Genomic DNA, 72089 nt, shown 5'->3' on the forward strand with positions numbered 1-72089 from the left:
AATTATAATTAAAGTGCAAAAAGTCAATATTTGTTATTGTATTTTTAACCATCAGCTGCAATATAAATAGCGTCATGCTTCCAAAGGCAATGAGAACAAGGTTGTCAAGATTATATCAAGACCTGGTTTGTGTAAATAGTGTTATTATTGTTAACTAAAACTATAAAAAAAAGTACATTAATAGAAATAAAACATTTCTATTTTTTTATTTAAAGTAGATGTTCTAAAATAATAAAACTAACTGAAAATAACTAAATTAAAACTGAAAAAAAAATAATATAAAATAAACTGACATATATTGTATATATATATATATATATATATATATATATATATATATATATATATATATATATATAAGAAAAAATTAAGACATTTACATTTAATTATATATTTAATAAATATAATTTAATATACTGATATATACTAAAATACTAAATACGCTGTATATATATAAAATATATATAATAATATATATATAAAAACAGAAAATATACTGATATATACTAAATACACTGAAAAAAAAATATATATATATTAAAAAAATTAAATAAAAATACAAAAATTAAATAAAAAAGTTAAAATAAAACTAATAAAACATTATCTATTTAGTTTTTATTATTTTTTATTTCATTTTCAGTTTAATTATTTTCTGTTTTAGTTTTATTAATTTTGGTATTTCTACTTTAAGCGAAAATTAGAAAAAAAAAATTTCAATTAATGTACCTTTTTTAATAGTTTTAGTTAACATGATAACTCAATATAATACTATATTAATAACAGTAAAATACCACTGCAGGCCGTCATATTTCTAAGATCATATTGTGAGCTGGCGTGTGTATTTCTGCGAATCAGCACTGTGTGTGTCAGCGTTGGGCGTCTATGCATCTCCCAGGTGGCCCCTGGCTGCGTTGTTTCATATCATTTTCATGTTGAACTTGCGTGTTCCTCCGGACGCCCCGGTGGTGGCCGGTCCTTCTGTCTTCCTGAAGGAATACTCCACTGTGAAGTTATTTTTGCGCTGGCCGCGTCCACGGCTCCACACAAACAACAACAGGAAGCAGAAGAGCACGACGCCCAGGAAAGTGATGCAGCCCATGGCTGTGGACACAAGGATGGTGGTTAAATCCAGCGTGAACTTGAGGAAAACACGCGTGCTGTTGAGCCCGGTGTCGTTGAAGTCCACCGCATATAAGGAGCGGTTGGAGAAGAGTGGCGAGTCCACCAGTTGGCCTTTTACGGTTAGTGTGGCGAAGTAGGTGTCGTTGCCGCCCGCGTTGCTGGCGATACAGATATACGTGCCGCTGTCCGTGACCTGGGCGTAACGGATCTCAAGAGTTCCGCCCGGGAGCACCGTAATCCTGCCGTTGGATTTCGGAGTGATCCTTCTCCGCTGCGGCGAGATCCAGATGATCGCCGGCGTCGGTTCACCCTCGGCGCGACACAGGAATGATACCGGCTGGCCCTCGTGCGCCGTCACCTGCTGCAGCTTCCGGTTCCGGATCTTCGGCTTCTGGCAGGTGAAATAATCGAACAATGCAGAATCGGTAAAGGTGCTCAACAGATATCCTTGAACCTCCGCCGGTCCGGCGCACACAGGCATCTTTCCGTCAAAGTTCAAGGTACGTCTGCGCTGCAGGATCCAAAGCAGCCGGCAATCGCAGGACAATGGGTTCCCGTCCACCCGAAGGGTCTCCAGGCTGTTGACTGAGTGGAACGAACTCTCCTCGAGGGTGACTAGGTCATTGTTGGACAAATTGAGGACTCGGATTTGCCGCAAACCTCCCAAAGCATGAGGTTCAACGGTGAGCAGATTGGTGCTGACCATGTGTAGTTCCTTCAGCCTGGAAAACAAGAACAGTGTCATTCTTATGACTGCAATTAAAGTGGTTTTACTGAGCAAAATGTTTGACCTCTTCCTAATTTTGTTGTCTAATAAACCTGGAATTGTATACAAATGTAATGTAAATACAGTTTGTTGGCATTATTTATCTGCATAAACCTAATTTAGTGCTAAATTGACATTTTATTTATGCAATCTTGACAGTTTCAGAGTCTTTTCCCATTTAAGTAGATGAAGCTGTACTAAGCATGTTTAGGGAACCACTTAGACGTAAAATATTTACTTGAATGACACATTCACATAAACAATAACGGTCACATGACATGCAGGTAAACAAAGAGAATATATTTCAACAAGCCTGATCAGGTCTCGAAAAGCCCAGGACTCAAGCACGGCGATGGCATTGTAGGAAAGGTTCAGAGATGTCAGGTAAGCAAGGTTTCGGAAGGATGCGGACGGCACGGAGGTGATATTGGTGTTGGTGATGAAAAGCCAGGAGAGGTTGAGGCCCTGGAAGCTCAGCGGTGAGATGTACTCCAAGTAGGGCCAGTTGTCAATCTCAAGACCTCTCAACGCAGACAGCTTTCGGAAGTTTTGGTCCTCGAGAGCAGAGATGCTAAGGTGGCGTAGTCGGAGGGTGACGAGGTTACGCAAATAGGACAGGGTCTGGCCTGATATGGACGTCAGGTTGCACCGCTCGATGGTGAGATCTTCCAGACCTATCAATCCTGAGAAAGCCTTATGAGAGATGTAGACCAGGTCATTGTCACCCACCTGGAAAACAAAGACAAAATCATTATTATGACTACAATTAAAGTGGTTTTATTAAGCAAAATTTTGGACAGAGACAGACCATGTATACAAATGCACTAAAAGAATGTAAGTCCTGCCTTTAGGTAGAAGAACCAATGATATTTGATAGAGCCAAGGCTTTCCTGGACAACAACCAGTCTGGTTTCAAAAGCGGACGCTCAACTGAGACTGCCCTGCTCTCGGTTATTGAAGCTCTGAGACTGGCAAGAGCAGCTTCCAAATCCTCAGTACTCTACTTGCTGGATTTGTCTGCTGCTTTTGACACAGTTAACCACCAGATCCTCCTGTCAACCCTCATGATGAAGGGCATCTCAGGAACCACACTCCAATGGTTCAAGTCTTACTTCTCAGGTAGGTCCTTCAGGCTATCCTGAAGGGGTGAGGTTGCAACATCTAGCTACTGGGGTACCTCAGGGCTCGGTGCTTGGACCAATTCTCTTCTCCACCTATATGTTATCACAAGAATCTGTCATTCACAAACATGGTTTTTCCTATCACTGCTATGCTGATGACACAACTCTACCTCTCATTCCAGCCAGATGATCCGACAGTAGTGGCTCGAGTCTCAGCCTGCCTGACAGACATTTCTAGCCGGATGAAGGACCACCACCTTCAACCCAACCTTGCAAAGACACAACTGCTTATGGTCTCGGGCCAATCGAACACTTCATCACAACTTCTCCATTCAGCTAGGTTCATCAACCATAACTTCTTCCAGGACAGCCAGGAACCTTGGAGTTGTGATTGATGAATGATCAGTTAAACTTCACAGACCATATTGCTAGAACTGCCTGGTAAACAGCATTAGGAAGATCAGGCCCTTCCTATCGAAGCATGCTACACATCTCCTTGTCCAAGCTCTTGTTCTATCCAGACTGGACTATTGTATTGCTCTCTTGGCATGCCTTCCAGCATGTACTATCAAGACTCTGCAATTGATCCAGAATGCTGCAACAAGTGTGGTCTTTAATGGGCCAAAGAGAGCGCACAACACACCTCTCTTCATCAGTTTGCACTGGTTGCCAAATGCTACTCCCATCAATTTCAAGCCACTGATGTTTGTCTACAGAAAAACCACTGGCTCGGCACCCCATACCTAAACTTACCACTACTTCAGACCTATGTGCCCTCCAGAAGCTTGCATTCTGTAAGTGAACAGCGCTTTGTGGTGCCATCCCAAAGAGGGACAAAATCACTTTCACGGATATTTACCTGGACTGTTCCAAGCTGGTGGAATGACCTGCCTAACTTAACCCAAGCTGCTGAGCCTTTAGCCATTTTCAAGAATTGGTTAAAGATGCATCTTTTTCGTCAACACTTGACCCATTAATACTAACACTTACTATTCTATGTATCTACACTATACTGTCAAAAGTATTGGGACACCCCTCCAAATCATTGAATTCAGGTGTTCCAATCTCTTCCATGGCCACAGGTGTATAAAATTTAAGCATCTACGCATCCAAACTTGGTGTGTCCTTCAGATTAGCTCAAGAACAGTGCGTAGAGAGCTTCATGGAACGGGTTTCCATGGCCGAGCAGCTGCATCCAAGCCTTACATCACCAAGTGCAATGCAAAGCATCAGATGCAAAGGTGTAAAGCACACTGCCACTGGACTCTAGAGCAGTGGAGACATGTTCTCTGGAGTGATCAATCACGCTTTTCTGTCTGGCAATCCGATGGACGAGTCTGGGTTTGGCGGTTGCCAGGAGAAGATCTTGCCTGACTGCATTGTGCCAAGTGTAAAGTTTGGTGGAGGGGGGATTATGGTCTTGGGTTGTTTTTCAGGGGTTGGGCTTGACCCTTAGTTCCAGTGAAAGGAACTCTTAATGCTTCAGCATACCAAGACATTTTGGACAATTTCATGCTCCCAACTTTGTGGGAACAGTTTGGGGATGGCCCCTTCCTGTTCCAACACACCAGTGCACAAAGGTCCATAAAGACATGGATGAGTGAGTTTGGTGTGGAGGAACTTGACTGGCCTGCACAGAGTCCTGACCTCAACCCGATAGAACACCTTTGGGATGAATTATAGCAGAGACTGTGAGCCAGGCCTTCTCGCCAATATGACCTGACCTCACAAATACACTTCTAGAAGAATGGTCAAAAATTCCCATAAACATACCCCTAAACCTTGTGGAAGAGTTGAAGCTGTTATAGCTGTAAAGGGTGGGCCAACTCCATATTAAACCCTACGGATTAAGAATGGGATGTCATTAAAGTTCATGTGCATGTAAAAGCAGGTGTCCCAAAACTTTTGGCAATATAGTGTATTTTTCTACATGTGCTGTGCAAGACTAACTGGGACTGGTCACGGCACCTACATATTGCTGCCCTGGTGAACTGACTTTTCTTAAAGGGACTTTTACACACAAACCTCCAAATTTTTGAGACTACGCAGATCCTGGAAGGTGTAGTCCAGCAGGATGACGATCTTGTTCTCACTCAGGTCCAGTGTGGTAAGGTTCGCCAGTCGTGCAAATGCTCCCATGGGCACGAGCTTCAGCTGGTTTCCTCTGAGTCTCAGCGTGCGCAGGGCCTGCAGGCTGGCGAAGGCGTTGGGCTCGATTGTTGTGATGAGATTCTCACTGAGATCAACCTCTTCCAGACGTGGATACGGAGCCAAATCTCCCGGCGCAACCCAGCGCAAACGGTTCCGGCTTAAATCCAACAGCTTCGTCTCTGTCGGGATGCCCTCCGGTACGCCGGACAAGCGCTTTCGCTGACAGGACACGGAGCGGAGCTGCGCCGCGCAGTCACAGCGTGGTGGGCAACCCGTGCATGGAGGGGCCATCAGGGCCAGAATCATTCCCAGCCACCACATCTGGCCCAGGCCCCATAAGGAAGCCATGAGCCTCCCTCCACTTCACTCTACACACCTGAGGAGAACAACAGAGACGGAGCAAGAGAGGGGAATGAGGACAGAGAGAGAGGGAGGTAATTAGGTCAGCTAGTTTACTATACATCATATACTACAGATGCAATTTTTATTATAGATGCTACTGATCTAAAAATCCAAAACAACTGCAAACAAATTCACATTTCTTGTGTTTGAATCAGCTGGTGTTTTTTTTACTTCTCCTCAAGTTCACCTCCTCCGAATCTCATTAACAATGAACATCATCCACTAAAACTACAAATAAACACATTACTGTCTTCGTCTTCAACTATAGATCTGTTATTTTAGCTTTTCACACTGTGCAAATCTCATTTTAAGCATTTTGCATGTAAAGTGTGTTTGTGCATCTTTATATGCTATAAATAACACTGCATTAAACAATAAAATATAAAAGCAAATGACATTCAGAAATTTTTAAGTATGCCTGAAGTGCATAAATTGCCGACCTAAAAACATGAAAACACCTGCGTATGCCATGCTAATATCTCATCTCACTGCACTCGTTCATTAATCTGATCACGTAATCGCAGCAGACTGGAGGATGTGGCTAAAAATCACCCCTGAAATGCCTATAAAAAAGTCTGAAAGTCTGCGGGCGCTGACTGAATGAAAGTGGATGATTATGCACAACCTCGATTACATAAAAGGGGTTAATATTTGACGTGCCAGTAGTTCTTTGTTTCCACATAAGAGAACAACCGATGCGATTGACTGGAAAAGCCAACAGTGCATATTAATACAGTGTTTATCATCCTCACATGTTCAGCTCAGTGCTGATAATAGGACAGACCATTGATGAATTGCTCTCTGTTAGTTATATAAGACTAACGCCAGGCTGAAAAACGCCACAAGAAGTAACTCTGAAAACACTGCGCTGCTTTCCTTCACGTCAGACCGATCTTTATCACAGTAGAACAGGAGGTACGACACATTGTTTTACATGACAATACTATTCAGTATGTGTGACTTGTTTGTGAAAATGTTTCTACACCAGATTTATTTTCAATGTAGGTGGTGGATTAACTGCAGTGAGTGAGTCACGGACTAGTATTAATTGAGTCATTCAGAATCTAATACAATAGGTAAACAACATGTTTCTTGTGTTGTTATTTTCTGGGTCACACAGTATCTGTTCAGACCTATGCTCTTTTTACAAAGTCTTGATGTTGTTTTTCTGCTCTCAGGTTGATTATTCTCCTCATATTCTCCATTGTTGCAGCTCCTCTCTTCCCAGTCTGTCAGTAACGCTCTGTTTAGTTCCTGTCTCTATGAAGCCCCTCCTTCTGAAAAGCACAATGTGCTCTGATTGGTCGGCTGGAGCGGTGTGTTGTGATTGGTGTTTGGGAAATGTCCCGCCCCTTACCATAACTCACCCAGGCCCCGCCTCTTTATTCATATTTTAATCTTTTCTTTGTTAAACATCATGTTATACTTAAAAACGTCACAGTTTTACAGAAGTAAAAGGCATCTGTTGTCATGCTGACTGACAGTTCAGTAATTATCATCGCTTTATTTAACCTGTTACTCCTCATTCACTTGTATTAATATTCTAGTGAAGCGATTGATTTTGTTGTAAGTGAGACAAATTCCAGATTGAACAAGGTAAATATATCACCTGGCTGTAAAGGTTCAGATTTAATCAGGTTATTTGCAATCAGTGGAGTGGGTGCTAATAAATTACATAGTTGCTGTTTGTTTTTCTGTTTTTTCTTGCACTGGCACGCATTTAAAGGTTGAGTCACTGGGCGCAGAGCCACTGTGCTTGGATATGGAAGGGAAGATACCAGCCAAGTCCGTCTAATCCTTACACCGGCCAAGTCAAACACTGTGTGGGTCTGAAAAGACCAGAGAATCACATTAAGCCTCCATCTGATGTGCTTATAGAGGTTATAGGGCGGATATATATATATATATATATACTTTAAATACTGGAATGTTTTCTTTTCTTTCATTATTTGAATTTATTTTTGAATTTGAATATATTTATGCTATATTTTCCAAGTATTGATTTTAGATTAGGAGGAAATTATGATTAATCATCTGTCCACTAAACTGGACATCATGCATCTGTATTTCAGCTACAATTCATACTATTACTGTGACTGTTGTTCTTGAAAATACTTCATCTGAATGTATTTGTGCTATTAGATTATAATTTGCAGTTATGTCAAAAACGTAATCTGATTATGTAATGCATTACATTAAAGGGTAATGCTATTTCATGCATTCTGACTTATTTACACTGTTAAAGAGTTGCATTCTCATGCTAAACATGGCCAAAGTTTCAAAACACGAGTTGGACGTCCCAGTCTTTCTGTGCCAAATATACAACTTCCAGTTGTGGACATGTTTCGCCAATTTTTTTTTTTTTTTTTTTTTGAGTATGGCCTTTATCACACAATAAAGGCATAAAATGTGTGTGATACCCCCCTTTAATCTGATTACATAATGCCCCCAACACTGCTCATTTCTGTTTATTTATTAGTTTGTTAAAAACACACAGTACTGCTGTTATTACTGTATTATGTTTAATACAGTATTTCTTCAGTTAAAACCAAAAACGCAAACTGTCCATTCATCTGTTTGAAAATGGGTTTTAAAAAAAGTTCAAATCTTGTTTTTCAGAGCAATAAAAACACACACAAAAAAAATCCTGACCGAGGTTGTCATAATTCATGCATGAAATGGTTAAAGCTTTAGGACATTTTACGGTAGATTTGTTGTATCAACATAATTAAAGTGTATTTCTGTCTTGTTTTCCATTACAAACATCTAAACATGTTTTGATCAAGATACATATACTTGAGAAGCAAAATGACTTCAGAAAGTAAGATATTAATTCTTGTTTTCTGAAAATTATCAAAATGAAGTGATGGTTAAAACAAGAACTTAATTAAAATGGGAAACAAGATTATTTTTTTATCCCACACTGTTGCATGTGTAATTCTGTCCAGTTATTTGATCCATTTTTGTTGGATCTGTAGCTCGACCAAATAAATTCAACAGAAGGAAATTATTGTTATTATTACTCATGATTCATTTGTCACGCTGGAATAGAATGTCAAATCTACTGCATTGTGGGATACAATACCGCTTTATTTTATGCTTTCTACTATTATACTCAAAAAGAATGCAGTATTATAAAGAAACATCATTCAAACGAATGCGAACACGCACAGAAACTGATGGGGCTTTTATCAATGACACGAATGCATGCATGTTCTTAGTCAGCGGCCGTTAGACACGCGTGTGGGAGGAAGTGAAGCGCCTGCAGCAAACACAGGCCTGTGATTTATTGTGTATCAGCGCTCTGATTTATAGGACAAGCATCAAACTGTGTGTTATGCTAATGCCATCGTGTTCTAACATTCTGAAATAAAAAATAGCCAAACACAAACTTGTCAGTATGAGAAAATGCAAGGGTTTTTAACTGACATCCACCACGGGGGTGTTTCTGTCTGTCCGTCTGGTAATTTATGACCTTTCTTCTGAAAGCCGGGGCTAAAGCCGACTCAGCAGGCCTTTAGAAGATTTCACTGTGGCACTGCACATGAAACATGCCTTTAAAACACACGGACAGATCAACTACCGATCGATCGGATGATTTTCAGTTGGCGGACAATAAAACGGGTGAAAAATAACCTAGCAAATCACAAAGAACATTTTTATCAATGCCATTTTATCAATCATAGTAACCACCTAGCAACACCCTTGCGGTGGCCCAGAACTCCCTAGCAACTCCTTAACAACATGCTAACAACTTTTTAAGCAACCACATAGCAAGATCTTGAAATATTATACATGCATGTTAACTGAAAATAACAATAATATTTTTTTTTTGTAATTTAGATTTTAAAGAATAATTGACCATTTAAATATTCAAGTGTCACATGACAGAACTATTTAAATATGGGAAAAAAACACAGGATTAAAATCAAAATGGTGCAAACCTTAATAGAAATCTTAATAAAACAATTTTCTCTGATATATTCAGACAAACAACTATTTATAAATAAATAAATAAATAAATAAAATTGAGCAGGGTCAAAGGTTAAAGCCTGATTCTTCAAAAAATAAAATAATAAAAAGAAAAAATATATATAAATAATATAAATTTAAAATAAAAATATATATGTAAATTAAATAAAAAATGGAAAAAAGTAAAGAAATAAAACACAAAATATACACATATATACACACAACCATTAATGCTTATTCAATAATTCATTAATATAATAATTTAAAAGCACAAAATGGTGCAAACCTTTGTAGAAATCTTAATAAAAAAAGTTAATCTGATATATTCAGACTTCATATATTTTATATATATATATATTTTATAGGAGGAAAAACAAAACTTCAAAAATAAAATAAATTAAAATTAAATAATAAAAATTAAAAACATTAAAAAAATAAAATAAAACACAAAATAAAATAAATGTAAAAAAAGTAAATATAAACATATAATAATTCAACCATAAATGCTTATGTAATAATTCAATAATTTAAAAGCACTGTTAGTATAATAAGGAAACATATTTCAGTGTGTTATTTTATAACAAAACATTGCAAACCTTAATAAAAATGAAGAACAGCACCTAAGACATTTTTTTCTTATACATTCAGACTAAAAAAATATTTGAAAAGATTCTAAAAAAATAAAGCAGTAGTCTGTTGTTTGACGACAACCCACACACACTGAGCAAATTCTTGGAGAAAAAGCTTTGATGAAAGAAACAATCATCAGTTCATCTGTTTCCTGTGAGAGAACTGACAGCCCAGTTCAATCTGTCATCATCAGGAGCATTAAAACGTCTCTGACGCGCGGGAAGTTTCATGAAACGATGGATTTAGTTTAGCGAGGTGGGAAAGAGAATGTGCTCGGGCTGTTTTCTGAACGTCCTAAAAATAGAGCGACTCGCACTCATGGTCTTTCACATGGAGACGCACAAGTGCCGCTGGTGTTTCTGGCTGTTCGTCGGAGTCTCGCAGCCCCAGCGAACGTGTTTACGAGAGCCCTTCCTACGAGGATGCTAAAAACACGCAACGGTTCAGGATTCTAATTAGTCGACTCATTCATAATAAATCCACACTCACTCTCAGACCCGCTCAGAGCATCAGAACTAATGAATTCACTACGGCCAGCAGGGATGAGATTTCTCAGACTGACCTAATTTAATTTATGTTAATAGAGGAGATAAGGAGAAACCTGATTTCTATTCAAATATCTGTCGAAGCCTTCATTAAATTCTGAAACACTAACTGAATTTCAAATTGGACTGAAATGGAATTGAATGTTTGCGGCGGCTGAGAGGAGCGTTCTGGACGTTTGAAGGACTTTTGCTGTGAGGTGAGGTCATGACCGGGGTCAAGGTGGGTGAAATGATATTTGAATGAGTGGGGTCAAAGGTTAAAGAGCTCTAGAGAGTGTGACACTACAGCACATCGAGTGTCACCCCCAAAGATACTCCAAAATTAAAATCAATAAAATTATGCAAAATATAAATGAAAATAAAATAAAATGAAAAATAATACAAAATAAATTAACAATTTAAATAATTTAATTTAAAAAAATAATAAAATAAATGTAAATAAAATAATAATAGTAAATATAATAAAAATTCTAATTTATGCACACAACATTAGTTTAAAAAGGAGTAATTATCATTACTCTTTTAGCTCAATGCCACTATAATCTGATGCAAGCATGACAGAAATTTTAGAGCTGTGATTAAAAGGGAAGATTTTCTGTGAATTTTTTTGTAATATGAACAACGGTTATGTAGAAATACGCGTTTAAACTGCATTCGAGTGATTAAATGACTGAATTCCATAAAAAAATGATTTGAATCCATTTCTCTATGTGCATCTTCTTCAGGGCTGTCAAGCGCGGTGGCCAGCGGCATATCAGCGGAGGAGAGCGTGTTTCGCCATGAGCCTGTTTCATGCTCTGTGATTTATGAGGAGGGTCAGCACACTGTCACCACATCACCCGCGGCCCCGGGGCCCGTAACCCACCACAACCACGAGAGAGAGAGAGAGAGAGAGTGAGTGCAATCACTTCAACTATAAATGGAGCGAGAAATATGAGATGCCAAAGGAACCAGAAAAAGATTGAGCTGTGAGAACGGCAATCAAGGTGTTTGAATTCTGCTTCTGCTCAACACAACAACATACAAAACATAAAATTAGAAAACATACTGGGGCTCAAAAATCTGATACATTTTATGTTGATGCACCAAATTTCTTTAGTAACCTATACTGACTTTATTTATGTATGTATGAATGTATGTTTGTATGATTGCATGTATGTATGTATGTATGTATGTTTGTATGTATGTTTGCATGTATGTATTTATTTATGTATACATGTACAGTATGTATACTGTATATGAATGTATGATTGTATGATTGCATGTACAGTATGTATGGATGAATGTATGTTTGTATGATTGCATGTATGTTTTTATGTATGTATGCATGTTTGTTTGTTTGTTTGTTTGTTTGTATGTATGATTGCATGCATGTTTTTATTTATGTATGCATGTATGTTTGTTTGTTTGTTTGTATGTATGTATGATTGCATGTATGTATTTATGTATGTATGCATATACGTTTGTTTGTTTGTTTGTTTGTTTGTTTGTATGTATGATTGCATGTATGTTTTTATTTATGTATGCATGTTTGTTTGTTTGTTTGTTTGTTTGTATGTATGAATGTATGATTGCATGTATGTATTTATGTATGCATGTACAGTATGTATGTATGCATGAATGTATGTTTGTATGATTGCATGCATGTTTTTATTTATGTATGCATGTTTGTTTGTTTGTTTGTTTGTTTGTTTGTATGTATGATTGCATGCATGTTTTTATTTATGTATGCATGTTTGTTTGTTTGTTTGTTTGTATGTATGATTGCATGTATGTATTTATGTATGTATGCATATACGTTTGTTTGTTTGTTTGTTTGTTTGTTTGTTTGTTTGTATGTATGATTGCATGTATGTTTTTATTTATGTATGCATGTTTGTTTGTTTGTTTGTTTGTTTGTTTGTATGTATGAATGTATGATTGCATGTATGTATTTATGTATGCATGTACAGTATGTATGTATGCATGAATGTATGATTGTATGATTGCATGCATGTTTTTATTTATGTATGCATGTATGTTTGTTTGTTTGTTTGTATGTATGAATGTATGATTGCATGTATGTATTTATGTATGTATGCACAGTATGTATGTATGTATGAATGTATGATTGCATGTATGTATGTATTTATGTATGTATGTATATACGTTTGTTTGTTTGTTTGTATGTATGATTGCATGTATGTATTTATGTATGCATGTACAGTATGTATGTATGTATGAATGTATGTTTGTATGATTGCATGCATGTTTTTATTTATGTATGCATGTATGTTTGTTTGTTTGTATGTATGTATGTATGTATGTATGATTGCATGTATGTATGTATTTATGTATGTATGCATATACATTTGTTTGTTTGTTTGTTTGTTTGTTTGTTTGTTTGTTTGTATGTATGATTGCATGTATGTTTTTATTTATGTATGCATGTATGTTTGTTTGTTTGTTTGTATGTATGAATGTATGATTGCATGTATGTATTTATGTATGTATGCATATACGTTTGTTTGTTTGTGTTTGTTTGTTTGTTTGTTTGTTTGTTTGTATGTATGATTGCATGTATGTATTTATGTATGCATGTACAGTATGTATGTATGCATGAATGTATGTTTGTTTGTTTGTTTGTATGTATGTATGTATGTATGATTGCATGCATGTTTTTATTTATGTATGCATGTACAGTATGTATTTATTTATGTATGCATGTACAGTATGTATTTATTTATGTATGCATGTATATACAGCATGTATGAATGTATGAATGAATGTTTGTATGTATGATTGCATGTATGCATGCATGTACAGTATATATATATGTATGTACATTATGTATGGATGAATGTATGCTTGTATGATTGCATGTATGTATGTATGTATGCACAGATGTATGTATGGATGTACTGTGTGCATGTATGTATGGATATATTTATGTATATATGTACAGTATGTATGGATGGACAGTGTTCATTAATCAATAGAATTTCTAATTTCTCCATTTAGATGATTTTCTCTTTGGCAGTTCCATCATGTGGATCATTACAGCTCATGTCAAAGATGTAAAAGTTGTTTTCTCCTCCATGTTGAGCTGAACTTTTACAGTGTAAAATGAATGAATAAATAAACACCACGAACACACAGTTCAAACACAGATCTTCTCAAGCATTCAGTGGGAGGAAGCAAACAGAATCTATAACAACCTAAACACAGAGGCGAGGACTTTTCATGAGACAGGCGTAAACAAACCGCAAACATCACTACTGAGCATGTACTGTTTTGGGAAATAATTATCATTCAGCTCCGATTTCTTTTCCAGGTTCCTGACAAGATCCAGGCTCCGTCTAGCCCAGCGGTATGTGCGCGTGTCACGCACGGTAACGCACATCTCCAGGTGCAGCTCAGGCTCATTTCTGCAGCCATGTAATAGATTGTGACAGGCTCTTCTCTGCTGAGAGGCTGTGTGAGCGTCCTGCACTCGGCCGAGAGGATCCCTAAAGAGACAAATCACCCCTAGTGAACCAAGAGACACTCAAACTAACCCTCTCAGCGCCGGGAGCAGGTACTGATGCAGAGAAACAGAGCTGCTGCCTACCTAGTGAGCTGATTCAGTGTCTACATAGGCAGCATCCTGACCGCACTGGAACCTCACAAGGAACTGATTTGGAAGCAGCTATCAACCGTGTGTCAAAGAGATAATGCTCCTCCAAATATATTTACAACAAACATTTCTCTTGCCTCATCTTGGATTGATTTTTTCAGGCTGCGTTCAGAATGATATACTAGATTACTTACTGAATTCTGTGCATTATAGAATGTTTACTGCACTTTTTAATAATAGTACAAATTATGCAATCAACAGTTTCAAACAGAAGTATGCTATTTAGTCGCATTACCCCATCACTAACTTAAAAATGGTCATTTATGGATTTATAATCAATTTTTGTAATTTCTTAACTTTTGATAAACCAAATAAATATCATTTTTAATAATAATAATAATAAATACAATCATTTATTGTTTAAATCATTAACAATAATATTTAAGAACTAATTTATTATTATCATTAACAATAATATTAATAATAAAATAATGTTTTATTATCAACAACAATTCATAAATATTACTATTATGACAATAATACCTCAATAATAATCATAATAATAACAATAATTATAATATAATAATTGTTGATGTTGTTAATAATAATAATAATTATTATTATTATTTTTACTATAAAAACTTTGTCTTTATTATTAATAATGTATTTAATAATAATAATAATAATATATTGAGTTTATAATAATTATTATTATTATAAAACATGATTACTTTAAAAAAATCATGAAAACTATAATTTATTATTATTATAACAACAATAATATTTATGAATTGTGCTTGTTGATAATGATAAAAACAAAATTTTTCATTATTATTAATATTATTGTTAATAATTTAAACAATAAATGATTGCATTTATTTTTATAGTTTTTTTGTAAAAATTATTGAATTTATATAGGCTGTCAAAAGTTAAGAAATATTTACATTCAAATTGATTATAAATCCACAAATTACCATTTTTATTTAAGTTAGTGATGAGGTATTATTTTAAAGCAAAAATATTTTTTTATTATTATTATTTTTATTATTATTAGTGGTGCTTGCAAAGTGAAGCATCACTATTACTATTTGTTCACATATTATTATTATTCTTTGGTACAAACTTCTGCAAATAACTCGTCCTGCACCACAGACCCATGAATGAGGTGTCAAATCGTGCAGCTTATATCACACTACTCATACTGTAGTATTACACTGCTCACATTTTCTGCATGCATTAAATATCTAGATGCATTTAGCAAAATGTGAAGTACACAAGCAGAACACGTATGGATATCTGTATCCAACGATGCAATGCAAACACCCAACTGGATTACAAAAGGCAAAATAATGTAATTTTTCCAAAATGATAAATGATGGCCCTCACTGACTTAAACATGATATCAATGATGCAACACAGCCAGCAAAAAATGTCATTCCAGGCGCAGTCAGTGTGTGTATTTCCCTGTAATGAAGGTTTAGTCATTCTTGTTGAATTAGACATGAGAGCTGAACACACGGCAGCCGCCGGCGCTTCTCCTCGACAGAGGACACACTCTCCCTGTGTCAGCGTCACACGACCGCGATCACAAGGACACACTCGTCATCACCGCACAAAACACTTCAACACTGAACAAGAACAAACAGATTCGCTTCTAAACACACTTCAGTCGGCACACATTTGTGACGCACATTCTGTTTCAGCGCCGCTGCTTCCGGAAGTATTTTTCCCCATAGGGATTATTAAAAAGTCTTTGTTTGAGAGATACGAGGAGAATCACAACATTACAAACTTTTATTTGAAGCAAAAAAGTGTTTGAAAATCAGACAAAAAGACAATGTAGAGAGGGAAAGAACTACAATCCCATGAAGCACTGCCACTGACATAATCAGAATAAAAACAATGGTGAAATATAAAACTATTCATTTAAAGTTATGTATATAAAAATAAAATTTATATTGCAAAATATGCACAAATATACACTTTCATTCGCAGTGCTTCATGGGAGTGGGTGGAGCTAACGAATTCTGCTGAAAATCTCTGATTGATGGCCGCCATGTTTGTAGTTTTTAACACTTTCTATTCGTGTTTGTAGTTCGAAATGAATTTGGATTCTCATTTCAACACACTATGATTTGGGTCACACTAATTCTAATTTCGAATACTATTTAGGACGTATAGTATGCGAATTGGAACGCAGCATATTTGAATGTATCAAGTTGCAACAGTACACATCAGCAACAGTTACAGTTTTACATCAAAATTCTAACTGCAGCTGTTGCGGCTTGATACATTGTATTCCACTGTGTTTTACACTCTAAAAATGCTTAGACAAACCCCGCAATTGGGTTGTTTTGACCCAGCAGTTGGGTCAAATGTTTGCCCAACCTGCTGGGTAGTTTTATTTAACTCAGTTTGTTTAAAAATGACTATATGTCTGGCTTAAAATGAACCCAAAATATGTTGGAAATTAAAAATCAGACATAATTATCAAAAGGCAACAATAATAATCAAAAGGTGAACATTTATTACTAAGCAATTTAATAAATGTTTAATTACACTCTAAAAAATGCTGGGTTAAAAACAACCCAAGTTGGGTTGTAAATGGACAAACCCAGCAATTGGGTTGTTTTGACCCAGTGGTTGGGTTAAATGTTTGCCCAATGTGCTGGGTAGTTTATTTAACTCAACTGTTGTAAAAAAATGACTGTATTGCTTTGAAAATTGGAAATTGGGCTCATTTATTAATATGTTTAATAAATGAGCATTTATTAATAAGTTAATGAATAATAAACAATAAACATGATTAAATTGCTTATTAATAAATGTACACCTTTTGATTATTATCATATTTTGGATTCATTTTAAGCCAGACATATAGTCATTTTTAATCAGTAGTTGGGTTAAATAAAACTACCCAGCAGGTTGGGCAAACATTTAACCCAACCACTGGGTCAAAACAACCCAATTGCTGGGTTTGTCCATTTTCAACCCAACTTGGGTTGTTTTTTAGAGTGTATTATTCATTAAACTTATTAACAAATGTTAATTTCCAACATATTTTGGGTTCATTTTAAGCATGCAATACAGTCATTTTCAAACAATAGTTGAGTTAAATAAAGCACGTTGGACAAACATTTAACCCAACCGCTGGGTTTATCCATTTTCAACCCAACTTGGGTTGTTTTTAACCCAGCATTTTTTAGAGTTTATGTACTCCACTTTGTGCTATTAAAATAACCATATTTACTGTATAAATCCATTCAAAGACATCAAAAAAGTTCTAAATGCATCCGTATTTATCTGCAGCATAAGCCTGTTGCTGTAAAACACTTGACCTTGTGGCTTCTTGCTCTAAAACACGATCTGTTCTCCCTGCATAATAACAGCAATGATGAAATCCTGCGTCTACAAACAAGCTTTCAAGGTGAAAACAAAAGTTTAGAAAGGCGCTCTAACCTTTCCACCGCTGTGAAGATCGCGATGGGACCTCATAAACAATTTACAAACAGCAGGCTAACATCAGCAGCTGGCTGTGAGCTGATAACGTCTGAGCAGACTTCAGCACCGTTTAACCCGAGCGCCTCAGAGGAACACGACTGTGATTAACTGGAGCTTTAGGGGCTGTGAAGAAGTCGAACGGGGACGGTGTGTTGTGCGCTAACGTCGCTCGTCACCGCGAGGAATTGAATTGGGCCTCGGATGAACCGCTGGACTCCCGGAGCCAGAGATAACTAACAGGATAAGACTAACGACACACCTCATTCTGATATACGAGGGAATGATTGGTTAAAGACTCATTAGCATTTAAATTGCATGACAATCAATGGTGTTTGTAAAGCATCATGGCAGTTTTTAGAGGTCTAGTTATTTTATAGACCTCAAATATTACATATATGCAACTTTCTTTGAAGCAAACATACAGTATATACAGTGTAGTCGTAATATAGACTGACCATAGATTTTAGAAATATTGTAGCTCTGAGAGTTCTTTAAGAATGATTCATGACGACTTTTAAGAACGAGTTCTCCTTCTCACCTTGCTCAAGGTGAATGTGTGTGTGTGTGTGTGTGTGTGTGTGTGTGTGTGTGTGTGTGTGTGTGTGTGTGTGTGTGTGTGTGTGTGTGTGTGTGTGTGTGTGTGTGTGTGTGTGTGTGTGTGTGTGTGTGTTCAGTGACTCTCAGCAGGTTAGTGCACTTCAAAGGGAACATGATGTCGTTAGGGACCTGACCATGAAAATGAGGCTGCAGGGGAAGATAGTAGGCAAATCTACACACACACACACACACACACACACACACACACACACACACACACACACACACACACACACACACACTTGTCCTTGGTTTAGTCAAGCAAACCAGATTTTGCAGAAAATGTCATTATGTTTCCATTTCATAGCTTTCCATGTGTCTGCTGTCATATTGTGTTTTCACATTATATTCAACTTTATATGTGTAAAAAAAAATTACGTCTGAACAAATATATTGAACTAGACCCCTGAAATTGGATGCAAAAAATAAAACATTATTAGAAATAAAAAAAAACCTTGGAAAAAATAGATGTTTTCATTTTAGTGTATTAAAGTGTTCATACTAAGCAAAAAGTTAATAGAATCATTCAAAATGAATTCAATGATATGCAAAATAATTCAAATGAAATCTTAAATGAAAATTAAGACAAAAAGTGATTTTATATATTGTGATACCATAAACTATATTTAAAGTTCCCCTGTGGTGAAAATCAAGTTTTTAATGTTGTTTATAATCTATCTGGTGTTTTTAATATGCTTTAAGACAAACCATGTGCAAATTCATAAGTCAACACCATTGCTAAATATTTCGCTTTAAAATGGCTGGTGTTTGTGACGTCACAAACTACCTTGTAACCAATAACGTCAACAATGTTTACATAAAAAAATAGCTGAATTTATTAAAATAACCCCGTTCATAAGTCTGTGAAGCATTGATTCTCAATACTGTGTGTGGTCACCTGATGATCCACGACTGTTTGTGTGTTTTGTGATGGTTGTTCATGAGTCTCTTGTTTGTTCTGAGCAGTTAAACTGAGCTCTGTTCTTCAGAAAAATCCTCCAGCTCCTGCAGATTCATCAGCTTTCAAGCATTTTTGCGTATTTGAACCCTTTCCAGCAGTGACTGAATGATTTGAGATCTGTGTTTTCACACTGAGAGACTCAAACTCAACTATTAAAAAAGGTTCAAACATTCACTGATGCTCCAGAAGGAAACACGATGCATGAAGAGTCGGGAGGTGAAAACTTTTGGAATTTGAAAATAAAGGTAAATTGTACTTAATTTGTCTCCTGACAAACATGTAAGTATCATGTTTCCTTCTGGAGGATCTGGAGGATTTTTCTGGAGAACAGAGCTCAGTTTAACTGCTCAGAACAAACAAGAGACTCATGAACAACCATCACAAAACACACAAACAGTCGTGGATCATCAGGTGACCACACACAGTATTGAGAATCAATGCTTCACAGACTTATGAATGGGGTTATTTTAATAAATCCTAATCGAATCAACAATAGAGTTTTAAAAATACGACCGATGGACTGACGATGAGGTTCAGGTTTTATTAAGCTTTTATACGTTCTATATCAACAGACTAATTTGCCTAATCTTCACGATACTTTCGATGGAAAAGCAGACAGCAACAGGTCTGGGGGGAAAAAGTTCCAGGGAAAAAAGTTTCTGGGACAAATTGTTCCTGGTAATTTCAGTGGGAACACGGCTTAAGACGCACATCTTTTCCTGCTGCATCATGCTTCACTGTTTTTTCAGTGTCTCACGCCATGAGCCTCAGTTTTATGATGCTGTAAAAGGTAAAAATAAAACAAAACTTTAAAAGCAAATGCACACACACACACACACCTCTCCTCACTGGTTTAGTCAAGCAAACCAGATTTCACATCCTTCATCTGGGGAATTCTGCTTTCTTTTCCATTCTGTTATGCTCCGTCTAGCCATTTGTGAACACAAGAACATGTTTGAATGGATCAATTCAGTGTCTCAGTCATTCTGGGCACCAGCCGCAAACACACAGACGCTGAACTTCTACACTGACTGACACAATGAGCGCTGCCTGTCTGCGGGGAATCCAGCAGCACGTTCATTTCACATTGAGCAAACGCAGCTCAACAGATTCAGAAACGCTGTCCTCTAACGTCCTGCTCAATTACCACGCGTATGTGCACCGGACCAGGCCCAAATTAGATGACAAATGCAGAATGTTACTTAGCAGATTTATGCAATTACGCTTTTCTGACTATAAAGACTACAGAAGCAATTGAGCGTCATGGAGGACGGCAGATGTGGAGCTGACTGCCGATGTTCAGGCATTACAGTCAGATTAGCAAACGCTCGCTCAGAGCTGTCAGAGGGTTTGTAAGAGCTCTTGCACTCTGTCCGACAGCTTTAAAGCGACGCTTATGGGATTAATTAGCCACATCGCTCGCTAATAAGTGCCATGCAGACGGCGCACAGATGCAGGTGTGACTAACTGGGATCACACAGCCAGGGTCACGTCTGAGGACGGTATATATATCATGCAACCAGTAGAAATATGTCAACCGCTAGAGAGTTTAGAAGATTTATTATTGCAGAACAGACTACTTTATTTATTTGTTATGGATAATCTGGGGCCTGATGTATAAACACATTTTTATCCCGATACGTGCATGGAAAGTTGTTGAAGCCAATTTCATCGGCCAATTTGTGCGTACACAATTTTCCATGTACATATCAGGATTTATTTAAAAAAATATGTGCAAATTGTGTTTAGTGGTTTTCACAAAGTAGTGAAGAACTAGATGAATTTATACTCGATTTACTAATTTGATATGCACATTTAGATTAAATACATAATATAGATTTATTTAATACATGTTAAATACATAAGTAAATACATCATATTATATATATATATATATATATATATATATATATATATATACAGTACAGTCCAAAAGTGTGAAACCACTAAGATTTTTTATTTTAAAAGAAGTTTCGTCTGCTCACCAAGGCTACATTTATTTAATTAAAAATACAGTAAAAACAGTAATATTGTGAAATATTATTACAATTTAAAATAACTGTGTACTATTTAAATATATTTGACAAAGTAATTTATTCCTGTGATCAAAGCTGAATTACTCCAGTCTTCAGTGTCACATGATCCTTCAGAAATCATTCTAATATGCTGATCTGCTGCTCAAGAAACATTTATGATTATTTTCAATGTTGAAAACAGTTGTGTACTTTTTTTTTTCAGGATTCCTTGATGAATAGAAAGTTCAAAAGAACAGCATTTATCTGAAATACAAAGCTTCTGCAGCATTATACACTACCGTTCAAAAGTTTGGGGTCAGCAAGAATTTTTATTTTTATTTTTTTGAAAAGAAATTAAAGAAATTAATACTTTTATTCAGCAAGGATGCATTAAATCAATCAAAAGTGGCAGTAAAGACATTTATAATGTTACAAAAGATTAGATTTCAGATAAACACTGTTCTTTTGAACTTTCTATTCATCAAATAATCCAGAAAAAAAATATTGTACACAAATATTTTGTACAATTGTGCACATTAAATGTTTCTTGAGCAGCAGATCATCATATTAGAATGATTTCTGAAGGTGTTATGATATAGACACGGAGGCAGAGATAAAAGCAATCCAGGTGAGCTTTATTGAACAATATGTGGAACACAGAGTGGTAATGGCTGTTATCAGGTTCTTGAGAGATGAATATAAAGTAATACTGTCCTTGTGTGGTTTGGGGATCCAGGAGTTGAGCTGAGATGGAGGGAGACGTTGGAGACACTCACACACACAGAAGGGTAAGCACACGAAGGGACCAGGAGACGAAGGAGATGAAGGAGATCGCTGGAGCAGGTAAGTATGTCGATGGGGAGTCCTTAAGGTAAGCATATACATAGAGTAGTGCAAACGAGACCGGACAGTGAGTGTGTGTGAGAGTGGTGGCTTTGTAGTGCTGGTGATTGCAGAGTGAATGAGGTGCAGGTGGCGGTGATTAATAAGCTGGAGATTGAGTGCGTGGGTACTGTGGTGAGGTGGAGCCTGGCGTGTCTGTGACAGTACCCCCCCTCCCACGGCCCGCTCCTGAGGGCCGCGGACCCCGACGTCGTGGTGGTCTTCCCCTGGGTCGCGGGGCAGGTCTGTCTGGATGGTTGGTATGGAAGTTCTGTAACAGAAGAGGATCAAGGATATCATTCCTGGGAACCCATGAGCGTTCTTCGGGACCATAGTCCTCCCAGTCCACGAGGTACTCGAGTTTACCACCACGGCGCCGGGAATCCAAGATCTCGTGGACCACGTAGGCTGTGCCGTCCTCTAGGAGAAGTGGAAGGGGGGGCTCGGCGGCTGCCACGTCAGGCTCTGTGGAGGGAACAACAGAAGGGTGGTGAGGTTTGAGTAGAGATACGTGAAATGTAGGATGGATTCTACTATACTGTGCCGGGAGTTGGAGACGATAGGTGACGGGGTTGATCTGCCGAAGGATGGTGAACGGGCCAATGAAGCGGGGACTCAGCTTTTTGCAGGGCAGACGCATCCTGATGTCCCGGGTGGACAGCCAGACCTTCTGCCCCGGCTGGTAGACAGGAGCCTCGGAGCGTCGAAGGTCGGCTGCCATCTTGCGTCTGCGCAGGGCTCTCTGCAGCTGGTGGTGAGCTGAGTCCCACACCCTCTCGCTCTCCCGGAACCAGTAGTCGACTGCCGGAACGTTGGAGGGTTCCCCGTCCCAGGGGAACATCGGGGGTTGGTAGCCGAGTACGCACTGGAAGGGTGTTAGTCCCGTTGATGCTTGGCGGAGAGAGTTCTGTGCGTACTCGGCCCAACCCAGGTACTGGTTCCAGGAGTTCTGGTGGCCGTGACAGAAGGTACGCAGGAAGCGGCCGATCTCCTGGATCTTCCGTTCCGTCTGCCCGTTCGACTGAGGATGGTATCCAGACGATAGGCTGACGGTCACACCCAGGAGGGAGAAGAAGGCTTTCCAGACGTGTGAGACAAACTGGGGTCCTCTGTCGGAGACGATGTCTTCAGGTAATCCATAATAGCGAAAAACATGATTAAACATTAGTTCTGCGGTGGCCATGGCGGTAGGTAGACCCTCCAGGGGTATCAGACGGCAGGACTTTGAGAAGCGGTCCACCACCACCAGGATGCATGTGTGACCGTCAGACTCGGGGAGATCGGTGACGAAGTCCACTCCCAGGTGTGACCAGGGTCTCTCAGGAACGGGCAGAGGAAAGAGCTTGCCGGTGGGAAGATGGCGTGGGCTCTTGGAGATGGCGCACTCCCTGCAGCCCTGCACGTACCTCCTGACGTCGTTGGCCATGTTGGGCCACCAGAAGCGTTGTTTGAGCAACGAGAGGGTCTCCTTGACCCCCGGGTGACCAGTGCCAAGTGAAGAGTGGATGCTGTGCAGGAGTGGAGTGCGACGTGCCCGTGTGATGTATTGCAAGCCTTGTGGGCAACCCGGCGGAGTGCGTGTGGAGGCATTGGTGGAGGGAATAGTTTCTTCGGACCACTGGATGGGGTTCACGAAGATGGACTCCGGCAGAATGGTATCAGGCTTTTCGGGCTTTTCCTCAGGAGCATAGAGGCGAGATAGGGCGTCAGCTTTCGTATTCTTAGAGCCAGGACGGTAGGAGATGGAGAAGTTGAATCTAGAGAAGAACATCGCCCAGCGAGCTTGGCGAGGGTTGAGTCTCTTAGCGGCCTTCAGATATTCGAGGTTTTTGTGATCAGTGAGAACTTGAAACGGGTGAGTAGCTCCCTCCAACCAATGCCTCCACTCCTCAAGGGCAAGCTTGACGGCCAAGAGTTCGCGGTCACCGATGTCGTAGTTGACCTCCGCCGGGTTGAGCTTGCGGGAGAAGAAGGCGCATGGATGGAGTCTACTTGGTGTCCCCTGCTGCTGTGAAAGGACCGCTCCCACTCCGGTGGTAGATGCGTCCACCTCAACGATGAACGGGAGGTCCGGGTTAGGGTGGACGAGGAGGGGAGCGGTGGTGAATGCTTTCTTCAGGGTCTCAAAGGCATTGGTGGCTTGAGGAGACCAGGACAGAGACTTGGGCTGGTGACGGAGTAGGTTGGTGAGTGGACTGACGATAGTGCTGTAATTCTTGATAAACCGGCGATAGAAATTGGAAAAACCTAGGAATCTTTGGAGCTCTTTGATAGTAGTAGGAGTGGGCCAGGACTGTATAGCGGAGACCTTCCCCTCGTCCATCTGGATGCCACTGTGATCAATCACGTACCCCAGGAACTGGACAGAGGGTTGATGAAATGAGCATTTTTCCGCCTTGAGGAAGAGATGAAACTGCCGTAAGCGCTGGAGGACCTCCGCAACGTGGTGGCGATGTTCGGCCAAGCTCCGGGAGTAGATGAGGATGTCATCTATATAAACCAGAACGGACTTATGGAGAAACTCCCGGAGCACCTCGTGGATGAAATCCTGGAATACGGAGGGGGCGTTGACCAGGCCATACGGCATCACGAGGTATTCGTAGTGTCCTGTGGGCGTGACAAAGGCGGTCTTCCACTCGTCCCCCTCACGTATCCGGATGAGGTTGTACGCGCTGCGGAGGTCCAACTTGGTGAACACAGTGGCACCGCGGAGATGTTCCAGGGCCGCTGGGACGAGGGGAAGTGGATAGCGGAACTTTATGGTGATCTTGTTGAGGGCACGGTAATCGATGCAGGGCCTCAAGCCTCCATCCTTCTTTGCCACGAAGAAGAAGCTTGAAGCAGCAGGGGAAGTAGACGGGCGGATGTAACCTTGTTCGAGTGCCTCCTTGACGTATTCCTCCATGGCCTTCTCCTCCGGTATGGACAGGGGGTATATGCGTCCCCTGGGCACTGGTTCACCCGGCAGCAGATCGATGGCGCAGTCCCATGGCCGGTGTGGAGGAAGCTTGGAGGCGCGTTGCGGGCAGAAAACGTCACTGAAGGGGGCGTAGTCCGGGGGGACATCCACGGAGCGCTTCTCAACAGGACTCTCGATGGACGTGGCGTTCACGAGAAGAGGCTTGGAGAGTGGAGATTTCGGAACAGGAAGCGCTGGGAAACAGTCTGGGAAGCAGTGATCGCCCCACTTCAGGACTTCGCCCGTGCGCCAGGAGATGTTGGGGTTGTGTTGTTCCAGCCATGGGCGCCCTAGAACCACGTCAGCGGTGGATTCCTCCAGAACCAGCAAATGGATGTGTTCAGTGTGCAAGATTCCTATGCTGAGTTGAAGTGGACCCACGCAGTGACGGATGTGTCTGCGGCTTAGGGGTTTGCCCGTGATGGAGTGGATTTGATAGCTCGTCGGTGAAGGAGAGATCTTGAGGTTGAGTTGTCTACAGAGGGTGCCTGAGATGAAGTTTCCGGCTGACCCTGAATCAAGGAGCGCCACCACTGGAACAGAGATGTTAGCAGCAGTAAGGGTTACAGTTGTAGTGAGTGGTTTCATTTTCTGAATGGAGGGAAATATTGCACTCACCACGGGTCGAGGAGGACGTATTGGGCATGTGGAGAGATTGTGCCCCATAGTCCCGCAATAGAGACAGAGATTCAGGGCCAGCCTTCTTTGTCTTTCATTAGGAGTGAGACGAGAATGATCGATTTGCATGGGTTCTGTGGCTGGTTCTGGGGAGCTGACGGGTTCAGATCGACGGAGGAGGTTGGTGATGGATGACTGGCCCTGGTGTTCTTGAATACACGACTGCATACGGGACCCCACGCGGATGGCGAGTTGGATGAAGCGTTCTAATCCCATGGAGTCCTCGTATGCAGCGAGATGCAGCCGCACGGAGGGTTCCAGCCCCTGACGGAACGTGGTGATGAGGGCTTGCTCGTTCCATCCGCTGGTGGCGGCTAGCGTTCGAAACTGCAAGGCATATTCGTTAACAGAGAGGTTTCTTTGCTTTAGATTGTAAAGTTTCTCACCAGTCGTGGAATCAGTCAAAGGCTTCCCGAATACTTCCCGGAAGTGGGAGACGAACGCCGAATAGGATTGGACGACTGGGCCTTTCTGGGTCCATAACGAATCTGCCCATTGCAGAGCCTTCCCTTGCAGTTGTGAAATAATGAACGCTATTTTAGCCGTGTCTGTGGTGTAGAGGTGCGGCTGCATCTCCAGGACCAGTTCGCATTGGAGAAGGAATCCGCTGCATTCCTCCGCCGATCCAGAGTAGGGCGCCGGTTTGGCCATGGGACTGGCGGTGAATGCAGGTGAAGGAGTGGTGCTGGTGGGTGCGGAGACAGCCGTGTTGAGGGATGACGATGTTGAGGGCTGTGGTGTGAGTGCTCGACGCAGCACGTCCACGAGTTCCTGGAATGGATCGTCGGTACTCATGCCGTTAAGTTGTTAGGGTCCGGTCTTCTGTTATGATATAGACACGGAGGCAGAGATAAAAGCAATCCAGGTGAGCTTTATTGAACAATATGTGGAACACAGAGTGATAATGGCTGTTATCAGGTTCTTGAGAGATGAATATAAAGTAATACTGTCCTTGTGTGGTTTGGGGATCCAGGAGTTGAGCTGAGATGGAGGGAGACGTTGGAGACACTCACACACACAGAAGGGTAAGCACACGAAGGGACCAGGAGACGAAGGAGATGAAGGAGATCGCTGGAGCAGGTAAGTATGTCGATGGGGAGTCCTTAAGGTAAGCATATACATAGAGTAGTGCAAACGAGACCGGACAGTGAGTGTGTGTGAGAGTGGTGGCTTTGTAGTGCTGGTGATTGCAGAGTGAATGAGGTGCAGGTGGCCGTGATTAATAAGCTGGAGATTGAGTGCGTGGGTACTGTGGTGAGGTGGAGCCTGGCGTGTCTGTGACAGAAGGATCATGTGACACTGAAGACTGGAGTAATGATGCTGAAAATTCAGCTTTGATCACAGGAATAAATTACTTTGTCAAATATATTTAAATAGTACACAGTTATTTTAAATTGTAATAATATTTCACAATATTGCTGTTTTTACTGTATTTTTAATTAAATAAATGTAGCCTTGGTGAGCAGACGAAACTTCTTTTAAAAACATTAAAAATCTTAGTGGTTCCAAACTTTTGGACTGTACTGTAATATATATATATATATAGGCACAATTTTGGTTTACCAGTGGGAATGAATGAGAATAATTCCTTTTAGACAATAAGTATTTTATTATATAACATTTTGCAAAATATATTTTGTTTTACAGATATTTAATTCTAAAACAAGAAAAGATTACTGAACAGCATTTACAGTCCACATCTTATTTTTTTCTATCATCTTGTACCATTAAACATGGTGGAATCACATGTGATGGCAATATTCATATGTAAATTATATGCAGATGAGGTTATGCCATTGTGAGCTCCATATGGAGGAGATGGTATGGGGATTTGTGTATGCATGAATACATGATTTCTAAAGGGAATTTTGTGCAGTATGTACATTTATAAATCTAAATATTTTGCACGTACACAAAATCTGCTTATGCACACTTTTAGGATAAAATATATATGCAAAGTTTTATACATGAGGCCCCTCATATTTTGGTTTCAGTCCAGGTTATATTAAGTATAAAATTCACTGGATTACTAAAAACAGTCATTAACCTGTGGTTTCACTGCAAAAACAACAATATTGTTATTATATACACACACACACACACACACACACACACACACACACACACACTGGTACTATGACATGACATTATCATCCAGCACTTAGTCAAAGCGGTTCTGGTTTTGCCTCAAGGACGGAGGATATTTCAAGAAGTCCATCAACGCCTTCTTCCCCAAACCCCACAGTCATCTGCAGTCAACAGGACTAAACATGAACCTCCCATGAGCAAAGGGTGGATTGAAATCTGAAAGAGAGACGTGTCCTCACCGTGAAGACAACACTGACTGGAAAATCCTGCTAATACCAGCTTCACATGATCACTGGTCTCACAATGGGTTTGAACCGGACCAGACCGGTCTAGACAAGCCATCTGGCATGCAGCAAACAGAACTAGAAAAAAATCATTTTAAGCCAATCGATCATTTAGGATGGATTTGGTTTCGAGTGCAATGCGCTTGCAGATAAACTCCGCCCACGTGCTCTTCTGATTGGCTGTGAGATTAACCCTTTAACTGTCACCCCCTTTTTTTTTCCTTTTTAGACATGAAAATGCACTATCCAAACTTAAATGGTTATAATTCAAGAATACTTTGGAGTATAGACATAAGGCTGGTTTTGTTTTAAAGATGAATGTGATGTGATGTAGATGAGGTGTGAAATAACTTATGTAAGCGAAACAGAAAAAAAGTTATAGAAGTTTAAGTTTATGAAAATGTAAAAATATAATATTTTATATTTTATATAAAATATATATTTTACAAAACAAGTTTTACTCTAAAGCTGCAAGGAAATCAAAGCCAAAAAACTGAACAAGTTGTGTTTTAAATTTCAGGTTGATATCTGAAAAAATGAGCTTTCAGTAAGATTTTGTTTGGGCGCAGTACCACACTTTTTCACTAGATGACAACCATTACTGACCATATAAGGGCGCCTCCATTTCCATATATGGTTTGAGTGATCTGAACCATATATTTACATTATTTTCATACAATTTATGAAGTAGACATCCTATATAGAAGTAGTATGGGAAGTTTGTCGGAATTTGATATGAATTCAGCCTCTAATAAACATAAAAATAACATGTATGTGGGTTATAGATCGCCGCCGCAATCATAAATGTATTTTTTTTTCCTATTAAAAACATTTTCAGACCTTTTTTTTCTCAAAAAATGAATGGATGTTATCTTTTGAACTCTTGGCATGAAAACAAACATGTTTCAACCAATCTTTAATGATTTTTCATCGCTATTTCAAAATAAAGGTCTGAACATGCCTTATGAGTATGAAAATATGCTTGTTGCAAATTGATAAATTTGATGTAATTTATTTTGAAAATCAGTCACCAAATATGTAAACTAGAGATTCTAAGCTTGTCAAGATTAGTTTAGGTTTAGTGTAGAATATTACCGTTTTAAATATGTAATGGCAAACGTCCCACCTGTGGGGTGAAATGTCGCATCATATCTGGTGTGGACAGACAAATTGCTTGTCGCTGGAATCCAATCGCAATGCAGGACACAGGTTAACAGTGAATAAGACGTTAAGCATGAAATCAAAGGACCGAAAAAAAAGGCATGAGAATGTTTTTCTGTAGAAATCTGTCCGTGACAGATGGCGGTTTCTGCTGCCCAGTCAGAACAACAGGCCTCAAGATGGACGTTACAGCTCTCCGCTGGCATTGATTGGCAGGTTGGGCCGGACAGGATCTATTTCTAGAAGATGCATGAAAGTGTCTGTGGTGTCACAGCGTTCTCCATTTGTAGATTGGCATCTGGGAATGAGATGGTAATATCAGCGTGAACCCTTGATCTGAAATGTTCCAACTGTCTTATTCATGCAGACGGTCATGTGACGGCTGAGGTCAAAAGTCAATCGTTTAGAGAACTGTCTGGCATCTATAAAAGGCTTACTGGTTTACCACCAGCGATGGAGAACGCTACTTTGAAAAGAGAAGCATTGCTTTTTTGTGCAACTTTTTAAAACATCACATTTATATTTGTTTATTTCTTTCTTTCACAACAGGACGCTCTGAAAATTCCTCCTTCCACAAACTGCAAGACATTTAACTTGAAACACAAATGCATTTGGAATTATGCAAAAGAGAAAATCAAGTTTTGTTTTCAGAATGCAAATGATTCCCGAAAACAGTTCATGACATTGCATGAATCTAGCAAAGAGGAGATTGTGTTTCTCACCCTCATCACAGAAACTGTGTTTTCATTGTTAAATAAAACTGAGAGTAACACTTAAACCCTTTAAGTATAATGCATTATAATGTACGTTATAATGCATTATAATATTTGCAGATTCCTTGTTACATCTGAAATTGGTTGTTTGTCATGTGCTTTAATGCATTATACTTTCTAAAGGTGTGTTCAATAAATACATAAGTATAATAATGCATTAAAATTGTGGTTGGAATTATTCATGAGATCATACAATGCATTATAAGGCATAATCTAGCAGTGATGTAAACAGAGATGAATAGTTGGTTAATAAATTAAACTGAAAATGAAAACTTTCAGTGCATTTCGTGTATAGACTTCACATTCACTATGCAAAGATCTTTAAATACCAATGTATGATATGCATCTGAAATCCTTCATCTAAACATCTCCAGCAACAGATGCCACAGTCAAAACAGCTCTCATCTACATGCTAGCGACGAGCTTCTCTAACCGCTCGGATACTTTATCAAAGCCTGAAGACATGAGCGTCCACAGGGCCGACGAGAGCAGCAGATGGAGGATGGAGATACGACTGTCTGATTCCATCTTCAGCGCTGGCTGGAGATAAACTCTGATCCCATACCTGGATGACGTCCAGCGCACTACAGCTGCAGAAACGCCGCAAGCCTTACAGCGTTTAGCCGTCCAGTTTGTGCTGAAACGTAATTAAATGCTGTAAACGAGTGTTTGTTTAAATTACTAATGAAATGAGAGGGGTGGGCAGCAGAAAGCATCGAATGCACAAAGACTTCATTATGTGGGCGTGTTGACAGGGGTCATTTATCACCAAAACGGTTCATTACCACTCTCAAACATGACTTCTAATCAAAATAAATGATTTTAGAATAAATTAAAGACTAATTATTTGACATATAAACACGGCATGGACATAAATAATGTTTATGCATAAAAGTGCAACAAAGAGGGTTAAAGAAGGCTGTTACGCTACAAACATTAGTAACTAAACAAAGACAGGAGGACACGTTTTGTGTGCGTCGTTTAGGGTAAAATTAGCTAAATTGATTAAAACTTACTGATAAAGAAAAATACTTTTGCATAACAAAAATCTACACATCTATAGATGCATTTATACAGTGAGTTAGAGCTGCGCGATTCTGGATAAACTGAGAATCATGATTTGTTTGTTTGTTTGTTTGTTTCAAACAGAGATCACAATTCTAAACAGACAACTAAATAAAAATCACACAATTTACTAGAGGTTCAGACAAATTATTATTTGCTGCAATCTAGTTAAAAATGTTTAATTAATTAGAATGGAAAATGGTTTGAATTAATGATTCAAAAGATTTGACTTTCATTATAGAATCAGTGTTTTTGAACGAATCTCTTGAATGAATGATTCAATGACTCACTCAAAAATACTTCACTTGTTTCATTACTGGATGAATCAGTGTTTTTGAATGAATCTCTTGAATGAATGATTCAATGACTCACTCATAAATACTTCACTTGTTTCATTACTGGATGAATCAGTGTTTTTGAATGAATCTCTTGAATGAATGATTCAATGACTCACTCATTAATACTTCACTTGTTTCACTATAGGTTGAATCTGCATTTTTGAGCAAATCTCTTGAATGAATGATTCAATGACTCACTCATAAATACTTCACTTGTTTCATTACTGGATGAATCAGTGTTTTTGAATGAATCTCTTGAATGAATGATTCAATGACTCACTAATAAACACTTCACTTGTTTCATTACTGGATGAATCAGTGTTTTTGAACAAATCTCTTGAATGAATGATTCAATGACTCACTCAATACTTAACTTGTTTCACTATAGGTTGAATCGGCATTTTTGAGCAAATCTCTTGAATGAATGATTCAATGACTCACTCATAAAGACTTCATTTGTTTCATTACTGGATGAATCAGCTTTTTTGAACAAATCTCTTGAATGAAAGATTCAATGACAGACACATTTTTTAACAGTCACTTGTCGCCACCTACTGGTGCAATGATGTAATCTTTATTTGAAGCGTCAAATTACTTTCAAAAGGTGCTTTACTCTATTTTGATCGCTACTGCAGACATCAGTGTTTATATCCCAACTATAAACACTTATCCCAGTACTTAAGTGATAATTAGAATTTTTGTAAGATAGAAGAAATGATACTGTGTGGTTGAAAAGACTGTTTGTGAAGCTGTTTCATATCTATACATAACGGCTCTCTCTGGCTCAGAACGCAGATCTGAATGTTCGCTGTGATCGTACTTGTCAAAGGTTTAATGACAGAGCTGAATCGCTGTCATTTAGGAATAAGATCATGTGGGGGTTGAATCAAAATCGCAATCTTTTAACGATTAATCGTGCAGCGCTACAGTGAGTGTTTGAAACTGACAACTGCTTTTTTACACTTCAACATAAGAATCCTTCAACACAAAACAGGGGAAACAAGAGAAACTGTAACAGTATGAAGGAAAAACATTTTCTAGACAGTTCGTCACTCTGGTTTGTAGGCAAAATGTAATGTATTTGGCATCCTAAAATATAGGAATGACAACTTTTTGCTGCTGTGTGAATGAAGCCCATAAAACCACAGAAATGTGTAAAGCTTGAGGCCATGAACACACAATAATGCAATAATATGTTCCGTTTGACTGCGACTGTCGTCGGGCAGCTCTGAGGAAACAACAACGCATCTGGAGAAGTTAATTTACTGCTCAGAACAAAACAGACGGAGGGATATGCTGGAAGAGAGATGGAGTGATTGAAAGACGGAGGAGAAAATGAGCAGATCAAGTGAGAGATGAGAAAGATGGAAGGACAGGAATGATTACGTGACCCGCTGCGAGTCCGGAAGGGAGAATGAGAGAATTAAAGCCTCTCGTCTCTTATTAAAACAATACAAGCTCAGCATCAGCAGGGAACTGATGAAGAGAGAGAAAACAACACCTCATCCTAGTTTAAAGGACTCGGTCACTTAAAAATTACTTAAACAAAAATGTAAAATTAAAATAAATGACTTTAAAATAACAACAAAAAAACATTTACTATTAATCAATTCAAAAGAAATAAAATTTGAAACAAATACATTAAATTAAATTATAAAAATGTAAAATTAAAATAAATGACTTTAAAATAAGAAAAAACATACTATTGATTCATTCAAAAAATGTAAAATTAAAAATAAATTTAACAATTAATATTATATAATAATATTAAAAAGTAAATTTAAAATTAATTATTTTAAAAAACGTAACTAAAAAAACTTAGTAAAATTAATTAAAGCATAAAAATAAGATTAAAATAAATTGTTTTAAAATAATAAAAAAAACACTATAATAAAAATTTAATAAAAATTAAAAAAAATACAATTAACAAATGATTTTAAAATAAAAAGAAATCAAAATAAAAAATTTTACTAAAAATTAAATCATAAAAATGTCAAATTAAAATAAATGACTTCAAAATAACAACAAAAAACATTTACTATTAATTAATTCAAAGAAATAAAATTTGAAAAAACAGTATTTTAAAATTATAAAAGTTAAATTATTTTAAAAAGAAACAAAACACTATACTAAAAATGAATTAACAAAAGAATACAATATAAAAAAGATTACTACTTAAAAATTAAATCATAAAAATATAAAAAGTACTTTTTTGTTGTTTTGCAGGAAAAAAAAAAAAAAACTAAAAATTTTAAACATATTTGAAAATTTAAATTCCATAATTGCACTTCATTACAAATAAAACAAGAAAGGGAAGAAAAATAAATTCAAGGTAGTTCAAGGAAAACAAGTTCTATTTTATGCAACTTTGCTTCTTATCTAATTTTTAAAAATATATTTTTACTGAAAATCAAGATGAATATGATTGATTCGTACCTTTTTATTGCTTCAAATCAAATGGAGCTGGTTGGTTTGGCTCAGGTTTTAAATGTTCAACAAAACACTTTTATAAAAAGAGTTTGACCCCCAGAAACACAAATGAACCGTTTCTTGGATAAAAGCAGCAGCCGAATGCATTAAATGTAAATCTAACTGCTGTTCTCAGTAGTTCAGTGCTGCAAGAGCAAATGCTTGAGACTGATTGATTGTGAGGGGCAGAAACGGCAGGGAGTTACACACTATGATGAAGAGAGAGAGATATTCATGCCTGAATCTGTCTCGCTCCACATGAGGCCGGAGTTTACAAACACACAGAGTGTTCGACAGCGTCAGGACGACAAAACCACACAGACGAAGAGAGCACAGCTGTCGCCAGCCGTCATGAAACGCTCCACACTTCAGAATCAATTCCTCCTGCAGCACACAATCCAATGAAAGGACACTTACAGCCGGACGCCCGTCACAGATGACATGTTTACTCCCGACGCAAGCAAAGTGACAACATCATCTGGATAACGGCGCTGAGAAACACACAGAGAAGATATCGTGTACGAGAATACGGCAGTGTTAAATAAAGACATTGTTTTTTAGCTTCTGAATTTTGCATGAGACGACAAAACAGAGATGCTGGTCATTAGGCACTACAAAATTACAGTAAAAATTGTGAAATATTTTTAAAATGTAAAATAGCAGTTGTCTATATGAATAAATTGTAAAATGTAATTTATTCCTGTGATCAAAGCTGAATTTTCAGCATCATTACTCCAGTCTTCAGTGTCACATGATCCTTCAGAAATCATTCTAATATGATGATTTGATGCTCAAGAAACATTTATGATTATTATCAATGTTGAAAACAGTTGATTGAGTTTATTTTTCAGGATTTTTTGATGAACAGAAAGTTCTACAGAACAGCATTTATTTGAAATAGAATCTTTTGCAAACATCTTTACTGACACTTTTGTTCAATTTAATGTGTCCTTGCTGAATAAAACAATTATAATTATTATTTTTTAATCTTACTTACCCCAAACATTTGAGTATCAGTGTATGATGGTTTCCACAAACATAGAAAATGTTTTCAACATTGATAATAATCATAAATGTTTCTTGAGCAGCAGATCATCATATCAGAATGATTTCTGAAGGATCATGTGACACTGAAGACTGGAGTAATGATGCTGAAAATTCAGCTTTGATCACAGGATATAAATTATATTTTACTATATATTCACACAGAAAACAGCTGATTTACATTGTAATAATATTTCAAATTTTTTCTGTATTTTTGATTAAATAAATGCAGCCTTGCTGAGCAGAAGAGACTTCATCATTCAAAAGCATCGTACCCCATTACTTCCAGACAATGACCTCTTGACGCACTTGATTACAGCATTTACATCATTTGTTCATTCATCTGTTTTTATGCATTCATTACTGTATTTGACCTCAGGTTTATGATGCTTCAGGAAAATGGGACCTAAAGTTCTTCTTCCAGCTCTCAGCAAACACACACCTGTTCAGGATTCAAATGCACTTGCTGCAAATCACGATTCCATTAGAGTCAGAATAAGTTTGCGATCCTTTCCAATCTAAGCAATCCTTCACAGCGGCGCTGAGCGTCTCCTCACAGACCGAGATAAACCTTGTTCTGCCTCTGGAGGAGCGACAGACTGAGCGAAACAGCTGCTGTCATGCGAACGCTCGCTTTGTTCTATTATTCACGGCGTGTGCGATATAAGAATGCAGGCGCTTCTTCATCAGACCAGATCTAACAGAGACGCAGGGACTCCCAAAGCCATTTCTTTGAATAAACACTCATAAATAATTAAACGTGCCGACACTTTTAATAGAGACAGAGTTGGAGTAAATAACGCCGGTGTCTCTTTAGACTAATAGAGACGTCAGGCCCGTCACAAACATGAACTTTATGCTGACGATTCATTGTCATACAAATAACTGCAGTTAATGATTTAATTCTGTTTTGTTCATGTCACTTACAGTGTTTTAAAACTTGGAATCGTATGTAATATAATAATAAAAATTGTAATAAAATAGGCCCATGTGACTTACTTTTATACTATACTATACTATACTATACTATACTATACTATACTATACTATACTATACTAATATTTAAAAAATAGGCCCAATATGATTTACTTTAATGCTATCAACATGTATATTTGTATAATTACTTATATTATGATATAGGATATGATATGACATTATATTTGGCCTTTTTAAAAAAAAAATATATATATATATATATGATTTACTTAAATGATATGAAAATTAATATTTCTATATAATATAATATAATATAATATAATATAATATAATATAATATAATATAATATAATATAATATAATATAATATAATATAATATAATATAATATAATATAATATAATATAATATAAAAATAGGCCCAATAGGATTTAATGTCATGGAAAAATATTATTTACAAAATTATAATATAATAAAAATATAATAGTATAATATAAACAAAGTAATATAATATAATAATACAAATATAAAATATAGGCCCAAATGATTTACGTTAATGCTATGAACATGTATAATATAATATAATATAATATAATATAATATAATATAATATAATATAATATAATATAATATAATATAATATAATATAATATAATATAATATAATATAATAATATTTTAAAAATAGGCCCAATATGATTTAATTTAATGTTGTGAAAAAATATTATTTACAAAATTATATTATAATAAAAATATAAACTAAATAAAATAATATTAATAAAATAACATTAATAATATAATATAATATAATATATAATATAATATAATATAATATAATATAATATAATATAATATAATATAATAAATATAATATAATATAATATAATATAATATAATATAATATAATATAATATAATATAATATAATATAATATAATATAATATAATAAAACCCACAAACTTTCATTTTGTATGAAAGAAGGCAAAAATTTTGTGGCAAAAATGTCAATATGTGGTTGAAACTTAAACTGCACAATTGGGGTTATGTCAAATAACTGTGATCAGATTGAATAACCATGATCAGATGATTAATCAATGGCGAAAGGCTTAACGTCAGGCATGTGCTTCAGAGGCCAAACACATACGAGCAGAGATGCATTTACACACGACAAGAAAAGCCTTGCATCACCACAGTAAAAAACACATCTGTCAGAGAGTGAACTACAGGTTCTCCAGAGAGAAATGACAGAATTACAGGACAAACTGTGTGTGCAGGACAGAGAGAGAGAGAGAGAGAGAGCGCACTTCCGCATGGATGAATCGTTCGTTTCTAAAACACAATTGAGCTGCATCATGTGCTCGACTGTGCATCAAACTAGTCAAAGGACTCACGCTCAGATCCACACCGGCCTCGCTTCAGAATAAACTCACATTTGACCATCTACAATATTTCAGTGTGAATTTAATGCAACTGCAACTCCCCAATATCTGGGGAACGGCAGAAAGTTTGGAAAAAATGTATGTTTTTGAAAGTATCTTCTGCTTATCAAGGCTGCATTTATTTGATCAAAAATACTGTAAAACTTGTGAAATATTATTACAATTTAAAATAACTGTTTTCTATGTCAATATATGTTAAAATAGAATTTATTCCTGTGATCAAAGCTGAATTTTCAGCATCATTCTAATACACTAAGGAATAAATTACATTTTCACATAGAAAAGAGTAATTAAAAAAAAAATCTTAATATTTCACAATATTCCTGTTTTTACTATATTTTTGATCAAATAAATGCAGCCTTGGTGACTTTCAAAAACATTTTTAAAAACAAATCAAAAATATTTACTTATTTTGACACTGTTTTATTTGAATTAATGATGGGACACTAACATTATTTAAAAAAAAAAATAGGCCCATGTGATTTATTTGAATGCTGTTAAAATATAATATAATAATAGAAATATAAAATATATGCCTAAATGATTTACTTTAATGTTATGAAGATGTATATTTATATAATTAATTATATTACATGATATGATATAAGATATGACATGACATTATATTTGTCCTTTTTTGAAATAATAAAATAAAATAAATTAACATAAAATATGATTTGCTTAAATTATATGAAAATTAATATAATATAATATAATATAATATAATATAATATAATATAATATAATATAATATAATATAATATAATATAATATAATATAATATAATATAATATAATATAATATAATATAATATAATATAATATAATAAAACCTACAAAAACTTTCATTTTGTAGGAAAGAAGGCAAAACTTTTGGTGGCAAAAATGGCAAATTTAACATTTTTAAAAACAAATCAAAATATTTTACTTATTTTGACACTGTTTTATTTGAATTAATGATGGGACACTATTTTTTTAAATAACATTATTTTAAAAAATAAGCCCATATGATTTACTTAAATGCTGTTAAAATTAACATAACATAACGTATGAAAGAAGGCAAAAATGAAGTGGCAAAATTCCAGTTTTTACTGTATTTTTGATCAAATAAATGCAGCATTGGTGACTTTCAAAGACATAAAAAATCTTATTTTTGACACTATTTTTACTCCGAAATTGTTTGTAAAATTCACAAAAAATACCAACGAAGTAATTAACAATGAATTAAACATGACATTTTGATGTAAAAAAAACTGAAATAGTCAGTCATTATATGGAAAAAAGCAGCATGCCGTGAACATCCTGATAAACGGCACCATTTGTCTCACACTTTGAGAAAGAAAACCTAACACGACATTAGGGTGAGTTTTCATTTTTGTGTGAATTATCACTAAAAAAATCAGCATGAAAGAGAAGTGCCATTCTTTTCTTCTCTATTGTACAGTATATCCGAGTGAAACGCTTCTCAAACAAGAACAAATGTAGATTTTACCTGTGGGGAATTGATTGGATGGTTGTGGTTTGCTATTGGTGGCTCTCATGTGAGTGACAGGTTGCCCCGCCCTCATCATCATCAGAGAAGAGATGGAGAAGATATTCTGATTCAAGATTACGAGAATTTAAATGATTTATCATTGATAATAAACACCGCAATATTCCATAAGAAAACAGAATTGTCAAATTTGATTTTTAAGAATACATTGCCTTGAATTCGTGTGAATGTTTTAGACTAGATTCTCTCCGTCTTTAATGTGTCGCTCTTCTCTTTCCCAGAGAAACGCCAGGCTGTTCCAGATCCTCCTCTGTGAGTCATGAATTTATGATGGGACTCAAACCCAGCTCTGATTCGGCGTCTTTGTCCCCTTCATGCATGCCGATGGTTCGCAATAAATAATTCAGAGGTTTTTCACTCAAAATTATGATCATGGAGTCTGTTCGTGGTGCCATTTGAGCTATTTTAAAGCAGAGATCCGTCACATCTGCTCTTTGTTTTACTGTAAGCGTCTGGATGAAGATGAGAGACGCTGCACAGGTGAAGAGGACGAGGCGCAGGTGAAGACGGGACGGAGCCTGAATGTGTTTGTGGGAGGCTGACATTACACATTTTCTGCAGAAATAAATCATAGAGGTTTGGGGTGAATTATCCCTTTAAGTATCATATTTTATAAATAAAGTAAGTCATCATGTTTAGTATGTCTGCTCACATCATCCTGAACTTTCACAGCAGTGTTTCTCTTGGAAACAGTTTCGCAGGTAACAGCGTCTGTACAGCATTTGTCTGTATGATGGAACGGCGCCAGCGTCTCTGTGCCAGTCGGGTTTCATTATACCCAACACTCCTGTTGCCATAGTAATTCACTATATGGCACCTCGCTGGCGTCTTTGATGAATCTCTGTCAAAGCGGCTCAGAATCGCTCACGATTATACGACTCACAACAGCATGTGCAAAACACACACACACTTCATCATCTACAGCTTCTCGAGAGTCTGACCCTCGTCTGCGTCTCAAGCAGCAGAGACTCTGAAACATTCGTGACAAAATGTTTCACACCCACTTTGAGTGACACAGAGATTAATGAGTCAAACAATGACTGTTAAAATATCACCCATCTGCTTTCACTAATGTGCATGAAATGTAATATATCAAGAAAATGCTCAGCAAGGCTGCATTTATTTGATCAAAAATACTGTAAAAATACTGAAATATTTTTACAATTTAAAACAGCTGTTTTCTATGTGAATATATAGTAAAGTGTAATTTATTCCTGTGATCAAAGCTGAATTTTCAGCATCATTACTCCAGTCTTCAGTGTCACATGATCCTTCAGAAATCATTCTGATATGATGATTTGCTGCTCAAGAGACATTTATGATTATTTTCAATGTTGAAAAAATGCTGTTAAAAACATTTGTAAACTGTGATGGATTAACGGATGACACAATTATACCTACTTTGAAATGCAATGCAAGTCACTTTGGATAAAAGTGTCAACATAAATGCAAACTTTTGAAACTAATATTTAAAATGTATAATCTCTGTGCTCAACATATTTGTTAAAGGATTAGTTCACTTCAGAATGAAAATTTCCTGATAATTTACTCTCCTCCATGTCATCCAAGATGTCTTTCTTTCTTCAGTGGAAAAGAAACTTAAGGAAAACATTCCAGGATTTTTCTCCATATAGTGGACTTCACTGGGGTTCAACGGGTTGAAGGTCCAAATGTCAGTTTCAAAGAGCTCTACATGATCCCAGACGAGGAATAAGAGTCTTATCTGGAGAAACCATCGGTCATTTTTGTGCCACGCATTACGTAATCACGTTGGAAAGGTCATGCGTGATGCATGACGTAGGCGGAAGTACCGATCCAGTGTTTACAAAGCAAAAGTGCAAAGACTAAGTCAAACAGCCTTTACAAAAAAAGGTAAAACATCAATTTCTGACGAGTTGGAGGTGAAAATGAGAGTTTTTTGCTCTACCGCCGTACTTCTGCCTACATCACGCGTGATCTTTCCAACATGATTATGTAATGCGTGGCACATCTCAGAGCAGTGCAAGACGAGCATTTATGCTTAAAAAGTATTAATTTCTATTTTTTTTTAGTAAATGTCCAATGTTTTCTCTAGATAAGACTCTTATTCCTCGTCTGGGATCATGTAGAGCTCTTTGAAACTGACATTTGGACCTTCAACCCGTTGAACCCCAGTGAAGTCCACTATATGGAGAAAAATCCTGGAATGTTTTCCTCAAAAACCTTCATTTCTTTTTGACTGGTCTTTAATAATGTTCTCAAAACGTTAGCACAAAAACATTATTTATACATCGTTCATAGAATGTTTTAGTTGGACGTCCGTTTTACATTTTTTAAATGTTACTGCTTGTTTTAGAACGTTCAGAGAACATTCAAAAGTAACATTCCCAGAATGTTTGCAGAATAGAATGTTCCTTTAAAGGGATAGTTCACCCAAAAATGTAAATAATGTCATTAATTACTCACCCTCATGCTGTTCCACACCCGTAAGACCTTCGTTCATCTTCAGAACACAAATTAAGATATTTTTGATGAAATCCGATGGCTCAGTGAGGCCTGCATAGCCAGCAATGACATTTCCTCTCTCAAGATCCATTAATGTACTAAAAACATATTTAAATCAGTTCATGTGAGTACAGTGGTTCAATATTAATATTATAAAGTGACGAGAATATTTTTGGTGCGCCAAAAAACGAAATAACGACTTATTAAGTGATGGCCGATTTCAAAACACTGCTTCAGGAAGCTTTGGAGCGTTATGAATCAGAGTGTCAAATCCTGATTCGGATCACGTGTCAAACTGCAGAAATCACGTGACATTGGCGCTCCGAACCGCTGATTCGACACAAAAGATTCATAATGTTTCTGGTGTGGAACGGCATGAGGGTGAGTAATAAATGACATTGTTTTCATTTTTGGCTGAACTAACCCTTTAACATTCACAAAACCAAAAAAGTTTCAGAGGACATTTACTGTCTCTCTCAAACTGAGCACAGGACAGTTATTGATGAAGCTGTGGAGCGGCTGGACGGACGTTTCTCAAGAATTAATTGTCTAATTAATGTAATTTATTGTCCACCTGAGCCTTAATCAGGAGCCGATAGGAAGCTGATAGTGAGGAACAGGCAATGTTTGGAACTGAATACTCGTGTACTGCAATACTGCAAAATCGTTAATTACCGCATCACGTTTAATTCACATGGTTAAAGAAAGTCTGCAGGGTTACTGAATGAAGTCTGTTCTCAGGTTCTGTACAGTTTCCTGAAAGGACGGAAAGTAATTTTGATACGAGACCAAAATTCCGGCCCTTCTAATGCCAGTCGAGCTATTTCAGGTGGGTAATCAAACTTTAATCAATTTAATAAATCTTGCAGACATAAACCCTGGATTCAACCCATAACATGAACACGGGTCTGTAATTTCCTCTGCATCGATCGAGGGCCGCACAGCAGCTGCTCGTTTGATCTGTAAATCATTAATTAAAATGCAATATTGATAAGAGCCATGTGACAGTTTGAGATTGCGTCCGGATTTACAGCCGGGCATCGAGAGAGAGGGTCATTTACAACTCTAACATCTGTTTCAGGAATCTAAAAAAAGTTCTATTTTATATGACACTGTGTCTAAAACACACACAATCTCCAAGAATATGTGAAGAAACTTCAAGAAGTACGTGTTGTATCAAATGCATCTTTAAAAAGATGTAATAATTTAATGATTTAACGGTGGATTTGTGAATTCAGATGAATGTTTGATCTGAATCAGATGCGCTCCATCAACAGCTTCGGGTTCCAGATGGAGAAACTTTAAGAAGGTTTAGGATGAAGTTCAGACTCAAGAGCTTCAGGAGGAGCTTTAACTGCATCTTGATGTTGGTGCTCAGACAGTAAAATGGCCATCCATCCATCCATCCATCCATTAAAACATCCGTCTATCCATCCATCCATCCATCCCTCCATCCATCATTCTATCTTTCTAACCATCCATCCATCCATCCATCCATCCGTCCATCTGTCCATCTACATATCCATCCATCCATCCATTAAAACATCCGTCTATCCATCCATCATTCTATCTTTCTAACCATCCATCCATCCGTCCATCTGTCCATCTACATATCCATCCATCCATTAAAACATCCGTCTATCCATCCATCCATCCATCCATCCATCCCTCCATCCGTCATTCTATCTTTCTAACCATCCATCCATCCGTCCATCTGTCCATCTACATATCCATCCATCCATTAAAACATCCGTCTATCCATCCATCCATCCATCCATCCATCCATCCCTCCATCCATCATTCTATCTTTCTAACCATCCATCCATCCGTCCATCTGTCCATCTACATATCCATCCATCCATTAAAACATCCGTCTATCCATCCATCCATCCATCCATCCATCCCTCCATCCGTCATTCTATCTTTCTAACCATCCATCCATCCATCCGTCCATCTGTCCATCTACATATCCATCCATCCATCCATTAAAACATCCATCTATCCATCCATCCATCCCTCCATCCATCATTCTATCTTTCTAACCACCCATCCATCCATCCATCCATCCATTAAAACATCCGTCTATCCATCCATCCATCCATCCATCCCTCATCCATCATTCTATCTTTCTAACCATCCATCCATCCATCCGTCCATCTGTCCATCTACATATCCATCCATCCATCCATCCGTCCATCTGTCCATCTACATATCCATCCATCCATCCATTAAAACATCCATCTATCCATCCATCCATCCATTCCTCCATCCATCATTCTATCTTTCTAACCATCCATCCATCCATCCGTCCATCTGTCCATCTACATATCCATCCATCCATCTTTCTATCCATCCATCCATCCATCCATTAAAACATCCGTCTATCCATCCATCCATCCATCCATCCACCCATCCATCCCTCCATCCATCATTCTATCTTTCTAACCATCCATCCATCAGTCCATCTGTCCATCTACATATCCATCCATCCATCCATTAAAACATCCGTCTATCCATCCATCCATCCATCCATCCGTCCATCTGTCCATCTACATATCCATCCATCCATCTTTCTATCCATCCATCCATCCATTCATTGCCTATCATCCATCTGTCCATCTTTCTATCCATCATACATCCATCATTCTATCTTTCTATCTATCCATCCATCCATCCATCTATCCATCCATCTATCATTCTTTCTATCAATCCATCCATCCATCTATTCGTTTATCATCCATCCATCCATCTGTCCATCCATCCATCCATCTATTGTCTATTATCCATCTGTCCATCTTTCTATCCATCATCCATCCATCATTCTATCTTTCTATCTATCTATCCATCCATCCATCTGTCCATCTATCCATCCATCTATCATTCTTTCTATCCATCCATCCATCCATCCATCTGTATATCCATCCATCCATCCATCTATTTGTTTATCATCCATCCATCTATCATTCTTTCTATCCATCATCCATCCATCATTCTATCTTTCTATCTATCTATCTATCTATCTATCTATCTATCTATCTATCTATCTATCTATCTATCTATCTATCCATCCATCCATCTGTCCATCTATCCATCCATCTATCATTCTTTCTATCCATCCATCCATCTGTCTATCCATCCATCTATTCGTTTATCATCCATCCATCCATCTGTCCATCCATCCATCCATCTATTGTCTATCATCCATCTATCCATCTTTCTATCCATCATCCATCCATCATTCTATCTTTCTATCTATCTATCATCCATCCATCTGTCCATCTATCCATCCATCTATCATTCTTTCTATCCATCCATCTGTCTATCCATCCATCCATCCATCCATCTATTTGTTTATCATCCATCCATCATTCTTTCTATCCATCCATCCATCCATCCATCCATCCATCTATCTGTCTATCCATCCATCTATTCGTTTATCATCCATCCATCCATCTGACCATCTATCCATCCATCTATCATTCTTTCTATCCATCCATCCATCTGTCTATCCATCCATCCATCCATCCATCCATCCATCCATCTATTCGTTTATCATCCATCCAACTATCATTCTTTCTATCCATCTATCCATCCATCCATCTATCTGTCTACCCATCCATCTATTCGTTTATCATCCATCCATCCATCTGACCATCTATCCATCCATCTATCATTTTTTCTATCCATCCATCATCCATCTGTCCATCCATTCATCCATTCATCGTCTATCTGTCTATATAATTCCTTTTCCTTACATTGCAATTCAGATTTCTGTTTGCTACCTCAAATCAAATTCGATTTAAATTCAGGAATCGTACTGGAATTCAAAAAGGCATTCTCAGTTCAGTTCTGAATTTCCACACGAGTGGATTTAACTCATGAAGATAGACGTTGTGCGTCTCCAGCTGTCTGAGAGAGATTAATGCTAGCAGATCCAAACCAGATCTCATGGTTTAACCTTCACGCTACCGTCATAATCACCTCAGAGCAACACGAGGACTCTTGTGTGAATTTTCCTCAGCACTTAAATGAATCACTAATGTAATTATCTCATAAACAAGTACAGCCGCCCTCAGTGATGTCCAGAAGAGATGAACGATGATTGCAGTTTTCACCCAGAAGCTCAGTTTATATTTGTCTTAGGGTTGAAGAGATCGAGTGAGAAACCTGTTGGACTTTACTTGTTAAACAGACATGCGTATCCATCTCTTTAATGAAGTTATTGCCACAATAAGCTTTAGGGTGCACTGATATGATTTTAATTCAATTTAGCCTTCGGTAATAAATCTGTCTTTCTCTTTGTTCATCGTTCATGTCTGCTGTGTTGGGCAAGAGCAAAAGTTCTACAATACTAGAATTAAAATCAAAAGTTTGGGGTTGTTAAGATTTTTGAAAGTCTCTTCTGCTCAGCAAGGCTGCATTTATTGAATCAAAAATACAGTAAAAATTGTGAAATATTATTCCAATTTTAAACATCAGTTTTCTATGTGAATATATAGTAAAGTGTAATTTATTCCTGTGATCAAAGCTGAATTTTCAGCATCATTACTCCAGTCTTCAGTGTCACATGATCCTTGAGAAATCATTCTAACATGATGATTTTTTGCTCAAGAAACATTTATGATTATTATCAATGTTGAAAAGAGTTGAAATGGTTTTCAGGATTCTTTGATGAATAGAAAGTTCAAAAGAACAGAATTTATTTGAAATAGAATCTACTGTAACATTATAAATGTCTTTACTGTAATTTTTTCAATTTAATGTGTCTTATTATTATGATTAGATTAGTTTATCCTGTGAGCAAAAGTGCCAGAGATAATGTGAGTAACATTCAGCTGACTTTAAAAAGTACCTGCGTCCTTGCATAAAACTTTTTAACAAGGAAAAATGCACCTTTAAGTTAAACTGCTAATACTCTTTCTGTGGTCTATTAGCCAGATTTTTTTTTTCCAAAATGACTTATGATTCATAAAGCCGGTCTCCCTTTGTCTCATCAGTCAGATATGGTCTCTAGCAGACAGTCTTTGTCTTTTAATAGATATCTCATAATTCTACATGTCTGTTCTTTTATTCTGGAATGAATTCTAATGAGATGAGGATGTCAGAGGTGCCACACTTCTGTTCAACACTGCTGCTGCCGAATCACACTGTTTAACATGCAGTTTTTACAAAAAATAAATAAATAAACATTTCTTCCAGTAACATCATATGCATTTTTTGAACCCTTTACTACAAAAAATAAATAAATAAATAAAAAATGCTGATGTGATTTGGAACAATGACTTTGGCAGGAATGAAAACTATAACAAATGCAATCTCTTTAATATCTCAGTTGTTTCTCCTAGACCAGGGTTTCCCAAACTGGGGTTTGTTAGAGTATGAAATTATTTGAATGATAAAAAATGCAGAAGTAAAATAATTGGGGCTAAGCACAAAAAGCATGATGAGATATTCAAGCATGGCTGGGAGCATCAGACCGACTGTAGCAATGAGTAATTAAAAACATTTTTAGATTATTTTAGTCAAAACGGCTGAAAACTCGTTATATGATTTAATTGTTTATGACTTTTGACCAATAGATAGCAATGACACATAAAAAGTTTGGTGTCAATATGCCAGAGCACTGCAGAGTTACAGCCTCAAAATCAGCTTGGCATTATGCCACAACATTTGTTAATGTGTTATTTGAAAACTTATGTATTTGAAAAGCAGGTTTTCAAAGAAATTCAAAATGGCAGACAACAATTTCGACCAAACATGGTATAATTGGCATCATGGTATGACTCAGGGAATCCATCAAACCACTTTCATTAAAATAGGCAAAACTTATCAAAAGATATTAGCATAAGTTCCAAGCCAAAAAAAGCAATTTTTGCATAGCTCCTGACCAGTAGGTGGCACTGTGCCGAAACACTGCAAGTAGCTTCAAGTCATGCTTGTGATGTCATGTTCCAAGTTTGGTCTGCATATGCTAAGGCATTGCGGAAATACATCCATTTTGATGTGCTCTTCATCAAATTTGCGTTATTCGAGAATGGTTTGATTTATCAAAACATAATGATGGAAAAATTAAGCTTTGCAAAACACAGAGGCTATCATAAAGAGGTTCATTACTTGAAGCTTTTCAACAAGGTTCACAAAAAGTGGGAAAAGCTGCCTTTGTGTCGAAGATAATAATTTAATAATTCAGTTTGTGCAATGAAAACCGTATAAAGCAGAGAAAAGTCTTTCACATGTCATTGTACTTACACAATGTGTGAATAAATGAGTCTGTGAATACATTTGTGGAGAAAACAGGCAAGGCTCATGTAGGCATATATGATCAAAATAAGAAGATTATCGTGGAATGGTCAGTTGAAATACTGGGAATGAATACAAACTGAACATGAATAAAACTACACATGTAAATATTTATTCGTATTATGATTTATTCTTTTCAACAAAGTGAATGACACTTCAAACTGCGAAAAGGGTTCGCATTATTTGAATCAACGTGGTTGTGTGCATCACAGATTATACTGATGATACCTTTTTTTAGCCAGCATGGTCTAAAAATGACACGAGCCATTTTTGGTGTAAATCGTGTAGGGCGAGTTTGAAAAGTTTTTGGGAAATTTTAAAATGGTGGAAAGATTTTCATGACGGAAAATTACGGTGGAGCCAGAGGGATTGAGTTAGGGACTCCAAAATTGTAATGCCTAATGTTCAGCCTGTCCTCTATCTCTGTGCCAAATTTCATAATTTTCCCACAAACAGTTCTGTGGAAGTAAGAATAATAATTAGAACACTAACGAATACACCTTCGGTGCTTGGCCCCTACTAACAATTACTAAAAAAGAGGAAATATTTTATTTGTTTATCTGCATGTCATGTTAACAACATCAGAGAATCGTAAACATGTAAATGTGTTGATAAATTATTGAAATTATTGAAAAAAGAATCCAAAGACTGCATTCAAAAGCAATCAAGGCTATCTCAAACGATCTGAGCCGCACCGCATTCATTTTACAGCTCTATACTCTTACTGAATAACAACACATTTGTATTTTTCTCCTGAGGAATTTTAAATGAATACTTAACTAAGAACTCCATTAAGTTCCCTGAGCTTTTAAAGAGCAACCTTTGAGCCATAAAATTTCCCTCTGGGAGCATTTAGGGAACAAAACAAATAAAAACACCATTGTGTGCGCAGAGTCTTAATTATGTGGATCCACTCCGCTAACAAAAGGGGAAACTTCCAAAAACACATGGAATGACACACATTTCCTGTTGTTACTTCGTTTCCTCGTCAAATGTGTTCCGTTTCTCATTACTTCATTCTGCACAATCAAATAGTAAAAACAGACGGCAGCGCTGATTTGGGTTCGTTAGAGGAGCGTTCATTACCTCTGATGCCAAACCGGTGTGGATACAGGGACCCTGCCTTTCCGTGATAGGAAATTCACAACATTAAACATGTAAAAGGTGTAAAACTGGTACTATAAAGTCACCATGAAATCAAAACTGACCACTCTTATTTTTATGGAATATTGCGGTATATAATCCAAATTAATTATCGTGCATATTATTGTTTAACTTCATGTGTCTCGTAATCTTGAATTAGAATATCTTCTCCCTCTTGCAGCGACATCATCTCTTCTCTGATGATGATGAGGGCGGGGCAACCTGTCACTCACATGAGATCCACCAATGGCAAACCACAACCATCCAATCAATTCCCCACAGATAAAATCAAGCCCCGCCCTACATTTGTTCTTGTTTGAGAAGCGTTTCACTCTGTACATCACAGTAAGGAGGAAAAGCCTTTCACTTCTCACATTTCATTTAAAATGTAATGTGCATCTGTGTGATTTTCTCACCTATTTGAGGAATCATTCATGGTGTAGTTCAAGGTTAGTGGTTTGTTCGTTCGCCGCCGAGTATGAGCAACAGTAACAGTGACGCTAGTCTTAGATAACAGCACTAATGCTGCTCATTTAAAATTCAATGTACGCCTAACATATGCAAATGAGCACTTAATCAAAAGGAAGCATCCTCTGCAGTCTGATCAGCACAAACAATGCATTTATTCTAATTCACTGGTTTTAATCATAACTGTCAACCCGGTGGATCAGCTAATGTGCCATTCTGCCATAATCAAGATTATTTTGTTGCTTCTGTTCGGCTCCTTTGCTTGATTAACAGAGAAACCAAATGGCCAGAGTGATTATATTCCTGATGAACGAAGCCGTCTGATTCACCTTCACATGGACACGGGAAACAGAATGAAGCGAACATGCATGCCATGTATATTATAGCTTCATTTCTCTCTCTCTTTCCATCTCTCTCCATGCTCCGTCTTTCTCACGTTCTCGTTGGCGGTTTGAGATTGTAGCCTGTTTAAAACCCTCATGGCCCCGGGCAACACGGTAACGCGCCTGTCAGAAGCACTTTCTGTTATAATGGCCTGGACTTAACACGCTGTACACACACACACACACACATACACACACACATATATATATATATATATATATATATATATATACACATAAGCTTATTTCATATTCTGTTTTTGCCTGGTTTTACCATACAGATACCAACAGCTACGTCCCTAAACCTAGTATTGCACAGAAGAGACAATCCCAGAATGCCAGAATAGAACATCTATAAAATTATGACTCAGGTAATATCATATGTGTCAAAAGAGATTTGTTTTATAATTCTAAACTCTTACTCAATGACAAATATTGACTCATTTGTGTCTGTTTTTATTTCACCAGAGGAATTTTTGGCATCTGAGACAAAGATGATATCTAATTGAAACCTAACTGAGATCTGCCAAATTTGAAACACAAGTCTCAGAGCAATAAAATGCGTCTCAGATTATATCTTTTATTTGGGGGTGTTTTCTCCAAGGGAGCGGTCGGACAGCGGCTAGAAAATTAATCAACAGTACAAAAATACAGCAAAACAAATATTACAAAAAAACGAGACTGAATAGTCCAACACCAGCGAATATGCTGCGTTCACAACAAATCGGAAATTTCCAACTTCCCACTTTGTGATTAAGAGCTTGTCGCATTCAAGTGGTTTGTTGTTGGAAAATTTGAATTATTCGTACTTATTTCTTGGGGAAATCTTATTAAAGCCAAAGTGTATTGAAGCTATTTAATCAATATCCAACGGATTTTGAATAAAGTGTAGCAATTCATTTGTTGACAACCATATAAACACGAGCAATCTAGATAAATCAGCTTGCTGACGATTCTGCAATTTTGGACAAATTTGCTTTAGCACCAAAATGGCTTTGTGCACATATGCGACGTCAAGCATACGGATCTTGGTTGATCCATATGGATCAGGCACCACGGTTTGAAATACACGTGATCCTCAGAGTTTAACCATAATAGAGCGAAAGTTTATCATTTGCATATGTTTTAGGTTGTGTCAGTTTAAACATTCAAGTGATTTTAAACCATTCGAGTGAAAGAGAACTCAATTCTGAACTCACAGGCTGTTTCTGTGCGCGCACACACACACACGAACACCGAATTCAGTCCTCTTCCACGTCTATTTGTGCGTGAACGGACACATACATGCAAATTTATGTCAAAATGCCCGTCTCGGCGAGTATCCTCATAAACACAGATGCTAATGGCTTACGCAAACGTAAACAATTGAGAAAGAAAACGGATGTGTAACAGTATATTGGATCCGTGCATTCACTCTTAAAGTGACAGCAGCTTAATAAAACTGCTGCTTTCTGTCATTAATGATAATCAAACGACAAAATACAAAGAGAAAATCACTTTTGTAGCTTTAACAAAGATTAACTATATTGAATTTATACAGTGAAGACTATGCAGTGTTATTTTTGCATTTGATTTCTGTAACTGAATACTGTTAAACTTTACTGAAAAATATAAAGCACTGTTTATTTCATTTGTATCTTTGTTCTATATATATCTGTGCTTATAATGTGTTTATTATTTCCTATGCAGATTCACTCCACTACAAAATTACCCCAATCATTCTAGAATCATTATTCTTTCCAAATAGAGCTATTCAAGTCATCTGCTGAAATTTACATATTGCAATATATACTGCAGAAAAACAAAATCGATATTGTGCATTTTCAATATCATGCAACTCTAAAATTCAAGCTATTTTTGCTGTGTATAAAACATACAATATGCTTCAAATGGTTATTCATATATATATATATATATAAATATGGTCTTTAATGGCAAGACAAGGCGATGTAGCTGTTGTGGAAAAAACTAATAAAGAATAGCAGTTGCAGAAGCAATCGTTCTCCACACATGTTTAAAGTCGGAAACTCTAAAAGAGTAAATATGACTTGCTTTCATGTCCAAGTTCCAACTAGGAAACTCATATTTACGATCAATCTGATAGCATGTGAAAAAAAGCATTAAATCATACTATGAGCATGAAGGAGGAACATTTCGCCTAAAGCACATTACAATACAAACTGCTTCAAAGCCGCTTTACAGTAAAAATCAGTGTGTCTCAAATAATCACTCACATGGATTACACTGTTCTATATTCCTTTAATGTGGAAACTAAATGTATAAATATTTTAATAAATTATGAATACACATACTGGACTAAAAATCCCCAAAGCAGAAAAGATAAATGCTTACAAGACATATTAATACTAACACACACTATGAGACTAATTTTATTCAGTTCGGCTTTTCATCTTCATCTATATTGATTTTTATCTTTTTTTATAGTTTATTCTCAGCATAAGCCTATTTGTTGGCACCATTCCACATGAGTTAGTGTGAAAATTAATTTTGCGTCAATACAATCTGGTGATGAAATGTGTGCCGCGCGACAACCTTCTGTTTCGTTTGCTTTTGTTCTTATTTCTAGAAACTGAGACAGACTCTTCTTCAATATAGTGTCTCAAAGCAAATAAAGCCATGATACAGGACTGAACAACATCACACAGCCTGGATGAGAGTCGGCTCACTTTATCCAAACAAAACTTTCAATGTTTCCTCAGCATCCAGGATGAAAGCGACACGCAAAGAAGAACCTCCAGCTGATGTTGCATAACCTCAGTGTTTTCAGCCCACGCGCTCCACAGGTAGTGCGGCTCCAGGGTTCACCTGTTCTCCCCCTGTGTGTATTAGTGTGTGTCAGTGTGTGTCTGTGAAGTTCACTCACCCAGGTCTGGAGTGAGACGGCTGCGTCCTCATCTGTCTGTCCGTGAGCGTGCGCGTCTCTCCTCGTCTCCTGCTCGCCGTCACCTTCTCCTGTCTGTCCATAAGTCACACGACCGCGTCCATACGTGTCCTCAAGCCCGAGAGTGTGTGTGTGTGTGTGTGTGTGTGAGCTGTTTACCTCTCAGCTGCTGGCATCAGAAACGCCGAACACATACAATCCTCTTCCTCCACACGCACGATCAGAGATGCTCTTCCAGAGTGTGTCAGCGCGCGCACTCGCTCGCGTGCTGGTGTGTGAGAGAGACAGAACACACACTGTCTCTGGCGCTGTCTATCTGCTGCTGTTTGGTTTCGCTGCTGCTGACACACACTCAGGGCGCGTCTCGCAAGTGCAGCACTGGAGCAAAAACGTAGCGTCGCTAAGGGATCGTGATAATTCAATTACATTCCGTGCAATTCATGTTTTTTGTTTATAGCAGTTTTTACAATACATATAGTTTTATAGAAAGATGCAATACATGTGATAAACATTTTGACATTTTATGAATTCAAAAAGTATTTTAAAGGTGTGCTTGATTATGATTTGACTTTTTTAACTTTAGTTAGTGTGTAATGTTGCTGTTTGCGCATAAACAACACATGCAAAGTTACGACGCTCAAAGTTCAATGCAAAGAGAGATATTTTCTTTAAAAGAATTTGCTGTTTAAATGGCTGGTAGGGACTACAATGAGCTTCTTCCTGGGTTAGTGACATCACAAACCCTAAAATGTACATAAACCCCGCCCCCGAGAACACGCAACAAAGGGGGCGGGGCCATGTTGGGCTGCTTTAGAGAAGAGGAAGAGTTGTTTTTGTAAATGCCGTCATTTCACGCCGGACTGCTTCACAAACGAGGGTCAATTCAACACAAAAGATGAACATGACGGCACATGCTAGTGGATGAGTTGAATCAACTCCACAGCAACTACATCAATTTATCCACTAACCATTCAGAAACGTCTAAAAGTTGTAACTTCTTCCTGAGTCTCTCCATCAGTTTGAACAATGTAAGGCTGAACACTTTCCTCATTTTGGCTGCGTGAGATTCTCCAGCTTTGTTGTTGTTGAGCTGTTAAAGCTCCGCCTTCTTCTGGAAAGGGGGCGGGAGCAGCAGCTCATTTGCATTTAAAGGGACACACACAAAAACGGCGTGTTTTTGCTCACACCCAAATAGGGGCAAATTTGACAAGCTATAATAAATGATCTGTGGGGGATTTTGAGCTGAAACTTCACACACACATTCTGGAGACACCAGAGACTTATATTACATCTTGTGAAAGGAGCATTATAGATCCCTTTTAATATGATGCTAAGCAATTGCAATTGTATTTTGGGTGGTGGCTTATGGAGGACTATAGCAATTTGACACTGAATTACAGCCCAAGATTGGCCCAAAAGCTGCTTGATGAAAGTAACCAGATCCATGCCTGAAGCAGACCAAAACTTATCCACATCATCTTCCATGTCCCCATAATTCAGCCATAACTGGCCCAAAACTACCCAGATGTCAGCCAGAAAAAGGTCAGATTGCAACCAACTTTACCCCTGAACTGAGCCAGAAAACAGCCTTAATTTCAACAGCTAATCCCAGCTAAAAATTGCCATTAAGTTATGAAAACGTAATTTCTTAATGCTTTTAAATGTTCAAAACGTCCTGTTTTTTTAATGTATTAAGAACGTTTTTCTTGGTTGAACATTAGAGGAACATTCCATTTTATCATTTTGAAAATGTTATGAAAACATTATTTCTGGATGTTTTCTAAATGTCCAGGTTTTTAAATGTCTTAAGAATGTTTTCTCTCTACATTATGAGAACATCCATCAAGCACAAATTAAATCGTTCCATAAACGCTGTTCCTAGAACGTTTTACCACAACATTATAAAAACATTCAGCAAATAATAACATTATAAGGATGTTCCTAGAATGTTATTCTAAGAACGTTTTCTCTCAACATTATGAGAGCGTATACTAACTATTAATAACATTATAAGAACGTTCCATAACATTACTTTAAGAACATTTTGCCCATACATTTACATAACATTTAAAGAACGTTAGTGAAAGTTATGGGAACGTTCCCAGTTAGCTGGGATAATACTTAAGAGACACACTGTAAGTGTCTCAAAAAAAAGTAATAAAGTTGCTAGGGTGTTCAAAGTGTTTTTAGAACAATGCTATCCAACTTATTTTTAATGTAAGAGCAGGAGCTTCCGTATAAGACTATAATGGGAACGTTAATTTTTAGTTCCAACTAAAAAGTTCCAACTAAAAAGTTTCAGGTAAAAAGTTCCATGAACAATGTATAAACAACATTATTAAAGACCAGATAACTTCGAACAAACATTCTATTCATGTTTCTTTGATCATAACTTGGAAAAAATCTTGCTAGTTCTGAATGTTCTCTGTTATCATATTTTAATTTATTATTGTAGGCATAAACAAACTGTTGTGTTTCGCAGATACTTCACTTTGTCATTCGTCTAGTTATTTACCTGTAGAGGCTAATTAATGAATTGTTAGTCTAACACATTCACAGAAAGTGCAAAATAAGGTGGATAATATGGTAGTAAAAGAGTAAAATACGACTTGAGAGGGCTTTCGTGACCAATTTCCCCCCTAGGAAACTCGTATTTACGATCATTCTGTGAATAAAGCATTCAATCATACTGTGAGCATGAAGGAGGAACTGAGAAATATATGAATAAAATTAGACAAGGACAATCAAAAGAGCCGATTTCTAAGTCTCCAGACAGTCTGTTCAATATGTTTTTAGGTTCAATCACCCTCATTTTCACAACCCATAATTTTTGCACATGAATTTTCTGTATTTCTAATGTTTATGTGTCACTTTCAGACTTATTTTCACTGGCGTCACATTAAATATATGTCTGTCTATCCAGAAAAAGGCCCATTACAGGGTCAAAGGTACAACTTTATTTTCCTGGTGTTGTGATAATAGTGCACCTTACTCAAAAGAAAAAGAAAAAAAAGATATTTCATCAAAATACAATAGCTTGCTCCATCTCTAAATGTAGACATTTTTGAATAATGTTCATTTTAGTCACAAATCTATTTAACCCATATTCCATGCAGCTTTTCTAAACTGTTGTAAATACAGTAATTTAATGCTGATTAATTTAACAGAAAAAAAGAAGCTTTACCACTGGCATCTTGACCTTCAGACACAATAAAAATATCAAATCAGGTCGCTGAATATCTGAACTCAATGACACATGTAATCTTATTTAGAGATGCTTTATAAATAAATTCACCACATTCATTTTTGTTGCACAGACACAAAATGCTTTTTCACGTTGCCTTAAAAATGCTCTGTTGTATTTCACATTCATGCACATAAATGCATCCTTTAAGGCTGGAGAAGAGCTTGTGCAGCTCTATAGGAGAATCTGTGCGTCTGTGATTCTGTGCATGAAACAGCAGCACAGAACGAGTCTCTGAGGGAGGTGGACCGAGCGCGTTAACATTGTAATTGGATTTCACTTCAGCTGCCACTAAAAGCTTGCTCTGTGTGTGTGTGTGTGTGTGTGTGTGTGTGTGCACCGCAGTGCTTCTCTGTAAATCTTCCCATTCAAATCGTCTCAAAAGGCAACGGAACAGAAGTAAAGGCTTTAGCAGTCTTCAACATTTACTGTTTTCTGACTAGACTTGTGGAGTCGGAAGCAAAAGATGCTGCACAAATTAATGAGTAGCTCATGCAAGAATTAAAATGTGCCCGCCTTTCTTCTGAGGAACAAAAAAGGAGATATTTAGCAGAATGTTTTCAGTCACATTTATTTTGTATCTTTACAATAAGGTTAACATTAGTGCACTATAATACTTTTAAGCATTCATTAATCATTGTTAACAGTCATTTCAACAATCACTAATACATTACTGAGATCAAAAGGTGTATCTGTTAATATTATTTTATAGACACGAGGGCGAGTAAATGATGACAGCGATCATTATGGGATGATTTATTCAAGAGGCTCGTCTCATGCAGGACTTCAATAACTCAAGTTAAACATCTTTATTTTCAGGATGCTTTATGAAGTAAATTAATGATGACATTAAAGCAGTGATTTCCCCAAACAAGCCGCCGTCAGACAGACAAACAACTCAATCGGGTTTGTGCAAATTGAGTAAATTGTTCCTCTGAGTGAAAGAATGAGCCAATTACTGATCTCGTTATTGTGCACATCATTTATCTTCTGTGCAACTTCCATGCAACCTCATTTTATTCACGAATTTACAGATTACATGTGGATTTAGATGTGCAATTTGTTGTGTTTTTTGTTATAATGATTAGTATTCAAAGATACTCTGGGTGCACGCAGACTAGTCTTATCATGAGGATTTATTAGCTCGACTCAGACTCGTAACATGAGTGTTAACTCTTCCTCAGCATAATACACACTGGACTTTTTGAGCCAATCCGCATGAACTTTACTGGCAAGTGCTATAGCCAATAAGAACATAGGATATAATGTCTCTGACATGTGATTGGTTCTTAGCAGAATGTAAGAATACTACATCCCCCTTCTTTTGAAATAAACAATATAAAGAACATATTGCATATCGTATTAAGTGAAAGAAATATGCAGCTTACAAAAAAAACAAAAAAACATCACATGTACTAACTAGAGCATCCATATAGTATTATACTAAAGCACTAGCATACTGTATGTGCTCACACAATAATGGATTGTCACATACAAAACGCAAACTACATTGAACATTATGAACAACAATTTTTTTTTTCTTTTTAAGGGCAGCGATCCGCCTACACCCTTGTACAATCACAGATCCAGAATGACTCTGGGCTTTATCTGGCGTCCATATCTGGTTCTGTAAGTGACGGATTTGGGCAGGTCATCAGTGTGGTCAGGTGTGTGTATAATGTCATTGTGTGGTGCACTGCTGATTGGTGTTTCACATAGCTCAACACCATCATGTCCCAAGGATATGTCAGAACTGTCCTGAGGTTCCTTCGTGTCCAGGAGGTGACGTCTGTTTCGTCGATATTCCCGTCCATCAGAAGTACGCACGTGATACGATCTCTTGGTGCCGGCTGATCTGACGATAACGGCTGGTTTCCAGTATCCTTGCTCATGTACTCGAACTGCCTGTCCCACCTTGAGCTGAGATAAAGGTCTAGCCGATCTGTCATAATAGCTTTTTTGGCTCTGTTGTTTCTGTAACCTCTTTGCTCTGACATCTTTCCTCCTGACGACTTTCGGCAGGAGCTGCTGATTGGTATTTGGTAGGGTTGACCGTAGGCGACGACTCATCAACAGCTGAGCTGGGGACTTGAAACCATCGACAGGGCTGTTGCGATACTCCAGGAGACTGAGGTGTGGATCTCTTTTGTCAGCCTTAGCCTTTTCCAGCAACATCTTTGCAGTTTGCACAGATTTCTCTGCTAGTCCATTACTTTGCGGGTAACACGGACTTGAGGTGGTATGCTTAAATTCCCACGTTCTTGCAAACGCCGCAAACTCACCCGAGCTGTACTGGGGGCCGTTGTCTGAGATGACAGCCTCTGGAATGCCATGTCGTGCAAAAGCAGCTTTTAGTTTGTCTATCACAGCAGTTGAGGTTGTGCTGCTGAGCTTGTCCAGCTCAAAATATCTGCTGTAGTAGTCCACTGTAACAAGATAATCCTCATTGCTCCAGGTGAACAAATCGGTAGCCACAACTTGCCATGGCCTGTCTGGAATTTTGTGACTGATCATTGGCTCTTTGGTGTTGGAGGGGCGATACGTGAGGCAGATTGAGCATTTCCTAACTATGTTCTCTATTTCTTCCCCATCCCAGGCCAGAACATGATGTCACGGGCTCTCTGCTTGGTCTTCTCGATGCCTAAATGACTGGCATGTATACGTGACAACATGTCTGCACGAAAGCTCGTGGGAACGACAATCTTTTCACCTTTGAAGATTATTCCATGCAGGTACGAAAGCTCATCACGGTGGTTCCAGAACTCTGACACACTCACGGGACACTTCCTCTTTTCCTCAGGCCATCCTCTTTGTATCACTCCTTTCAGTGTCTGGAACTGTGGGTCCTTTTCAGTTTGAGCTCTGATTTCGTCCAATTTTGAATCACTGACAGGAAGACTGCTGTACACTGTGTGCACTTGAATATCCATACCCTCACTTAGGCTTGTGTCCTGGTCAGACAACGACTTTCTGGACAATGTGTCTGCGACAGGGATATCCTTGCCTGGTCGATGCACAATAGTAAAATTGTACTTTTGGAGCTGAAGGATCATCCTCTGTAGCCTTGGGGGAACTGATGCCAAGGATTTCCGCATTATTGACTCAAGGGGCTTGTGGTCACTTTCAACAACGATTTGACGGCCATAGATATATTGATGGAAACGCTTGCAACCAAATAGAATGGCAAAGAGTTCTTTCTCAATTTGAGCGTAATTGATTTCGCATTCAGAGAGTGACTTTGATGCGTACGCGATAGGTCTTCCATCCTGCAACAGGACTGCCCCGAGCCCATACTTGGAAGCATCAACCTGTAACCTGATCTCCTTGAGAGGATCGAAATAGGCCAAGACTGGTCCTGGTATGCATGTGAGTAGCCCTTTTATCTTCTCGAAGGCTTTGTCATGCTGGGCATCCCAAACGAACTCACTTGACTCCTTTAGGAGCTGTCGCAGTGGTGCGTTGACATCAGAAAGACCAGGTGCAAATTTAGAGAGGTAATTGATCATACCTAGCACTGTCTCGAGTTCCCCTTTGTCTTTAGGTGGCTCCATGTCTCTTACGGCAGCAACTTTGGCAGGGTCTGGCTTTACTCCCTCAGCAGTGAGGAGATGTCCAAAATAGCTCACCTCTGTGGCACAGATGATACTCTTTTCTGGATTGAGCTTGACTCCTCTCTCTCTGGAACGCTGGAGCATACCATGGAGGTGTTCGTCATGTTCAGCTTTGGTCTTACCATAGATGAGAATATCATCAACAATGGCCATGACCCCGTTCAAACCTTCATACGTTTCATCAATTTTTCGCTGGAACTCGTCCTGGGCTGAAATCAGTCCGAAGGGAAGACGTCGGAAACGGTAACGCCCAAAAGGTGTGTTGAAAGTGGTCAGCCTTGAAGAATCCTCAGTGAGCTTAATAGCCCAATACCCTGATCTAGCATCGAGGACACTAAAATAACGGGCACCAGCTAGCTTGGACGTTATATCTTCGAGAGTAGGTAATGGGTAATGAGGTCGCTTAATTGCCTTGTTAAGGTCCCTTGGGTCCAGACAAACCCTTAGCTGACCTGTGCGTGGTTTTTCAGCTACAACCATAGAGTTAACCCATTCGGTAGGCTCAGTGACTCTAACGATGACGTTTTGTCTTATCATGCTCTCAAGCTCATCTTTGAGACGGCCGCGTAGTGCGAGAGGAACACGTCTGGGTGGGTGGACTACTGGGGTTGCATGCGGATCTAAGTGTATGGTACACTCACCAGGAAATAGTCCAATTCCCTTGAAAACATCTGCAAACTCCTTCAAGATAGGCACTTCTATCGGTGTTTCTGTAACAGATAGTACTAATTTGATGAGGCCAAAGTCAATGCATCCTTTTAGACCTATGACAGGGGGTGCATTTGTGTCAACTACATAAAATGTCATAGCCATCTCAATGTCTTTGTGCTTGCATTTCAGGTCACATTTGCCTTTTACCGCCAGGCGTTCACCACCATAGCCAAACAAGGGGCGAGATGTCGGCTGCAGAGTGCAATGAGTGTTCAACTTGTTATACTCATGCAGGGGAATGACGTTGGCAGATGATCCAGTGTCTAGCTTGAACTTGACTTCAAGTTGTTTTGGACCTATTTTAATATACACAAAAGCTTGCTCTGTGTCTGAACTCTGTCTGCCCTGTGTCACCGAGTCAATAAACAGCTCTTCATACTCAACTTGGTCTGAATGTTCTTCACTTATTGCATGGACAGTTTTCTCACAGCTGGAGCGACAGACTTTTGCAAAATGGTTTAATTTACCACATATTTTGCACACCTTTCCTTTTGCAGGGCAGTGAGATCGATCAGCGTGAGGTTTGTTTCCACAGTAGCCGCATCCTTTTTGGTGCACTGGGGTAGCATTCCTAAGTTTCAACTTCTCGCTGTATTTCTTTGTGTATTTAGCGTTGCGTTGCTTTGGAACTGTGCCTTTTGATGTATGGCGGGAGATTGCGTGCACTGCATGTTCACGTGAAGCACTCATGCTGCTTGAAATAGTTTTTAGCTGTGCTTGCGCCAACTCATGAGATCTAGCGACATCTATCGCTTTTTCGAGCGTTAACTCGGAGCCCACATTCAAAAGTTTCTCTCTCACTTTCGGTGAATGTATCCCGAACACAATGCGATCGCGGATCATCTCATCACTGTTTGCATAATTACAGTCCTTGACAAGCAGACGCAGGTCTGTCACAAACTGCTCAAAAGGCTCACGGTCTCCCTGCATTTTTTCATGGAATTTATAACGTGCAAATATCACATTCGCTTTGGGTTCAACGTATGCTGTGAAGCGGTCATAGTATGACTTCAAAACTTTTGCTTCGTCTGCAGACAGTGACCATGTATTAAAAATATCACGGCCCTTCTCTCCGACCCATAGGAGAAGATAGCTACATTTCTCATCCTCACCCTTTTTCTTCAGGGGTCCGCTGAACATCAGCTCTGCGTGCTGCTGAAACTTGCGCCATGCTTCAGGCAGGTTAGTTGCGTCCCAGTTCATCGTGGGCATTGGAACTCCAGCGGTATCCATCTTTGTTCATATGATCCGTTCACTCTGACACCATGTTGTGTTTTTTGTTATAATGATTAGTATTCAAAGATACTCTGGGTGCACGCAGACTAGTCTTATCATGAGGATTTATTAGCTCGACTCAGACTCGTAACATGAGTGTTAACCATAGACTGTAAAAAAAGATGGACGACGCGACGTCGCTTCCTTCCATTGTAATGAACTGAAGCCAAAATGGCCGACCGAATGGGCGCTGACATGTTACGCAATACGTAAGTTTGGAGCCTGGGCATGCGCAGAAGGAATCGTCAGTTGAGCCGGAGGCGGAGTCGCGATATCAAACTTCCGCCCAGACGACTGCGTCATCATTCATGTATTTTAAATAGACTATAAAAATTATATACAATTTAAAATTCTACCTATAAAATAATAGGCTATTCTATTTCTAGAGCAATAATACTTTTAAAACAGCAAATTCAGTAGATAAAATCAATATAATATGCCACTAGAAACAACTCTAAATCGTCAGAAACGGTCCTGCCATTTTAAATCAAGTTCAACTAATGTTACAGGAGATCGATTGCTGTAATTAGAGTAAGCTATCATTAGTTTTGTCCTGCTAATTATTATTTTATACCCATAAAAATAATAAGTAACTGCCAGATAACGATCACCTGCTTTTTCCCGACATTGTTAACATTAGGTGTGTTATCTTAACTAATAACATTTATTAATTAGCTTATAACACCCATATTTAATGTTACAGAAAAAGGTTCAGTGATCCGTCAGATCCTGTAGGTCGGTTAGTACAGTTTACTGCTGAACAACTCATTTTGTTGGTGTTAAATAACAAAGAAATCGAAAATTAACAGTTAGTTAATACATCTTCAATCTCCCCTCGAAGCTCCGACAGTCCTCAGACAAGCTGAGCTGTCAATCAAGTTCGAATCATGACGACACGCCCCGTTTTTATAGCATCAAATTGCTAGCTAAAATCTAAATCATCACAAAAACGAACAATTGAATATATATCAGTGTGATAACAACTACCTTAAATGACCAAAACCATTTTTCATAAAGTTTTATTTGAAGCAGAATTTATTTTTAAGTTTTCACTGAAGTCTCATTCGACTGCATTGAGAGGGCGGGGTTTATGACCTGTACTGCATCCAGCCTCCAGGGGGCGATCAAAGAGCCCGTGGCTTCACTTTTCAGAACGTATGAGACACACCCGGTGTTAACTCTTCCTCAGCATAATACACACTGGACTTTTTGAGCCAATCCGCATGAACTTTACTGGCAAGTGCTATAGCCAATAAGAACATAGGATATAATGTCTCTGACATGTGATTGGTTCTTAGCAGAATGTAAGAATACTACACAATTGATTTTTGAAATGGCTTGATGTAATGTGCATTTCAGTGTGTTTCAGTATGGAAGCCTATAAGAAAAAAATCATGCAAATTATAAGTCAAATTATCAGATAATTGTTGCTTAAATCATATCAAAAAGTCAAAATTATAACATACTATGTTGAAATTGACTAAAAGTCATACTTATGATATAAAAACTTGTAAATGACATGCTAAAATGAAATAGACTTAAAAAGTAAAACGTATGGCATATTAAATTAATATTATGAGATTAAAAATTCAAAATGACATAATTATGTAATAATTTTTTTGTCATAACTTTTTGTCATAATTATGGATTTTAAGCTATAATTTCAACTTTTTATCTCATAATTGACTTTTAAAGTCATAATTTCGACTTTTTTAAGTAATAATTTTGACTTGTCAGTTTTGACTTTGTTGTAATTTTAACTTAGTGTCATAATTTTGACTTTTTAAGTCAATTTCAACTTTTTATCTCATAACTGATTTTTAAAGTCTTAATTTTGACTTTTTAAGTCAATTTCAACTTTTTATCTCATAATTATGACTTAGTATGTCATAATTTCGCTTTAGGATGTCATAATGGTGATTTACCAGAGCATGAAGTTTTTCCTCATATGTTGGAAATGAGCTTCCGTAGTTCCAGTCATGCATGAATCCTGCGGTTAACCAGATGTCTTTCTGTCTCATAGGTGTCTCTCTGTCCAGAGTGTCTCAGCATAACAAGAGTGAAATGCACTCGAGCAGTAAATATAGGTCACAGTCGCATTGAAGCTTCTCTCTCAGTGCTGACACACAATAACAACCCACACTATTGACTTCCCCATCCAGCTCCCCTTTTATCCGTGCACTCAGACTTGTGTCTTCAACATTTCCACCGGAGGCTGTGACAGAAAATCCCATCTCAGGCCTTCTCCACCCCCCACAGCGAGATCCGTTCGGCTCCTGTCGCACCTGCCCTGTGAGGAGTGACTGAACCCGGTTTAACAGTAATCCAGGGCTGGAGGCTGTGGTATTATGGGAAGCATAGAGACCATTGTTAGGAAAGCCTGGATTTGACACTTGGTGGACACAAAATAATATAAATGCAAAATTCAATTGCATTCAAAATTTCCATCCAGCCATTTGCAAATGGCTTGTTCCACAGCTAGCCATATCACCTAGAACTGATAAGATATGCAATTATGACATACTAAGTCATATGAGTCAGAAATGACAAAAAGTCAAAATCGAAATTGACTTAAAAAGTCAAAATTACTAAGTTGAAATTGACAAAAAAGTCAAAATTATTACATACTAAATCGAAATTGACTTAAGTCAAAATATTTACATCGAAATTGAATAAAAAGTCAAAATATTAAAAAAATACAAAATCGAAATTGGAAAAAAAGTCAAAATTATGACATACTAAATCCAATCTGACTTAAAAAGTCAAAATTACTAAGTCGAAATTGACAAAAAGTCAAAATTATGACATACTAAATCGAAATTGACTTAAAAAGTCCCAATTTTTACGTCGAAATTGAAAAAAAGTCAAAATTATGACATACTAAATTGAAATTGACTTAAAAGTGAAAATTATGACATACTAAATCGAAATTGACTTAAAAAGTCAAAATTATGACATACTAAATCGAAATTGACTTAAAAGTGAAAATTATGACATACTAAATCGAAATTGACTTAAAAAGTCAAAATTACTAAGTCGAAATTGACAAAAAGTCAAAATTATGACATACTAAATCGAAATTGACTTAAAAAGTCAAAATCACTAAGTCGAAATTGACTTAAAAAGTCAAAATTATGACATACTAAATCGAAATTGACTTAAAAAGTCAAAATCACTAAGTCGAAATTGACTTAAAAAGTCAAAATTATGACATACTAAATTGAAATTGACTTTGAAGTGAAAATTATGACATACTAAATCAAAATTGACTTAAAAAGTCAAAATTACTAAGTCAAAATTGACAAAAAGTCAAAATTATGGCATACTAAATCGAAATTGACTTATGTCAAAATTATGACTTAAAAAGTCAAAATTAAGTCGAAATTGAAAAAAGTCAAAGTGGAAATTGACTTAAAAAGTCAAAATTAAGTCGAAATTGAAAAAAGTCAAAGTGGAAATTGACTTGAAAAGTCAAAATTATTGAGTTGAAATTGAAAAAAAGTCAAAATTATTAAGTCGAATTTTCCGCTTAAGTCAAAATTATGACATACTATGTTGACATTATGTCTTTAAAAGTCGTAAATATTAGATAAAAATGTGCATTTTGAGAATATGGTTATTTAAATAAAATCAAATAGACAAATAATTTATAATAAACTATGCATTTCATATATGTATGACTGAAATATGCATGACATTAAGTTGTTAGTTTGTGTTAAAACTGTGTAATCCAAATAAATGTAAATTCTATACAATTCAAATACACACAAATACGTTTTGAAGTGTACATTCATTCACCCTTCATAGACGGCAGCAGAAGTGAGCGTCTTTCTACGCCGCAGTGTTTATTTTCAAGCAATCAACCATCACTAACTCAAATGCCTCAAGGACAATTTCAAGTTGCTGTTCCTGTTTTTTTGCATCCGCTGAGCTGGTAAAACGCTCCCTTCCTGAAGCAGCTGGAAGCCTGTTGACACTTTTGAAAGGGAAAAATCAAGTTGAAGATGCTGGGAGCGTTTCAGCTTTTCCCTCAGTTCTGACTCTTGAATGCTGAAACAAGAAAACCAGAGCAGAAGTTAATGCTTCAAGGTATTATTTGGGTTGAATGAGGTTTGGATTCAATCTTCTGTTGTTTTTCCTCACATACTGTGAGTCAGTTTGATCAGATAAAGAACTAATTGAAACTACAGGATGTTTTCAAGTTGTTTTTCAGTTCTATTGTCAACCACAATCAGACTGTGCAAACATTTCATAATGTTAAGTTTTTTTTACCTTATTACCATATTTGCAATTACCATATTCATGCATCATGATGAATGATGTAATCCAGTGATTCCCAAACTTTTTGTCAGCTGAATCCCTTTGAGCTAAAATATCTACTTTAAGTCGCACTGAGATTTTAAGTTAAAGTGGACCTATTATGCCTCTTTCACAAGATGTAATATCAGTCTCTGGTGTCTCCAGAATGTGTCTGAAATTTCAGCTCAAAATCCCCCACAGATCATTTATTATAGCTTGTCAAATTTGCCCCTATTTGGGTGTGAGTAAAAACACGCAGTTTTTGTGTGTGTCCCTTTAAATGCAAATGAGCTGCTGCTTTCCAGAAGAGGGCGGAGCTTTAACAGCTCAACAACAACAAAGCTGGAGAATCTCACGCAGCCAAAATGAGGAAAGTGTTCAGCCTTACATTGTTGAAACTGATGGAGAGACTCAGGAAGAAGTTACAACTTTTAGACGTTTCTGAACGGTTAGTGGATAAATTGATGTAGTTGCTGTGGAGTTGATTCAACTCATCCACTAGCTTTTTTATTATTAAATAATAAAGGCCAGTATCCCAGCTAACACATTCTGAACAAAGTTATGAACAAACGTTCTTCCAGTAACGTTAATAAAATGTTATCTGGCCTTTAATAATGTTCTCAAAATGTTAGCACAAAAACATTATTTAAACATTGTTCATGTTTTAGTTTGATGTTCGTCTAATGTTGTTTAAATCTTACTTGTTTCGGAAGTAACGTTCCCATAATGTTTGAAGAATGATTAAAATGGAATGTTCCTTTAACGTTTGCATAACCAGGAAAAAAAAAAACGTTTGTAAATCATTTATAAAACTGGACGTTTTAAACATTCATAAATAACGTTATATGAATTATTTTATAAAAAATGTTTTCATGAATATCTGCTGGATCTGTTGGCAGTACAGAGACACAGAAGAAAAAAAAGTAAATGGATTATATTGTGCATTTGTGTTAAGAAAATTCTAGTGATTGAATTTCAACATTTTAAAATCTAATGGCAGGCAAATGAAATCATCCTCCAGAACGACAAACATCCAGAGAGACACTGTCGTGCTGAACCCGTCTCTCTCCTCTTCCACATATATGAACACAAGAACTCATGAACACGTCCCTCTGACCAATCAAACGTGCCGTCAGCCAGATCCACCCTCCATTTATCCGTGTCTTCATTACGCTTGGCATACAGCTCTTTTCACAGAATCCTTGGCCATGATCCCATATTGAGCTATAAAATGTGCCCTAACAACAGGCCGGTTCACTGGCAGAGAAAGGAGCTCTGGCAATGTGCTGAGGCCGAGATAAATGTCACCCGCTCGTGTATTAAATGTTTAATTGTTTCATTAAAGTAATCTTTTTTGGGGAGGTAACTTGGCAGGGTGTAAGTCCACAACACGTGTTCTGAAAGAGCAGTCGGATAATAAAATGGAAGTTGCGCTCGTCTTCTCTATTGTGCCGTATATATCCGAATGAAACACTTTGCAAACAAGAACAAATGTAGGGCGGGGCTTGATTTTGTCTGTGGGGAATTGATTGGATGAATTGATTGTGGTTTGCTATTGGTGGATCTCATGTGAGTGACAGGTTGCCCCGCCCTCATCATCAGAGAAGAGATGCTGCAAGAGGGAGGAGAAGATATTCTGATTCAAGATTACGAGGAACAGGAAATTATAACAAAACAGTAGCATTGTTTTTAATGAGTTACTCCTCGTCACTGGTGCTAATGAGCTCAAGATGAAGATGTGACGTGTGAGAGAGAGAGAGTCCTGCTGAATGAGACGTTTAACCACATCCAGCGATCATTTATTCCCAGAGTAACAGCAGTGAAGCGTGTTTGAGCTCCAGCTGCTGTCCCGACACAGGTGCGGTTCTGTTCAAACACACATTAAAACTTTTTCACTGTCATGTAATGCTGTGTGCTCAATGTGTAAGACAATGATTGCTGTCAGATGGCATGAGAAGAGATCCTTCATAAAGACAGACTGTGTGTCGCAAATTGTGATGGCTAGACGACTGGGTCAGAGCATCTCCAAAACTGCAGCTCTTGTGGGGTGTTCCCAGTCTGCAGTGGTCAGTATCTATCAAAAGTGGTCCAAGGAAGGAACAGTGGAGAACCGGAGACAGGGTCATGGGCGGCTGAGGCTCACTGAAGGCTGACCCGTGTGGTCCGATCCAACAGACGAGCTCCTGTAGCTCAAACTGCTCAAGAATTGAACCGTTGTGCGGCCTTACACTCAGGGTCTCCACAGACCCCAGCAAACATAATGTAATTTTGTAACAAAATAATTGTTTTTTAAAAAAACAAATGTAATTTTACTCTGTTTATTAATGTTTTTACTCCACATTTGTGCAGTTTTTGGAGGATTTATGATATTTTTTTCAATTTATATAAATAAATTAAAACATATTTTGTTGAATAGGTTTTTATACAAAAACAGCTTTTTATGTAAAATTCATTTTATAAAAGACCCACATTTCTCACGTTCATTCATGGGGATAACATGGATAATATGACATGGTTTGTGTAAGTAACAATATTGAAAAACTTATTTGTTTCAGTACAAAAAAAAATGCTAAATTTTGGCAAAAAGTAATTTTTATTGTCATAATTGTGATTTCATAATATTTAGATGTGAATCAAACTGAAAATACTTGTGAAAAGAGTTTTTCAGTCAGTCAAACAGCAAATAGTGGAGCTCTGCTGCCATCTACTGGATAAATCAAACTCTTTTAAAACTGCATTTTCCAAAAGATGGGCAAAAATCTCACACTAAATGTTATCCCCATGAATGAAAGTTACAAATGTGGGTCTTTTATAAAGTGAATTTTATATAAAAAGCTGTTTTTGTATAAAAACCTATTTTAAAAAATATTTTTTTATTTATTTATATAAATTTAAAATATATGATAAATCCTCCAAAAACTACACAAATATGAAGTAAAAACATTAATAAATAGAGTAAAATTACATTTGTTTTTTAAAAAACAATTATTTTGTAACAAAATGACATTTTGTTGGCTGGGGTCTCTGGAGACCCCAAAGAGCCTGAGTGTGGCTTTTTTTCTACACTAACATAAAAACAAGATATCGCTCCACTTTTTAATTTTTTTATTTGTAGATCTAGAAAGTGTGAACAACTGTACAAAGTTTCATGTCATTTGGACAAAGACATTTTTTTTTTTAAATTTTAACAAACGTTGCTTGGGGTCTAAAAAGACCCTGGTTCTGATAGAAAGGTGTCAGAATACACAGAGCATCAGTTTGTTGCGTATGGAGCTGCATAGCTGCAGACCAGTCAGGGTGTCCATACTGACCCCTGTCCACCGCCGAAAGAGCCAACAGTGGACACATGAGCATCAGAACCGGACCGCGGAGCAATGGAAGAAGGTGGCCAGGTCTGATGAATCACGTGCACGTGGATGGCCGGGTGCGTCTCTTACCTGGGGAACACATGGCACCGCTGCCGCAGCAGTTATTTCAGGCACTGCTTTCAGACTAAAACTTTATTTCTATCTACCACAGCAATGATATCTCTCCCACCTGCTCTCGCAACAGCCTCCAGACTGAAACTTATTTCTCACTGGCGCAGCAGTGATTTCAGCCTCCGCCCTCGAAGCAGTTCTCCAGCTAATCATCTGTAGGAACAGAAAAGTATCCCTCAGAAAGATTTCTCTTTCTGTTCCTGCAGGATCCCTTTCGTTTTCTCTTTTAGCGCCCGCAGGTAATTCACCGCACAAGCTGCCCTATTTCCCCCTCAATGTGGCAACAACAAAAAATATTCTGCTCATCTTTGAGAGGGATTAAATCCTTTAAATCTTCTGTACTTATATCGCTGAACTACTCTTAGTTGACTGCCCAGCTTGCAGTCCTTGTAAATATCTTTTTGAGGGTTTAGCTCGAGTCGAGCCTCCTTTGAGGAGAGCAAGCCAAGTTCATTTCCCATTAACCATTAAGACTGAATGCGCAGGCGAACTCGTGAAACACTGATAAATCACAGCTTCCTCCTAAGGCAGGGAGAACATACTGATCTGAAAAATCAACGGAAGGGTTTCTACAGCGAGGAATAAGAAAATATATCTGGCAGAGGTAAAGTACCGAACATTTTAAATATGTAATTAAACACCAACTATAATAGCTTTTAATTTCAGAGTAAATGAAACCTAAGTGTAGATAAGACGCTGTATGTTTCTGTATTCAATCTTTGTGCGATTGCAGTATTATGGCAGAAGCCAGTATTTCAGAGGCCGAGGATCAGTTCAGCTGTCCAGTCTGTCTGGATCTACTGAAGGATTCAGTGACCATCATCTCCTGTGGACACAGTTACTGTATGAGCTGCGTCACGCACCACTGGAATCAGCAAGATCACAATGCAGTGTACAGCTACCTTCACTCCAAGACCGGCTTTATATAAGAATGTGGTGTTCGCTAAAATGGTGGAGAAACTGAAGATGACAAAAGTCAAATAACTCTCAATTACGCTGGACCTGGAGATGTGGAGTGTGATGTTTGTACTGGGAGAAAATACAAAGCTGTAAAGTCCTGTCTGCAGTGTCTAGAATCGTACTGTCAATCTCACTTTGAGCGTCATGAGGCTTTTCGCACAGGCAAACAACACAAGATAACCGATGCCGCTGTACGACTGCAGGGTATGATCTGCTCAAACATGATAAACAACTAGAAATCTACTGCCGTACTGACCAGCGATGCATATGTTATCTGTGTACGATGGATGAACATAGAAATCATGACACTGTAACAGCTGTAGCTGAAAGGACAGAGAAACAGGTATGACCTGAACCAGAAGCTTTTGAAATGAACCCTTGTGCGGTCTTCATACACTCAGGCTCTTTGGGGTCTCCAGGCAACATAATGTAATTTTGTAACAAAATAATTGTTTTTAAAAAAACAAATGTAATTTTACTCTGTTTATTAATGTTTTTACTCCACATTTGTGCAGTTTTTGGAGCATTTATCATATTTTTTTTAAATTTAAAAAATATTTTAAATTTATTTATATAAAATTGGTTTTATACAAAAACAACTTTTATGTAGAAATTCACTTTGTAAAAGACCCACATTTCGGATAACATGGATATTTTGACATGGTTTAGTGTGAGATTTTTGCCCATCTTTTGGAAAATGCAGTTTTAAAAGAGTTAAAAAATGTAGATGGCAGCAGAGCTCCACTATTTGCTGTTTGACTGACTGAAAGACTCTTTTCACAACTATTTTTCAATTTGATTCACATCTAAATATTATGAAATCACAATTATAACAATAAAAGCTACTTTTTGTCAAAGTTTAGTATTTTTTGCACTGAAAAGAAAAAATCAGTTTTTCAATATTGTTACATTATGATAAGACCCCAATTAGAAAATGGACAAAATTCATCCTCAAAATCAACATTATTGAAAAACGTATTTTTTTCAGTACAAAAAAAATTGCTGAACTTTGACAAAAGGTTTTTTTTTTTTTATTATTGTCATCATTGTGATTTCATAATATTTAGATATGAATCCAACTGAAAATACTTGTGAAAAGAGTCTTTCAGTCAGTCAAACAGCAAATAGTGGAGCTCTGCTGCCATCTACTGGATAAAGTGATCATTTTTTTACTTTTAAAACTGCATTTTCCAAAAGATGGGCAAAAATCTCACACTAAACCATGTCATATTATCCATGTTATCCCCATGAATGAAAGTTAGAAATGTGGGTCTTTTATAAAGTCAATTTTACATAAAAAGCTGTTTTTGTATAAAAACCTATATTTATTTATTTATTAAAATATATTAAGTATATATTAAATTTAAAAGATATGATAAATCCTCCAAAAACTGCACAAATATGAAGTAAAAACATTAATAAACAGAGTAAAATTACATTTGTTTTGTTTTTTAAAAAACAATTATTTTGTTACAAAATGACATTTTGTTGCCTGGGGTCTCTGGAGACCCCAAAGACCCTGAGAGTGACTTTTTTTCTACACTAACATAAAAACAAGATATCAATCCAAATTTTATTTAATTTTAGCAAACGTCGTTTGATGTCTAAAAAGACCCCAAAGACCCTATAAGGGTTAATATAAATGAAAAATACTGGATTTCACCATTTTTATTTGATTTTCATACAGAAGAGTTTGGAGGAGAGGCAGAGAAAGGTCCAGCAGATAATGCAAGAAACAGAGAAAAGGATTCAGGAGCTAAAAGACACCGTGAAGACACACAAGGTG

The 72089-nt window shown here is 37.5% G+C and overlaps 1 protein-coding gene across 1 annotated transcript; it reads right to left on the reverse strand.

The window, feature by feature from the left end:
- Positions 1-871: 871 nt before the first annotated feature.
- Positions 872-52788, reverse strand: LOC137003320 (leucine-rich repeat and immunoglobulin-like domain-containing nogo receptor-interacting protein 3). The gene is made up of 4 exons (XM_067363433.1): positions 52707-52788; positions 5035-5536; positions 2202-2617; positions 872-1844 (listed from the first exon to the last, which is right to left on the reverse strand). Exons 2-4 carry the CDS (start codon positions 5506-5508, stop codon positions 917-919), a joined length of 1818 nt encoding a protein of 605 aa, XP_067219534.1. The 5' UTR covers positions 5509-5536; positions 52707-52788; the 3' UTR covers positions 872-916.
- Positions 52789-72089: the final 19301 nt, after the last annotated feature.

The sequence above is a fragment of the Chanodichthys erythropterus genome, chromosome 16 (genome assembly GCF_024489055.1).
Source record: "Chanodichthys erythropterus isolate Z2021 chromosome 16, ASM2448905v1, whole genome shotgun sequence".
In the NCBI taxonomy this organism is placed as follows: Eukaryota; Metazoa; Chordata; class Actinopteri; order Cypriniformes; family Xenocyprididae; genus Chanodichthys; species Chanodichthys erythropterus.

What these genes read in the sequence shown, in the direction of transcription:
- LOC137003320 (XM_067363433.1), bottom strand. Translation starts at nt 5,508, where the DNA reads ATGGCTTCCTTATGGGGCCTGGGCCAGATGTGGTGGCTGGGAATGATT. An exon ending in GTAGTCTCAAAAATTTGGAG is followed by an intron (nt 2,618 to 5,034) that starts GTTTGTGTGTAA and finishes TTTGTTTTCCAG; the next exon opens with GTGGGTGACAATGACCTGGT. An exon ending in GCTTTTCGAGACCTGATCAG is followed by an intron (nt 1,845 to 2,201) that starts GCTTGTTGAAAT and finishes CTTGTTTTCCAG; the next exon opens with GCTGAAGGAACTACACATGG.